At 42.5% G+C, this 64,026-nt stretch overlaps 2 protein-coding genes across 2 annotated transcripts; one reads left to right on the forward strand and one right to left on the reverse strand.

Moving 5' to 3' along the window:
• The first annotated feature begins 311 nt into the window (after positions 1 to 311).
• On the forward strand, positions 312 to 8,008 carry SPMIP11 (sperm microtubule inner protein 11). The gene is made up of 4 exons (XM_078156780.1): positions 312 to 485; positions 6,194 to 6,322; positions 6,991 to 7,135; positions 7,781 to 8,008. Exons 1-4 carry the CDS (start codon positions 395 to 397, stop codon positions 7,827 to 7,829), a joined length of 414 nt encoding a protein of 137 aa, XP_078012906.1. The 5' UTR covers positions 312 to 394; the 3' UTR covers positions 7,830 to 8,008.
• A 3,319-nt stretch (positions 8,009 to 11,327) lies between these two features.
• On the reverse strand, positions 11,328 to 36,081 carry ADCY6 (adenylate cyclase 6). Its single transcript, XM_020977159.2, is given in 23 exon segments — positions 11,328 to 12,519; positions 12,764 to 12,888; positions 13,357 to 13,561; positions 15,475 to 15,738; positions 16,168 to 16,297; positions 16,388 to 16,423; positions 16,901 to 17,079; positions 17,295 to 17,453; positions 17,734 to 17,850; positions 18,003 to 18,090; positions 18,690 to 18,787; positions 25,170 to 25,317; positions 25,537 to 25,562; positions 25,896 to 26,024; positions 26,199 to 26,340; positions 26,522 to 26,680; positions 27,345 to 27,472; positions 27,710 to 27,821; positions 27,960 to 28,081; positions 28,435 to 28,584; positions 31,900 to 32,240; positions 32,243 to 32,733; positions 35,562 to 36,081. Coding segments are annotated over 22 exon segments (3,474 nt in total). The 5' UTR covers position 32,733; positions 35,562 to 36,081; the 3' UTR covers positions 11,328 to 12,393.
• Positions 36,082 to 64,026: the final 27,945 nt, after the last annotated feature.

A 64,026-nucleotide genomic window follows, 5' to 3' on the forward strand; every position in this document is an offset into this window, starting at 1 on the left:
GGGTTACACAGCTAGTGTCTGGTCTGAGATCGGATTTGAACTCAGGTCCTCCTGACTCCAGGGCAGGTACTCTATCACTTGGCCACCTAGCTGACCCTTACAATCTAATAATTTAAAGGAGGGGGAAAAGAACCAATATAAATAACAAATTATGCTCTATAGCATTCTAAGGCCTCCAGTATGAATAACATTGGTTAGGGAGAAAAGAGAAAAGATATAGAGATTTAATTCCCCTCTTCTCCAGGCTTGTTTACTAAGTTCTATCTTCAGTGAGCTTCAAATCCTGTCCTCCTTGGTCAGGATTGGTCATCACCCAGGCCGTCACCATAGTAACCAAAAACAGAACCCAGAGCTTCAAACTTGCTATTCCACATCTAATCAGGGAAGAGTTGGGATGGCATTTTTTGGGATAACCTTGTTGGGCTATCAGGATCCCTTTCTGAGCAAAAAGAAAGTCTGGGGGAAGGGAGAAGGAAAAGAGACAGGTAAGAGGAAGGCGAACAGTGAGAGAAGAAACAAGGGAGGGGAAAAAAGGAACCAATGGACCAGCAAAGAATGTCAGGCCTAATGGTCACTAGATATGGTTTTCCTAGCCAGTGGAAAAAATTGCCTATTAGTACTTAGGCCTACGGGAGGTAAGTCAGCCGTATCAGAAGATGGCTGACATCACTTGGAAATGACATTTGACTTTGATCTTTCCTTACTGAGCTAAGAACATGGCAACTAGTGTGGTAAAACAGCAAAAATCACTGATCTTAAGATGAGTCAGGTGGAAATTACAACACTTACTAGCTGCCTCCTGAATTTTGTGAGCCTCAGTGTCTTCAACTGCACAATGGGAATGTTGTTTGTCCTTCATTCCTTGAAGAGGACCATGACATCAGGGAGGTGATGCCATGATGTTCAAATGAATTGGATTTAAGTGAGGGAGGGCTGTACAAAATTACCAGCCTCACTTTCTCCTCTGGGGCAATCGGGGTCCAGTGGCCAGATATACATCAAGACAACTGGAGATGGCCCAGGGTGCAGTAGGGGACCTTGGCCTTTTCAAGCTAAGGTCTTTAACAGATCTCAGTTTTGAGTCTAAAGACTCAAAGTCTTTAGAAATATGAGCTATTATTAGTATAATAATCTCATTTGTAACTATATCTTAATGGGATGAGCAGATGAGATCCCTTGATTAATCAATCCCTCAAGTTTAATACCTTCTCCCAAGGACAATAACATTTGAGAGTTGAGGCTACCCTGGTATTCCTAGTTTGGAAAGTTGCTTGATCTTCAAATACAACCAAATCCCTGGATTTGGGAACAAGGGAATAAGAGGAGGAGAGGACTAAATTAATTGTGTCCTATAAGTACCCAGCACTTGTCCAGAAGTATTACTATAGCTGGCTAGTATGGCCTGATCCTCAGGTTACTTCCCAAACCATCTCACCCACTCCACCATGAGCCTCTTGTTGCAATCAAAAAATTGCAATTGAGATTTACAGGTTAGGACCAAGGTATTCCAGAGTGGAGAGAGAAGAGAAGAAGAAAGCAGTTTGAGGATATAGTTCCCTCTTATTGTTATTCCTCCTTTCTTCTTGAAGAGGACACCTTGAGGGTGATGTCTTGACTTGTGTGTGAATTGGATATGAGTGGGGCAGACCTGTACAAAGTAATCAGCCTTACTGTTTTCTCCAGAGTCATCAAAGCCCGGTCATGACAACTGGTGACCTTGGCCTTTCTAAATTAAGGTCCTTCCCAGGTCTTAGTTTGTCTGAGGCCAGGCCCATTCAATGAATGAGGTCTGGGCAAGAGTTGAGACAAAAGATGATTCAATTTACTACCATAAAGATACAGTCTGGGAAGAAAAGACTCTCAGAATTTCTGGCCAGAAAAGAAAACAAACAGAGGGCAGTGACTACTACTCTCAGATAACATGGTAAAGACATTTAATACAAAATATTCTCCTAATAACCTAGTTTGCTTCTTCCCACAAATATAGCTTCCATGGGAGGAGTAAGCTTAAACTTAGACCATAATTGTAGAGAGGCGCAAGTTTAAGAAATATGTGTAACAATGCTGCTTTGGAAGTCTTTCTTTACACACACACACACACATACACACACACACACACACACACACACACACACACACACATCTGCCATATTGGCCAGACTCTTAAGGAATCTGAACATCTGTGAGCTATTGGCTAGGTTCGTAAGGAATCTGATCACCTCAGTGGAGATAAGATGGACCTTCTATACAGAAGGACTGTGGGAGGGATCTAGGAAGGATCTTGATGAGAGTGACTTGGAGGTCTAGATGGGGTGTAGATAGGTTCAAGGGTGGGAAGTAGACTGGGCCATTAGGGAGGTAATAGATGATGGAGGGTTGGGCTAAGTTAAGGGTAACAGAGAATTGGGAGATTGGGCATGGGCAATAAGGAAAGGTCAGTTGATAGGATTATAGCCTCAGAGAAAGCCAGAGACCTCCTTGAGCAAGTGGGAGAATTCAAGGAGAATCTCTTAGACAAATGGGACCCAAATTCTTTTTGGGGTAAGGGGCAAAGGTCTCGGCTTGGGCCCTACCCCATCAATACCACCACATATATTCCCCAAGGACCAGACTCTTACTTTTCTACTTGAGAGTATCTGTAGGAAAGAGAGAAACCTTGTGTGTCACCAGCAGCCTTTGGCCAAAAACAACTTGAGTAATAAAGGATTAAAAAGGATTGAGCATAGTTGTCTTCTGCATGGAATAGAATTTTCCTAGGGTCAGAATGAAGTTCAGGGAAGGGCTGGATAACCATTTGCTAGAGATGTTATAGAGGGGATTCATGTACTTAGAAAGGGATTAGAATCTCTAAATTCCTTTTTGACTCAGATTTGATTTGTGTCATTTTTCTTCCCTTTTTAGAAAACAGAATTGAATTGAAAGTCCAAAGACCTGAGTTCTGTTCCTCACTCTGCCACTAATTAGTTGAATAACCTTGGGAAAGTTTCTCTGTGCCTCAGTTTTCTCATCTCAAAGTGATGGAGTGAGGGAATAGTATAGAATTAAAATTTTCAAGGTCGCTTCTGGGTCATATATTCTATGAGCTATGAGCCAGTGAATCTTTCATTAGTAGGGTGACATGATTAGCTATGGATTAGGAACATTATTTTGACAGTAATCTTATGGGAATAATAGTATGAAGGATAGATTGGAAGAAGGCAACCAAGTAGAATTCTATTGTGAAAAATCCAGGTGGTTGGTAATAGCAGTGGCGAAAGCAATAAGGGATCAAATGACAGAGATATTTACGATGTAGAATGGCAACCTAGTCCACTGACTGAAATTGGAGAATGAAGACGAAGGAATCAAAGATGACACCAAAGTTTTAAACTTGGATGACAGAGTATGACACTGTTCTTAACAGACACGGTGGGGCCAGACAGTGGAAGCAGATTAGAGGGGAAAGATGATGAGCTAGGTTTGGAGCTATCGAGTTTGAGGGCCTGAGGGGCTCTGAAATATCCTCTATCTCTGTCTACAATTTTGTACATTGAACATTCTCTGCCTGTTTTCCTATTATTTTCCTCCAAACCTAAGTGAACATGGGACAATTTAAATTTCAAATCAAGGTGTATTGAAAAGCATCGGACGATGCACAAAAGGATGTACGAAAGTAATCAAGTTGAGGTCCTTGCCCTCAAGAAGTTTAATTTGAATGGAAAAATGTCTAATTCTAATCTTGAGAGGATGGAAAATAATCAGATTATTTACATCTACCCCAGGCCCAACTTTTATACACCTATATACATATATGCTAAAAGAACATGTAGATGTGATTGATTTGCCTTGTCAATGATTTTTCAGGTTTAGTGTAATTCAGAGAAATATAGCAGGATTGGAGGTAGGCAAACTTTGTCCCAAATTTCAAAAAGGGAATCAAACTGGATAGTTCAAACCATATAGGCCAGTGACCACAACCTAGAATGGATGGCTGTTAATCAGCATGGGTTTAAGAAGTGCCTTGCCAGATCTTGGTTTTGACAGGGCTATTGAAGAAGTAGAATGGCAAATGCTGTTGGCTGAATATTTGGATTTCAGCAAGTCATTTGTTTCACAATGTCCTTGTGGACAAGATGGGGAGATGTGGACTGTGTGATAGTATAGCAAGGTAGTTTGGAACAAATTCAACAGACAGATCCAAAGACTAGTGATCAATGATAACCAGGGAAGGACATCTCCAGTGGATTCCCACAGGATTCTTTCTGTCCTTGGCTCTTGTTCAGTTTAATGTCTTTTTATCTGTGACCTTGTATTCAAACTTGGATGGCATAGCTTATTCAATTTAACATGAGGCTGGGGTATATAGCTGACACAATAGATGACAGAGTCAGAATCCAAGACTTCAATGAGTAGAATGGTAGCCTGAAGTCAGTGAGATAAAATGTATATAGAGCTAAGCATAAAGTCCTGAAGTTGGGTTCAAAAATTCTATTATATAAGCTCAGGATCCTAATGGGTAAGTGGGACATGTCCAGGAAGTAATTCGTGTTGTATGATCCAAGACAATTCTGAAGGATTTATAATGAAAAATGTTGTCCACCTCCAGGGAAAGAACTGATAAGAGTTTGAATATAAATCAAAGCATGCCTTTTTTTTTTTTTGGCTAGGCAATGGGGTTAAGTGACTTGCCCAGGGTCACACAACTAGTAAGTGTTATGTGTCTGAGGCCAGTTTTGAACTCAGGTCCTCCTGAATCCAGGGCTGGTGCTCTATCCACTGCACCACCTACCTGCCACTAAAGCATGCTTTTAAAAGCTTTATTTTTCTTGTTTGGTTTTTTTGGTATGTGTTTTCTTTCACAACATGACTAATATGGAAATATGTTTTGCATGATTGCATATGCATTAACCTATATCAAACTGTATGCCTTCTCAATAAAGGGAAATGGGACGGAGGGAGAGAATTTGGAACTCAACATTTAAAAATAAGAATGTCATAAATTATTTTTACATGTAATTGGGGAAAAAAAGGAAATATTAAAAAATACAAAAAAAAGAAAGCAATTCATGTGAAGACCTAGTGGTTTTTAGTGGACTCACAACCTCAATATGAGCCAGTAATATGATATGGTTTCCCAAAAAACTAATGCATTAATAGAAATACAGTATATAGAACACTTGAGGTAATTTTCCTACCTCTGGCCTGATCAGACCACATCTAGAATATTATTTTATGTTTTTGGTTTTTTTGATTGGGCAATGGGGTTTAAGTGACTTGCCCAGGGTCACACAGCTAGTAAGTGTTATGTGTCTGAGGCCGGATTTGAACTCAGGTCCTTCTGAATCCAGGGCCGGTGCTCTATCCACTGCACCACCTAGCTGCCCCTAGAACATTATTTTAAAAGAGATATTGAGGAGCAGCTAGGTGGCAGTGGATAGAGCACTGGCCCTAAAGTCAGGAGGACCTGAGTTCAAATGCGTCCTCAAACCAAACACTTGACACTTAGCTGTGTGACCCTGGGCAAGTCACTTAACCCCAATTGTCTAAAAAAAAACAACAAAAGAGATGCTGACAGTCTGGAATATATGCAGAAAATGGTGATCGGAACAATAAGGGTACTCAAAATCACATATGAAGATGAGTATAAACTAAGAAACTTAAAGATGTTTAATCAGGAAAAGAGAAAACTAAGGTGGAGTTGTCTTCAAACATCTGAAGAGCTTTGGAAAAGGGATTAGCATAATGGGGATTCCCAGTTTCACATGGGGTCAATTCTCTTTGTTTTTCTTTGAATAGAGAAATATTAACATTTAATTGATGTTGGTCAAGTTCATGAAAATAAAAAGGGAATTTAAAAAAATTATTTTTATTCATTCATTTGCTTATTTATTTTTGCAAATCTAGTCTGCTAAGATTTGTCTTACTAGACCCCAGACAGCAGAACCAAGACAGGAGGGCAGATTTTGGTTCAATAATAATAATTTTTTTAAAAAACCAACTTTCTAACAATTAGAGCTGCTCCAAAATGGAACAGTTTGCCTTGAGGGTGGGGAGTTCCTAATCACTGCAAGTCTTCTAAGAGAGACTGGATGATTGTTTGTTGAATATGTTTTACATGGAGTTCATAATTTAGGTAGAGGTTGGAGCAGATGAACTCTGAGGTCTCTTAACTCTGCAATTCTATGATCTAGAAGCCCTTCTGCTGTCATTACAGAGGAAAGGTGTCCAAAGGAGTCAGTTTCTACCAAGCTGCCCCCTATCATCCCTGTCGGAAATTACTGTGTGCACCAGAACAGCAATGAAAAGTACCACGAAGCTGTCCGGAGGGTGCAGTTAAAGACATGTGGGTCCTATTGATGGGGTACTCTAGTGGTAAATGGGATGTATGACTGAGAAGAAATCAAGGGCAGAGAAAGAGCAGGTTGAAGTTGGTGGGGATTTTTTGAAGAGGGACCAGAAATAATAAAAAAGAGTTAATCTGTAGAAACTAGTGGGATAATGAGTAGATAGGGTTCCAGGCTGGTAGTCAGGAAGACCCGAATGAATCCTGCTTCAAACAATTTCTCAGTTTCCTTATCTATAAAAGAGGGAGAATAGTAGCACCTACCTCACAGGGTTCTTGTGAAGATCAAATTATAAATGTATGTATATATATATATATATATATATATATATATATATATATATATATATATATATATATATATATATATATATATATATATACACAAATGTATATTGTACCTTGCAAACTTTGAAGTACTATGTAAATGTTTGCTATTAATGTTATTATATTACAGTCCACCAAACAGTAGGATTAACCTGCAGGAAAAAATGAGTTTAATTCATCTGTCAAGTATCAGATAATATAATCAGAGAGTGGAACATTCAGCCCTCAAATTTCTGTCAAGCCTGGGAAGAAGCCTTAGTCAGCCTAGGCTGGAATGAAGTGGTAGTTGGGATGATTCTTGACATTTCTCTTAGACTCTCTCTCCATGCCTCCACATTTAGTCCACAATCAGCTCTTTGAAGCACCTCTGACGGATGCCCAGAATTTCAGTTTCTGGATGCCACATGAACGTGGTATTCACCCACGAGACATTGCTCCATGGATGAAGACTCCACGACACTGCATTATCAAGAGCCCCATAACCAGGTTTGGATGGAAGGGATCAGTTAAGGGGACAAACTGGGAAGTAGAAGTCTCCCTGCCCCTATTTGAAGTACTAAAGATAAGACTGAGCAGTTTAGGTTCTGGTTAGGAGCCCCTAGTAGTACAGGGCAGCCAAGGGAGCAAAGGAGGAAAATGGAAGGAAGGATGGTAGAAAGGGTGTGTGTGCACTGGGGAGGGAGATTTGGTTTACAAAGAACATCTCTAGCCATCAGTTTTACCAAGTTTAACCTCGAAAGATGGAGTGGGGATAGGAAGAGAGGAGAAAATGAAAAGATGGAGTAGGGATAGGAAGAGAGAGGAGAAAATGAAATGAAGGCTTGGGAATGGAGGATGTGGAGCTCTACTTGTCGCCAAGGGCCTCAGAGAAGACTCACTGTGAGGGATAAGACACATTAGTCTAAATCCATCTGTGAACCTGCAGTCCAGTCTATGCGTGTCTGCAGCATGTGTGTGCACATTCCCTTGTTTTCCTGCTTGGCCTGAATGACAGTGAGTCACACACACAGGACTACTGCTGCTCTGGATATATAGCACAACACAGCCTCAGGAGCTACCCTCACACCACCCTTCTCTCTCCCTCCTCCCAACCCAACCAGGCTGAACTGAATTAATTTCTCCCTGCTCTAGGTTTGTGGATCATCTGATACTCAACGACCGACTCTTCAGTTTATATTGAGCTGAGGGAACTGAAGGGAGGCCTGGGGCATATGCCAAGGGCTGGTACTCCAGAATGGATAGCTGGTGGGATAAAAATAGCTAGGAGTATTTTGTAAGGGAGAGGCTAATAGGGGGAAAGGGGGAATGGGGAGGCCTGAAGAATTATTCAAAAAGCACAAAATAAAATGTTGAAATATAGCATGTATATTTATATTTGTGCTAAGGGTGTGTGTGTGTGTTGAGGTTGTGTAAAGGAAAAAAAATCTATGACCAAGACTCATCCAGACAGCGGTTATAAGAAGTCTAAGGCAAGAGCCTAGACCCAGGGAATAAGTGGAGAGCAAATGAGGGAGACCACATGCTCAGGGCATGAAAATACATGTATGTATGATGGGAGGAGGGGGGAAGAACATATCTGTGAGCACAAACTTTCCTACTTGGTGCTGCAGCATCTGGAGGTGCCTAGAATTGCTTCTTAGAGGATGCTATAGCCCAATACAGGGCAAATAATAAAGTAGGGGAAACTTTTCCAGATTTCTTCTTGGGTCAGACTACTGCTAATCCCAGCCCTTACCCAACAAAGTGCTCCCACCCCAACTCCACTGCCCAGAGCAGCTACAGAATCAGCAGTTTTACAAAGTTTAATTTTATTGATATTTAAATATATTAAATATTTCATTGAAATACATGTTATATTATCCTCCCCACCCCTGCTCCCCACAGTGGTTAAATTACAAAACCAAACCCCAAGGTCCCCTACCTTCCCCTCAAACCCCTCTTTGAAACAGAAGGCAGGGAGAGGGAGCTGGCATAAAGGGAAAAGGGAACCACTGGCACTAGGGGTATAAGGAGCAGACAGGCCCCCTCAATCCCTGGGCAGTAAGTAGGGACAGTTGGGTGCCCTCAGGGCTCCCCTATTCTGCCCAGACTTCCAGGTAGGGAGCATCTGACCATACATACTCTCTTGTCCCACCCAGCCCTACATGTTTTCCCATTATAGGAACCCTTTCTGTCATTTTTTGTATTGCATCCATGATTTCATAGATATAGGGAACTTCCAATGAGGCAAGTCCCTCTCCCAATGTAGTCAGCACTTGCTCTGCAGCTTAAGACCTTAAAAGAGTTGCCTGAGAGGTTGTGAAGTCACCTGCCCAGGGTCACAGAAAAGTAATATGGGACTTGAATCCCAGCCTTCCTGACTCATAGGCCAGCTCTCTATTCACTATGCCACACTTCCTCTTTTCTCATTCCTATTTGGGCCTGCCAAGTAGGCAAAATTTGGGTGGGGGGGAAAGTACCTGGTGCCCAAGCCTTGATACAGACACCTAAACTGCCCACAGTAGGTAGCTGAAAGGGAGGCAGAAATAGCTCTAAAATAGGCCCGAGGATAAAGCAGCCTGGAAGAAAAGAGCTTGAGGACATTCTCTTGTTCCCCTATTCCTGGCTACCCAAGGGACCTTCACCCTTTACTCTGCAGCTACCATGCAAAGTGATTTCTAAGAGTGATATATCTCAAGCTGGTATATCTGGGCTGAAGATTCAGAGAGAGAAACCAAGGCACCAACTAGCTTAGGCCAGAAGGAAGCAGGAGGAAAAACACATGAATTGTGGCTTCTAACCTACTCTTTGTCTGGCAGGCCTTTTAGACTGTGTGGCAGGAAAGGGAGGGGACCAGGCAAACCTGAGACCCAGAGTCCAAAAGGTGGGAAAGGCAGAGTTTAGGGTAACCTTCAAGGTCCCTAGTACTAGTGTTTGGGTCTCTATTCCTCCCTACTCTTGAAGGCATAAGGTTTCCAAAGACCAAAGTAGAGGTACCCTAAAATTCCTGAGCCTCTGCCCATCATACCCAAAAGAAGTCAGATTGAATGGGAAAAGGAACTTAAGGAGACAGTCCCTCTTCACCAGGGCAGGGAGATAGTAATGGGGCACATGTAGCCACCATACAAATGGCACTTTGGGATTTGGCACAAAGTACAGAGCCCTAGCCCACAGCTTTCCCCTTCCGCCAGGGCTGAGTTTGCTGTTGCTGCTGCTGCCTGATTACTTCTCCCCACTCCCCTAGGATGGGGGAACTGCCCTACTAATAAGAAACCAGATACACAGTGGAGAAAGAACCTAGAGTAGATGCTGAAGACCAGGGGACCAAATACACACACATACACACACACACACACACACACACACACACACACACACACACACACACCCTCTAGCCCTAGCAGTGTGCACACTTAGGGTTGGGGGCAGGGGCCAATGCCCACTGCCACACCCTAAACTTCTTAAATTTGTCCTTGTCTTCATTATCTGTTAGGCTAAAAACCTAAGGAGGTGAAGCTCTGTGCCCCCACTTGGGTGGTCAGCTAGGAAGAACTGTGCAAGAGGGAGTTAGATACCCTGACATTCCCTTTCCCCACCAATGGGGCCCTACATGAGCAGAAAAGGCACAGGTAAAAACCTGTCCCCAGAACCACTCTCTTTGGCACTTAGGGATGATTTACATAGCTGCTCACCTCTGCGACATCCATCCCTTCAAAATCTAGCTTGGGCCCATTTCACAACACCATATCCAAACCTACTGCCATTCCCCAAGAGGCAATGGGGATATGACTGAATTGGGGTAGCAAGAATAAGAGGTCACTTCAGCTCCTACAGGAGCAATCTATATGGGGAGGGGACAATAAACTACCTTCTGAAAGATGGAAAAAGTAGAGCTTTCAATGAGAGCTTTCCCTTTTTCTGCTTTCTCCTATTCCCCTGCTCAAGGAGGAGAAGCTGGTTGAAGTTAGCATGGGACCTCATTATGGGCATAGGCATGGATTTGGCACGAAGAAGGCAGGCATAGAATGTACACCCCTTTTATCCATCTTAGTCTTTACACAAGATGCTCTCAGGACTAGCAAAAAATACGAGAGCAGGATGCCCAGTCCTGAGCTCACTATCCCAACAATTCCTGACACATTACTTAACGCAACGGTTTTTGAGCACTTAGGCAGGCAAGCTGTAGTCCTTATAAGACAACAGAGGTTAATCAACAAATCAGGCCAGATTAACCAGGTTTCATTTTCTGACAGGGTTACCAGCCCTGTCAAGGTAATGCTATAGACTCAGTATGGCTGGATTTCAGCAAGGCAAAGACCTCACATGACATTGGGATATTATGGAGAGATGCAGGTTAGATGATAATACAGTTGGATGTAACTGGAACTAGTTGAATAAAAAGATGGACACCCCCCCCATCAAATGATAATTAATAGATCAGCATCAACCCGAAGGCTGCTTTATCTTGGTCCTGTCTTGTTTAACGTTTTTACCAAAACCTAGGGTGAAAGTGTAGACAGAACGTTTATCAAAGTTGTGGATGACACAGTGTTTGGAGGAATACCCAACTTGTTGGATAACAGAGTCAGGATCCAAAAAGATCTTGACAGACTCAGGCAAAAAACAATGTCCTGAAAATAATAGGAGGAAATTTAATACACAGAAATATAAAGACCTATGCTTAGGTTTTTTTTTAAAAAAATCAAGTACTAGCTGGGGGAAGTGGGCCTAGACAATAGCTTATGTGAAAAAGGTCTCAGAGTTTTAACGGATTGCAAAGTCAACATGTCAGCAGAGTAGGACACTCTGAAGGCATTCAATCTTAAGCTATATAGAATGCAGACCAACAGAGGTTCTACTTGGCTGTATTCTACTCTGATTAGTCCATACCTAGAGGACTGTGTTCAGTTCTGGGCACCCCATTTTAGAAAGGACATCAAAAACTGAAGCACATCCAAAGGAAGGCTACCAGGATTGTGAGAGGCCAAGAAACCTTGCCACAGGAGGTTCACTTAAAGTCATTAGGGATATTTAGCCTGGAAAAGAGAACCAACTTAGAAGGAACACAACGATCATCAAATATTTGAAAGGTTGTCACTGGGAAAAAGAATTACACTTCTTTTGCTTGTCTACAAAGGGCAAAAGTACAAGCAATGTATGGAACAAATTCTGGCTCTAAGGGGAAAAAAAACTTCCTAACAATTAGAGCTATCCAAAAGTGGAATGGGCAGTTCTTGGGAGGTAGTGAATTTCCCATTACTTAAAGACTTCCTACAAAGGAAGAATGACCACTTGTCAAGAATGTTTTTAGAGGGGATTCTTTTTTAGGTATGGATTGGATGACCTGTGAGGTCCTTTCCAATTCTGAGTCCTATAACCAGGAAAGACATAGGGTGTGGGGATGACTTAATAGCCATACCAACTCTCAAGAGGTGGGGAAGGCTCTTCCTTTCTGTGACCTTCTCCTTCTCCTCCCCCTACCCCTCAAGGCTGTAGAAGAAGGGGAAAGGGAGCAAACAGTTCTAGTCCCAGATAGGAAAATAAAGTCACTTGCAAAACTCTCTTTTGCTCCCTCATTCACCAGCTTAAGGGCGGAACAGGCACAATCCAGGCACAGCCTGAGCACCAACATGCTGGCTTTTTCCCTTTTGTGGTTTGCAGAGTCTGGAGCCCTAGGGCATCTGTTCCATGGCTCCACCCAGTGGGAACAGAGCCCACTTAATGCCCAGCTTCATCCTTTCAGCTGAGACTTGTGCTGAGTCCTGCTAACTGCTGGGGCCACCATTGAGGAAGTAGGTGGTCATCTCCCCTTTACCCTTCACCTTGACTACCCCTCGACACTCCAACTGGTAGCCCTTGGCAGCTAGAACCTGGTACAAGTCAGTGGTCACCTGGTAGGGGGAGGAAAGTCCACTCAGCCTAGATTCCCCAAGCTAAATCTGCAGATTACCAGGGTTTCGCTGGTTCTGCTGGCCTACCCCGACCCTTCTTCCCCCCCACCCCTGGCCTCTTCCAACCCCCAGCTCCCAGCTTCCCTCACCAACCATATCCCTCCCCTCACCTGGTTGCAATCACAGATATTCAAAAGTCCCCTCTATCCTACTCCCTCCCTGCCTCTATGTTTATCTCCCTTACCTGGATTCGGTCTGGTACCCCTGTGCTGTCCATACGACTCGACACATTCACTGTATTCCCCCAGATATCGTACTGTGGCTTTCTTGCCCCAATTACACCTGCCACTACTGGGCCGATGTTCAGCCCTAGATGTAGAAGAGAACAGGAGTGTGGGTCCGGACTAAATTCAGGGCCCAGGGACTGGAAAGCCCTTACTCCCCAGGGCTATATGAACCCTAAATAAGCTAAAGAGCTGAAAAATAACCGGGGCCTAGACCTAAAAGGAACACTTGTGCTAAGGCAGGCAGACCAGTATTTGAGTCCCGGCCCAAGGATTCCCAGCCGCAAAGGTTGGTTTACAGTGGTGGTTATTCTACAGTGGGCCTGATGTTCCACTCAGGGGCTCCCCGATCCATCAAGACTGCTCAGGGAGGAAGAATCTCTCCAGTGATCTGATGGATTAGGCTGAAGACTTGAAGAAGCATGTTGGCTGTCCCCATGTCCATGAGAACTTGGGCCCCAAGATGAATGCTATCACAAAAGAAGGTCCCCCAGCTCACTGATGGCCCCCAAATTGCTCCCAGACATTTCCCCCACCCCTACGCTCTTCTTACCAATTTTCATCTGGAAGTTATTGAAGGAGTGTTCATTGATGTGCTTCATCTGCTCCATGAGCCGCATGGCATAGTCAGCAAGTGCTGTGATATGGGAACGCCCCACCCGATCATATGTGGCTGCATTCAGTCCTGAGGCTGCCATATAGGTACTGCCAATTGTTTTAATCTTTTCCAGCTGCCTGAACTGTTCTTCACTGATGATCTAGAAGGAACAGGCTGGCATCACTGTCATTTCTTCCCTAGGCATAAAGCCTAAGCTCAGGCACAATGGGCCTTGGGGACAAAGGGAAACACCTAAGAAAAGTATCCCTACCACATTCAATTAAACTCTAGCATTTGTCACTGACTTTACTCACCTTTCTTACCTATTCAATTCCCATCCCTCTGATGACAGTCCCTACCAATCTCACTCTTCCCTCTACAGGGGTGGGCTGGTTGGTTTTTTTTTATTTAAAATACTTATTAATTCACTGATAAACCACAGTAATAATTCCATTACATGTTGACAAAAATTTTTAATGAAAAACAGGTGTGCTGGTTTTTTGGACTGTGCTTCACAGGAGTTCTCATGTTAGTGTTGTTGCACTTAACACAGTACCCAACACATATTAGGTGCTTGCTGATTTAGGTTGCCACAGTTCAGGATCTAGACCTTAGTTAAACAGGTTTGGAAATTTAACTTTACCTTTAGCTCAGTTAAGAGTGAGAACTAATTCATATGAACCAAAGTCAGGTTATGGAACAGAGTGTCAATCTAGTTATTTACAGTAGGAAACCTCTCCAAAGACCAGAACACTTTGTGTCTGTTTTACAGGGAATACCTTTTCCAGTATCAAGTACCTATGGAGTCTACTCAATATTCAGAAATTATAGAGGAAAGAGCAGTGCTTAAAGAATAATTCTCATTAAGTAGTGGCAACCTGATGCCTCACTCTTCTCCATTTTGCAGCTATAATTGCCTCTCAGAATGCAGCACCTCTAGAAGGGCACCCTTTACCTGGACAATGCTGAAGACAGTGAGAAATTATATCTGGCCATTGCTCTTTAGAATTCTAGACTCCCCAGTGACTATCATCCTTCTATTTACCTTTGTTCTTTGGCATCTCCATAGACCTTTATAACATGGTGGGCTTTTTTTTTTTTAAACCAGACCTCTGACTCCATTAGTCTGGGGTAAACTCCCATAAGTAAACTCCCTCCATCAATGTACAGCAGCACCTACTGTGTGCAACTTCAAACTTTAAAGGGTAACCTCAGGCATCAGTCACATAACCAGATTATATGACTCGCTCGTGGCTGCAAAGATAGGAGGTATGTGACAGAGGCAAGACCTGAATCTACATTTTCCTAACTTCAAAGTCAACTTTCCATCTGCTATGTCCAGCAGCTTATCTAACACACCATTCCTAAATCTACAGATCATTTTACATATTTTACATAGACATTTTAGGATATTCTTTCCTAATGACAAAGAGAGATAAAGTTTTCCCAATCTAACTGTAAGGTGGATTATTCTTGTGAAGGTAGACTGTGAATGCCATTCATGGCATGGTAACTCTTAATACAGAGGACAAGTGTTGTCATATATTAAGTGTCTTATCTTCTATCTGATCTTTTGCTTAGATCATTTCCTGCCCTCTACTTGGGAAGTCCTTTTGTCCATAGACTATACTTTGAATTTATCTCACTCTCCAATAACTTTCCTTTTCTTCTTTATCCCTCAAGTTTACTTCACTATGATTCCCCACCTTCCTCTATTCCATTGAACCTCTTCCACATTTATCCCCATTCATGCCCAAGACTTCCTCAGGGTTCCTTACCAATTGTCTCCTTGCTCCCCTAGTAGCTAACTCCCATCCTCAATGACTCTGACATGTCTAATAATTGCCCCATTTCTCTCCCATGCCAATCTTGGTACCTATGTCATCTCCCTCCTTGTGCCCCCAACAATTTCTCCCTCCACCCCAGCATTTCTCCTCTTCTGGTCCTCACTTTTCTGCTCAGAAACCCCTTAAACAAAGCCTCCCTTTCATAATCCTCCCAGTTCCCATTCCCAGAGGTCTCCATGTTCCTTAATTCCAAGTGTCCCAATCCCCACACGCATTGGTTAAATACCTCATCAAAGTCAGCAATGATCTCATTGAGCAGTCGTAGGCATTCAACACCCTCATTGTTGGCTTCCAACTCTACATAGAACTCGGAGAAGTTTGCAATAGAGGCAAACATGACAGCCACACACTCACAAGACTGATAGTAAAGTTCATCATTGCGCCGTTCCCGGGCTAGGAAGTGTGCTGCCACATCCTTGGGTAGGATGTTGTGTAGTAACCGTCGGTTATAGGCCTGGAGTTTTTCCATATCCTCTTTCTCCCCTGTTGCCTGTGGACACCATATCCATCACCTACTACTATATTTGTGAGACACTGGCACAAGGAAGGGAATGAGTAAAATTGCTACAAGTGGACATAGAGTGGGAGGCACATGGAACTAAGTCGAGCAGGGGAAGTATGGATCAGGAGTCTGGGGGACAAAGCCACAAGAAAGGGGCTATCTTAGAAGTACAGCAAAGTGACAAGTGAGGTGAATACAGAAGACGAGAAGAAAAAAATATGGGAGTGGCATATAGAAAGGAAAGGGTAGTCTAGGGAAACAAATTTCCAACTATTCCGTGGTAGTAGTTAAGGACAAAAAGACAGTGCCCAACACCCAAAAAGTGGGAGATAAGTTTCCATATTAGCTGAGATGGCTGTCCCTGTGTCACCTGTCAAGGTGCCTACTTGATGTGTACCCCAGTGCCCATTCTGTCACCTGCAGTTTCCACAGAAAGTCCAGTCGAGCAGTTGACTCCACTTGTTGGGCATGTAAGTAGAGTGCTAGTGCAAACACTAACAGGATGACAGGTGTCATGTACTTTAGGGCCACCTTCTCACCTGCAGGGCTGGAGACAGGAGGTACAGTGTGATGGGCTCACATGCCTGCACTGGGTACCCATGGGCCTCTCCTCACCTCCCCAATAGCTCTCACTTACCAATCTGGCCCATACAGGGTTCCATTGACAAATGACCTGAGGGGTGGGAGAAAAGGAAACAAGGTCAAAAGTAGGGCCTTTGTAGAGGGATGGAGATGGGGATCCACCCCAAGTGATGAGGCTCTTAAAAGAAGAAGAAGGACAGTTTCACTGATAGGGATTAATACACTTAAAAGAATACTAGGAGTTAAAAGTCCTGAGTTCCAGTCCCAGTTGTTCCACTAAGTAGCTATGCAACCTTGGGGAAATCACTGAACCCCATTATAGTTAAAATAATCAATGTGAAAGCATTTTTTTTAAAAGGACATGGCATTATGCAAAGGCAAAGACGTTTATTAAAAAGTTTCCAGTCTTAGGTTTCTTTCAAAAGAGCAAGTGTTCATGGTGGTCAAGGGTGTGACAAAAATCACAGTGCGTACAATCTGGAAAAGGGGGCAACTGGGGAAGGGATACTCAAAAGGACTGACTCAAGTCAGGGAAAACTCATGGGTGCCTAGGTGGGGACACACTCACAGTGCATGAGCACGAAGAAGCAGGTCATAGTTGTCAAAGATGGCAGCTGGGGGCCCCAGCAGAAGCAATGCCAGATATAGCAGCCCCAGGACAAGTGTCAATACCAGCTTCCCAATGCTGCTTATGTGCAGGAAGACAGAGCCAGCCAGGAGACTCAGCAGCAGGGTCCCATTGAAGTACTGGCAGGAGGGAGGGTAACAGCAAAAGCAGTGTTACCTTCCCAATCGTGGCCCATACAGACTTGAGCCAATTTCCCCCAAACAGCCCCAGTATCCTTTCTAATCCTTCTTCTCACCCCCTAATTCCCAGTTCTCATCCGTCTTTCCTGGGACCTGCACCCAACGTGACCTCCCTTCTGCAGCCTCCCATGCCACAATGATTGATGCTTGGGCACCTCGGGAAAGCTGCAGGTGGGTGTAGTACCCTCACAGAGAGGGGCATCTGAGCCAAGTGAGTAGTTGAGTTGTTGCAGGTGACAGGCAGTGATGTCTGCAGGTGTCAGGTTCAGCATTTGAGCCGCACAGATCCGTATGGGAGTATGGTTACAGGTAAACTGGGGGCAATGGGGAAGGACATAGGATTAATGGCAAACTGAGGACATGAAGGGTTTCAGGAAAACCAAGAAAAGAAAGGGGCATTCCCAAGGGAAGGAATCATAAGGGGTGGTGCTCTGGCCCTCTTGAATCAGAGAGCAAAGAAATGACTCAGGCCTCATCTAAAGTAAGTAGAAGTCTGTGGGCATTCTGGGGCCGGTGATGTTGGGGTCAGGGTGGGGATGGGAGATGTGGACAAGAAAGGAGACAGAGGGAAAGTGCAGTTGATAGGGAAGGTACCATGTTGGTGATGGCAGCGATGAAGACAAGTAAGACAGAAAAGATGCCAACTGCTGTGCTGTGGGCCCGTGAACGGACGATGCTACGGGAGAGGCGCTGCAGGAACTTTGGGAATAGCTAGAAGAGAGGAAGGAAGGTGGTCCTAGGTCCAAAGATGTGGTTAGGTTAAAGTAAGGCTTTCCTTCCTCTCTGCCCTTATTTCTCATCACGGCCCTGGCAAAACTCTGTCCTAACCCTTCCCTCCCTCCATCCCAAAGCCCCTAACTCACAGTGCCGCAGGAATAGACCGCACAGACTAGGACTAGGACTGTTAGCAGCAGGAAGATGCTGATGTAGAGTCCCAGCATTAATACTGAACTAAGGAAAGAAAGGGAAAGTGAGTAGAATCAGAGCAATTCATACTGTAACACTATAGAAACAATTTGAAAGATCTAAGAACTATGATCAACGGAATGACTATGATTCCAGAGCAATGATGAGGAAACATATTATCCACATCCTGACAAAATATGGACTAAATGCAAATGAAGCACACATTTTTTGGATATGAAAATTTGTTTTACTTGACTATGCATATTTATTATAACAAAATAAAAACTCTTAATAAGAGTTTTGGATTTTGTTTTCTTTTTCCATTGGGGAGAAGATGGGAGGAAAAGAAAATAATAAATGTTTAATTAAAAATGTAAAATTTTATTTAAAAAAAAGAGGGGGAGATAAGGGTTAAATGAGGAGACATGTGGGCTTCAACTGTCCCTCTCTGGCCACTGCTACTCCCCTTACCCTTCTCAAATAGCCAAAGGCATAATCCCCACTCTGTAAAAGGCCTAGGAGGGGAAAGGATGTTTCTGGAAGTCATAAAATGTGGAAATGTTCAGTACAGGGATTGGGGGAACATAAATTTGAAACCAATAAAGGGTACAGGGACAAGACTCGGGGCATAGAGTGTTTCTTACCGTGGGACGACGAGGAGTTGGATGAAGCAGACGAAACAGAAGACTAGCAGCGTGCAGGCCACATAACCCCCAAAGCGGGCATCCACCTTCTGGGAATACTAGGGAGATTAAGCAAGAGAGAAAATGGAAAAACCAACATGGAACTCCAGGAAGAGGTGTCTCCTGTACCACATCCCTCTCTCTCTCTTACCACATTCTCATCCTATGTCCTTAGACCCTGGCAGTTACTCCTTTAAACTAAATAATTTATTACCTAATTTGTTTGAATTAAAAACAATCCCAATCAAATCTGCATTCATAACTATTTAAATAAAATGTCTAGGGCAACTTAGTAGTTACTCCCTGAGTGTTAGGTTCCTTTTGTCAATGCGCCTCTATATTTGTGTACCAGTTCTTCCTTCAGTCTATATATATTGTTTCTCTAGTTGTTTTCTTTGTTTCACGTTACTTCAAAGAAGTCTTTCTAAAATGTTTTGTGTCCTTTTAAACTGTATTACAATGTTTCATGACATTGGCATGTCAGTTTATTCAGCCATTCACCGAATGTCATACACATAGCTTCCTTCCAGTTCTTGGGTTTATAAATAATGTTGGTATATGTTTAAACCAAAAGAAAGTGAGTTCATTACTGATTACATTTTTAGGGTATATTTTACAAGATAAGATTACTGGGTTCAAAAGATACAATTACTTTTGTAGCTCTTGTTCTCTGCTTCCAAACTGCCCATTGCCAGGGGATTTTTGATAAATTGCTTTATCAAATTGCTTTAAACTCTGAAAGGACAAGTACATCTTTCACTTTCTCTCCCACAAATTAACCCCTGATATTCTTGCCTGTTCGTTTTTCCATACATTTTTGTTATACTTTTATCTAGCTCCATTTTAAAAATCCAGTGATACTGCCTTAAATCTATAATTAAAGAAAGGAAACAACTATTTATTAAGTACTTAACTATGTACCAGGCACTGTGGGACATAAATTTAACTTAGGGACTTATGATACTGATATGACCCATCTACAAACATTGGATTTTCTTCCTGTTATTAAACCTCTGTTTCTGTCAATACAGTCTTCAGTCATTTTTCATAAAGGTAAATCCAGGTAAGTTGATTTAAAGATACTTACTGTGTTTTATTGTTAAAAAGAAGGTTCTTTTGTATAATTATAATGACCCTGTGTAATTATAATGACCTTGGCCCCCAAGAAGAGAAAATACAGCTCTCTCCTTCCTTTGCAGAAGTTTGGGAGTATAGGTGTGGAACTTAAATATACTATCAAAATCGGTTAAAGCTGGTTAATTTTGTTGAACTGCTTTTTCTGTCATTATTTGTTTTATTCTTTGTTACAAAGACTGGCTCTCTGGGGAGAAAAGGGATAAGTATGGACATGAAGGTGATATTAAAAAACTAAAACTATTTTAATGGGGTCCTTTTAAAATAAATTTCTTGATCTTTACTGGCAGCATAGAAAAACACAAAGGCCTTTTATGCATTTATTTTATATCCTGAATCTTTGCTGACTTTAAATCCATTTTTGTTGTTGTTGGGACACCCATAAAATACTGTTTTGATCTGATCTGTTCAATTCTTATGTCAATCCCTCTAATTTATTTTTTCCTGTAATTTTGATTACTAGTACTACGCCTAACATAAATAATGACAACAAATACCTTTGTTTTATATTCATTTTTAATGAGAACACTTCTTATGTTCTGACATTGCATATATTGGCCCTGAGTTTCAAGTAGATACTTTAAATACTGAAGAAAAATTCTTCCTTTCCTATTCTTTTTATGTTATTTTTTAACTTGAATAGATGTTATTCTGAAACTTTTTTCCCACTTATTGGTCATTATCTTAATAAACTGGATTTTCTTAGTGATGTGGTATATTGATCATTTTCCTAACATTGAACCATCACTGTTTTCCTGGTATAAATAATAATGATTTAAAAATATGTTTCTGTATTGTATTAGCTAATATTTTATACATGCATATTCAGTCTCCTCATCTGTAAAATCAGAATAAGAACATTAGTTTCAAAGAGTTGTTGTAACAATTAAATAAGATACATAAAGTACTTTGAAAATCTTAAAGCAGTATATAAGTGAGAAGTAGTCTTGTGACGAATGTTGCATGAAAGTCTACTCCAATGCTTCATTGGGGCAGTCAAGTGATCCTGGGTTCCTGAATTTCATTTCTAAGCTGAAGTCTTCCAAGGACAACCAGGGATGAACCATTTATAGGTCTGTTGTCTGAGAACCAACCCTGTCAAGTTTGAAGAAGTTCATCACCCAAAAGCTGGCTCTCATTAAAATTTTTTTCAGACAAAGCAACTACCAAAACTGCCTACTAATGCAAGGAATGGGGTTGACATGTGCAGCTACACAAATTCTTAAATAATACATATGCATTAATGATACTGGACTATGCTAGTGCTGCTTTTACCAACATTTAGCTCATTAAAAGAACTGGATGGCATTCCATCTTCCTGTATATTTAGGAACAGCCTACTTAGTATAGAATTATTTTTTCTTTGTAGGTCTGGAAAAGTTTACCTACAAAACCATTTGGGCCAGTTGTTTTGTTTTGTGGAGGAACTCAGTGAAATTCCACTAAAGTCAACTTTAATGCCTCACTGTCACATACAGAAGATCTTTGATTACCAAAGGTTATGCCAGAGTCCCAACCTTTGGTATCCTAATAAACATAATCACTATTTAAAATTTACTCATAGCTTTTTTATGCTCAAGTTTGTGATAAATTTTTTGGTAAGAGTTCCATGTACACTTGAAAAAATTACATATTCCTACTTTTTCTACTTAATTCTTTCCATATGTTTGTTAGAGCTTATTAAATAAATGTCATGATTCTTTGTCAACTTTTTTACTTTTTTATATTCAGATGATGGAATATTGAAATTTCCTATTTTTACATTTGAATTTATTTTTGTCATAATTCTTAACTTTTAAAAAATAAATTCCACTTATATATATGTTCAGGCCATATGAATTAAATGTTGCTAAGTAAATATCTATTACTATAACTTTTTTCACTAACTGCAAAACACTTACCTAAAATCCTAATTGGTTCCTATTTTAAAAAATATATATAGCTTATTTTGAGTTATTAACTATTTATTACAACAAGCTTAATGTTTCCTATTATTTTTGTTGAAAACATTGCTTAGTTAATCCAAAGTTCTTCCAAGCCAATTATGGATTTTTGTCAAACTCTTTGAGGTTCTTTCTGATTCAAATACAATGTTCAAATTTACAGGATATGTAATTTTCAGATTCAATCCCAAGCTTTTCAAGGTGCATGTGTATGTATATGTATGTGTTTCTATTCAGACACAAATGATACTTATACATTTAAGCAAGCATCATGAGTGAAAAAACCTGTGGAGATTCAAGTCTATAATGGATTCTTAAATCTTTAATAATTCTTTATCATTCAGACATTGAATAATTAGCTTCTTGGATACTTATATTTCTTAAATTTCTTGGTTTCTTAAATTACCAATTCTCTCAGATCTGAGGTCCTTTCTAGCCCTAAAATGCTATTTTTTTCATTTATGAAATGATTGTTGTTGTTCAGTTGCATCTGACTTTTTGTGACCTCATTTGGGGTTTCTTGGCAAAGATACTGGAGTGGTTTGCCATTTCCCTCTCCAGCTCATTTTATAGATAAGAAAACTGAGACAAACAGATTAAGTGACTTGCCCAAGGTCACACAGCTAATACGCGTCTGAGGCTGGATTTGACCTCAGGTCTTCCTGACTCTCTGGACTCAGTGCTCAATGCAGTGGGCCATCTAGCTGACCTTTGTGAAATGACACACTCTGGGAAATTTTCTACATGTTTCTTTGAATTCAAAATCTTTTATTTTTCTATAACTTCTGGATTCAGAATTAGATAAATTTAGTCTATTTTAATTTCTTGACACCTGAGACTTCTTCGATTTTATTCAACTTGATTTATTTTTCCAGTCTCCTTTGCTAGATATTCATCCAGTTATGTCCCCCAAGCACTGGCCTGGGCCCTCTTCTATTCTCCCTCCATACTATTTCAGTCGGTGATCTTGTCAGCTCCCAGGGTTTCAATTTATCATCATTATGCGAATGGTTCTTGAATTTATTTGTCTAGCCCAAATCTCTGTCTCTTGACCTTCAGTCTGGCATCTCCCACTGCTTCTTGGACATCTTGAACTGGTCATCCCGTAGACATCTTAAACTCAGCATGTACAAAACTAAACTTATCATTCCTCTTAAGTGCTCCCTTTTCCCCAACTTTCTTATCAAAGTTAAAGGCACCACCATCTGCCAGTTACCAAGGCTCATAACCTAGGTATCTTCCCCAGCTCTCTCTCACCTTTCACCCTTAACATATCAAATCAGTTGCCAAGTACCCCAGATTCTACCTTTGGAACATCTTTTGTGTATGTCCCTTTCTTTCCTCTGACACTGTCAGTACCCTGGTACAAACTCATCACTTCACACCAACCTCCTGCAGTACTTCTGATTGGTCTACCTGCCTCAAGTCTCTCCTAGCAACTGGCCTGCAGTCAGGAAGACCTGAGTTCAAGTCAGACCTCAGACACTGGCTAGTTGTGTGACTCTGGGGAAGTCATTTAACCTCTGTTCACCTCAGTTGCCTTAAATAAAATGGGGATAATAACAGCACCTACCTCCCAAGGTTCTTCAGCTATAAAATGAGCTAGAGAAGAAAAAGGCAAAACCACTCCAGTATCTTTGCCAAGAAAGCCCCAAATGGGGTCACAAAGAGTTGGATATGACTGAACACAAAAAATAGCACTTATCTCTCCTGGTTGTTCTGACAATCAAATAAGATATTTATGAAGCACTTAGCACAATGCCTGGAACATAGTAGGCACTTAATAAATGCCTTTTTCTCTACTTTCCTTCCTCTTCTCACTCCAGTCCAACCTCCACTCAGCTGTCAAACTGATCTTCTTAAATTGCAGGTTTAACCATGTCACCTTTTCCTACCCATTCAATGAACTCCAATGGCTCCCTATTACCTCCAGCATCAAACACAAAACCTTCTGCTGACTTTTTGAAGCCAAAACCTGCCCCTTTCCCAACCTTTGCAATTTACTTACATTTTATTCCCCTCTACCCACTCTGAGGTCCAGTGACACTGGCCTCCTTGGTTAAGCCAACCCAGCTCCTGACTCCACACATTTCCACTGGCTGGAATGCCTGCAGTGTTTTCTTTTCTCATCGCTACCTCTTAGCTTACCTGGCTTCCTTCAAGTCCCAGCTAAAATCCCATTTTCTGCAAGAACCTTTTCCTAATCCCCCTTAAAGCTAGTGCCTTCCCTCTATGATAATCTCCCATTTATCCTATCTGCATCTCATTTGTACATATCATTTGCATGTTATCACCCCCATTAGACTATGAGCTCCTTGAGGGTAGCCACTGTTTTTCGCCTTTCTTTGCTTAACACAATGCAGGCACTTACTAAATGCTTGATGACTTGACTGTGTGCTGCTTCCATGGAAGCATTTAATTTTATTTGGCCTTGTATTTTTTAAAGGTATTTTTTGATGCTTTGCTATTGTTGCTGAATTGTAATCTTACTCTAATTACCTTAGCTGCATTTTTTCCATCACTTCTGATAGCAAATCACCTTACATGCCTGTATTAGTTTGTTCCTTGGTACAATAATATTATGAAATTTCATTATCCAGAGTTTTTCTTTGGCGTGTTCATTATCTGTCAGATCATGTCCACCCCCTTCCTATGTCTATGATTTTTTTCCCCCTTTTATACAGTATCTGGAGAGGGAGATAGTTCTATACTTAGGTGAGTTCCTCTCTAGCAGTGGAGTAGGTGGTAGCAGAGGAACCAAATGAGCTATATTCTCTTGTCATCTCTTACGGAGAGGGAATTAACTTGCTGTGGGTACTGTCAGAGACTTAAAGCAAGTTATCTGTTGCTCCCACCCTATACTTGCTGTCTATCCCAATGTTCGGGGTGACTTCCTTCTATCCTAAATGTAGGAGAAGGGGATTCACTTGATATGGATTGGCATCATCCCTCTCTACTCTTGGGGAAGATGGGACATGGAAAACATGGCACAAAAGTGTGGCAACAGCTACAGACTCTTCTTTAGCCAACCTGCAGAGGCAAAGGAGAGCCATTGCCGTGGACCTTACTCCCTCTCACCTTAGCTGCAGGGCATCAGGAGCTCCCTCAATCATCTGTCCCTAGTCACAAGGGAACACATGCTTCACTACATAGCTGCTGGGTCCCTCTTTTTATTGTTGCTGTTCTTTCTTTCAGTGGTGTTTCTGAATCTTATTGTGGAGGCCAGCAGAGTTGACTTATTCTCATGTGTTCCAGAAAGTCCCATAGTTAGTCTTAAGCTTTTTATCCTAGGTCTACTCATAATTCTCTCCTCCCCTTGAAGCATATTTATCCCAAATCCTGATTCTATGTCCAGTTCCCTCACCTTCTTTTCAAGTTCTGGTGTCTGGAAGGTGAGAAGGAATCGACGTACATGGTCTTTGCGCAACTGATCAATACTTCGAGCATCAATGGCACGGCCCAAAAATTCATCCACCTCATCCTCAGGGTTCAGGGCTTCCTGGGCACCACGGCTGCCAGATATAGGAAATGTGTGTTACCAGGGGAATAGAAGAATCAGCACTAAAGCATGATGTGTGCCTAAGTCCCCAACAAGCCTGGGGCTTACAAAAGAAGGGAATAGGCTCAATCCCCACCCATTTTGAGGGAAGTGGCCCCCAAGTGCCCTAACCATATACTCTATGCAGCGTACAACCCAAGCCCTCCAATCCCAGGTCTTGACCTTCACTTACTTGTCTTTACTTGAATCATCGATGCCCTGAAGAGAGGGGCAAAATGTGAGTGAAGAGGGCAAACTTCATTCCCTTCAAACTTTACCCTAATCTTGACTGTGGTTCCCCCACTCCTCCCATTATATGAGCTTTCCTACCACTAGCTCTGGGGAGACTTCATCCCTGTGGCTCACACTCCAAGGATGAAATCATCACTCCCCCCATTCCTTAAGCTCCACCCAGGCATCAGTTCTATGGGAGACACAGGAACCCTTGGGCAGCCATCTGGGCCCCGAGACTGAGGAAGGAAGCCAGGGTGGGAGGGAAGGGGGAGATACTGAATGTGGGGGTAAGATAGATGAAGACCCTATATTCCTCACCATCTGGCGGAAAGCCTTGGAGTCCTTGGTGCGAGAAAAGGAACGATCTGGCACCCAGCGTGGCATCAGCCCTTCGTTAGAATTGGCTCGAGTCCGTTGTATCTTGGCCAACATGGCTTTTTCCTCCTTCTGTGCCAAGGGCAGGGTACACACAGAATGAGAGTAAAATAAATGACCTTCTGCACTTCTTCTCCCTAATTCCACCCCTGCCCTTTTCTCCCTCCACAGTGCCACCTCCCTACGTCCTTAACTTTCCTCCCAAATATCCCTGCTCCCCTCTCCCAAGCCCACTTAGGCCCTGACCCGTTTTTGAGTGGCCCCCAGAATCAGGAAGGTCTCAATGTGCTGCTCTTTGAGATAGGCATTCCGCTCACCACCCCTGCCAGGCTCTACTTCATAGTCGCCATTTAGATATTGCAGAGTAGCCCCGGTAATATGGATCCGGCTTGGGGGAAGAGGGAAAGAGAAGAAATAGGAATGAGACTTTAGATTCCTACAAGCTCCCTAGTCTTGACTTCTCAATTATACCTAGTATTCCCACCTCCTTTGCAGAGGCTCTGGCCCCAGGACGCTCCTCCTTCTTTCAAACTCAACCTGTCCACATAGTCCCTAAAGTCAGTACTTACCCTGCCCGGCCTCCAGCCTCCATGTGATTGGCGAGGGTAACATCATTGGACCAGACATCAAACTGCCATTTTCGAAGGCCTAGAACACCACAGTGTACTCGCCCACTGTGGATACCCACACGCATATTCACATTCACACCTGTGACCTCCCGCACCAACCTGTAGATATGGTGGAAAACAACTTAGCTTCCTGGGGGAATAGCTAGCTTTATGTGAGCTCCCCAGGCTTGACCTGCCCCTGACAGCAGAATGGGATGGTGCAAGACAAATTGTCATTCCTCCCCCCGCCCCTTCCCCCTCTACCCCCTGACTCCTGATGCCTTGTCAGGGGCTAGGTCAGGCCAGGAAAGCAGCAGAAGGTAGGAGGGTACTTCATCTGGTCATATGCAGGGGAATTTGGGGAGCTCACATAGACACATTTGAATAATATGCTCTTTATCCATGCTTCATGCATGTTCCACTAAAATAGGACCACGCTGTCCCATGGAACCATCATTCTAGGCCAGGCAGAGTGGAAATATGGATAGGATAGTGTGCATTCAGACTAATGCGTGCATGTGATATGTCAAGGACTTCCCAACCCAGTACCCCATTTCTGGCTTAGGATCTAATAGTAGATAATAATCTCTATAGACATGCAAGGGGTAAAACCCGGGAAAAATTAAAGATGGGAGAAAGATGGTACTGAGGACAGAGCATTCAGGGTGGATAGGTGGCAGTGCCCTAGGGGTAGGGGAAGGAAGTAACGAATGATATGGAAGGGAAAAAAAGCTTGGGAGTGCCAATGATATAGGGAGAACCTAAGGATGGGGGAATTTCTCACGAGATAGCCTCGATCATGTCCACACCCATCTCCACACAGCAGTGGGCATGGTCAGCCCGGGGCTCTGGTAATCCAGAGACACAATAGTAACAGTCCCCCAAGATCTTGATCCGTAGGCAGTGATTTTCCTGGGGGGGGAGGGGGATGGGGAGAATTTGGTAATGGGCTGGGACCACCACCTGCACTGTCTACCCAACCTGTCTAATCCATACCTATGTCCAAACTAAGTGCTACCCTTCCATGATCTGTTAGTCAGTGACCCAAACTTAGGAATTATATCTTCCCATGGTCAAGTTGTAGCCCCCGATACCCAGGTGTAGCCCCCAATACCCAAAAACCAGCCCATGCCCAGAGGGCACTCTCACCGCAGCCAGTTTATCAAATCGGGCGAAGAGCTCATTAAGGGTCATGACCAATTCTTGTGCAGTACACTGGGAGGCCAGGCTGGTGAAGCCCTCGATGTCAGCAAACAGGATGCTGGGAGATGTGGCAGCAGGTAAATGAGGAGCCATTTTCCCTGGGGCTCACTCATCCCACTGCTCCCCTGAACCCACCAAACCCCTTAAAACTAGACCCAGCCACTGACCCTCACCTTTGCCCATTCTTTGACCTTACCTGACATTATCATGCTTCTGGATATAGATCTTATGAAACATCATATCCTCTTTCTTGGTGTTTATATCCTCCTTCATCTCCAAGGCAACATGTTGGGGTAAGACTGAGAGCAGCAGTCGCTCCTAGGCCAAGGAACCCCAACTATCATTCTCCCCCAAACACACACTGTACATTCTGACATGTATCTCCTTCCCCAGACCCTTCTATAGCTATCTGAGACCCCACCTGAATCACTCAATCTCCCACACCAAACATTTCCCTGATTCAATATACTTTTCTCTACCCTTCAACCCAATTTTCAATTCTTTTGATTCTTAGACCTTGCCTTGTTCCACCCTTCTTTTTCTCATCCCCAAGTAGTCCTGGGCTCTATCTCACACCCCAAAGTACTTGGGCGGGGGGGAAAGGCAGGAAAAACTTGGGTTGGGACCACCTAACCCCCAACCCTCGGTATTTTTCTCTTCCCAGTCCCTACCTGCTGCCGATTTTCATGCTGAAGGTGTAGCCGGGCCTGGATGTAGCCTCGAGTCTCCTGAAAGGCCTGACGCTGGGACACTTCAGCTGGGTAGTGGGTGCATATGCCAATGATATTGGTACAAAGGAACAGGAGCACGTTGGCACTGAGCTGAGGGGAGCAGGGAAGCTTAGATCCCTTCCTCCCACAGATTCTGAAAACAATCTACCCCAGGAAGTCCCACCTCTCACCAACATTTAGGAAAAAAAATCAGACTCTCATGCCCAGAATGCCTAACCACCTCTCTCTGTGTGTTGTTCTCCTCTCAGTTCTCAAGGGACTGGAATAGTTCTGTCTCTCCCTGCCACCAACCAACTTCAGTGACCATGGACTGGACATCTCCTAAGGCCAACAGGATGTTTTAAGACCAGACTGCCTTCTTAACTAACCCTCTTTAATTCTTTTCCCACTCTATTTCCCTTTCCAATTCCCAACTACCCCAAGCCCTCTAGTACCTCTAAAGCCAAGGACAGACTTAATACTAGGGTTGAGCAATAGAGTTCAGTATATTGGCAGAGGCCTGACAATTCCTCAGGGGAAGACAAAGACACTAACTAGAAGAACACTGCCTTTTGTTGGTGTGGGGGTGAAAATAATGGTACCAGGCTAATCCCAATCATCTATATTATACCTGGGCTGAACTCACCATGAGCTTCCCTATTCTACAAATGTTTAGCATAGGATTGGGTAGAATTAGCTCAGGGAGGGGGAAAGAGGTCCAGCCTAAGTGGACCTCAATACTGTTGGAAGCTCAGGGGTTAACTTGCAACCTTCAACAATGCCCCAGAATTGGCTACAGGGCAGGGCATATCATTCTGGAAGGGTGAGGAAGAAATCTAACCCTGACCAAGAATCAGGAGTTCTAGCGTTGGCCCTGCCACTAACACCATATGACATTAGACAAATCACTTCACCTCTTGGGGGCCTCAGGTTCCTTATATGTAAACCAAGGCCCCTTCTAGCTCTAACACGATTCTTCTCTCAGCTACCCTTCCCTTCCCCACTTCCCACGTGCCAAGGCTGGGATCAGGCCTTCCTCCCACAGGGAGGGGAATGGGAGGCTGGGGGATAGGGGGTTACAATATCTCTCTTGGGGTTTCTAAGAATAACCTATGGTTGGGGAGAAGGGAAGGGGGGGAAGACAGACAAACCAGGCAACTTCCCTTCCTGGCCCCGGGGAACCAGAGAGGAAAATGTGAGTCACAGTGAGGGGAGGGGGTGACGGGGGACTGAAATAACTCTGTGTGTCTATCTGATTGTGAGAAAAACTGATAGTGTGAGACTGTGCTGGCTGTTGGACTATAAGTGTGTGGTATGTGCATGTGTCAGCCTGAGAATGACTATATGACTGTGTACACAATGCGAATGTTAGAGTGAGATACTAGGCTGGCTTGCCACTGAGGGCCACACCCCTAACAACTTCCATGGCTCCTCCTCCTGCCACGGGCAGGGCAAAGACTGTTATTGCCAGGGGATGTTGTTATTAATAACAGTAAATACCTCCCACTGATATAGTCTTCATAAATAAATCTATAAAGTAGGTAGAATGTTTATTACCCCCATTTTACAGAGAAGGAAACTGAGGTTCAGAGGTCTAGAGGTTGAAGGGGAGCACCAGAGCACTACTATTGACCAAGGCCCCATGGGTCCAAATGGAATCAGGAGTTTCTGAGCTCAAGGAAAGACTGTGGACAGCCTCAGGCCACAGGGTTTGGCAGGGGCAAAGGGAGCTTCCCCCACCCACCCCAAGAATGTGCCTGAGACCCGCTGGGCGAGGCAGCAGCAGTATGCCCATGGAGAGGGAGGCAGCCCTGGCATAGCCTTGGCCTTTGTGGAGCTGTACCCCTCAGTGGGGCACTGGGCCAGCTTCTGGGCATGATGCCATCAAGGAGAAGACGCCCACACTAGGGGGTAGGGGAGTAGAGGAAACAGGCAGCACCTTCTCTGAGTCCCTTTCTCAGAAGGGTGCCAGCAGTCTGAAGGATCTAACTTGATCCCTTATAGCAGAAAGTTGAGGGTATCGAGGGAGTTGGTGGTCCTTGGCCCTTTAAGAGCTCCGAGTATGCCTACAGGGCATGTGTTCCATAACAGACCACTGATAAAGTTACTTCCATAAGGTACATTCTGTTCCGGGTGGTACAGCTGGGCAGGCCAAAGGCAAGAAAGCCAAAATGCCCAGCTCCTTGTCCTGAGAACCCCAGATAACTACTCCTCTCTGAGAGAGTTTGAAGCACTATAGGCAATACAGTCCCTTCAGTGCTCCAGGTAAGGCTCTTGAGGTGCTTGGGGATGGTAGGAATAGCCCCCTGGAGGAAGAGCTAGTGAAAAGCTCTTCTCTCCCCTTCTGTACCTGGGCACTATACCTCAGCTCATTCTCTCCCCACACAACTGAGATGGAAGAAAAGGCAAGAGGGGAAGGCCTACTCAGGAAGCTCTCTGACAGCTATGATCTGAAAGAGTAAAAGCCTCTCCAGATGACCCTCCTTCGGTTCTACTCTCTCCCTTTGCCTCCCTCTCTGCTCATCTGCCCACCTCCTTGTCCCAAGTGAACTGCCATGTCACTCTGGGGTCCCAAGTCCTGCTGAAAAACCATAGCACTCACAGAGTTAAGTAGCACTGAGATGGGGAGATCAATTTTCTCCCTGCTCAATGCAGAGTGGAAGAGAGGAAGGGAACAAGTATTTACTAGTTGCCTACTATGTGCAAGGTGCTGGGCTGAGTGCTTTACAACTTGGCTTACAGCTGCTGGCGTGAGGATTTTAGGCCAGGATTTGGTGTATCCAATCTCTCAAGACCTCTCCCTTCTCCAGCATATCCCAAGGTTGGTTCTAGAAAAGGTTACCCACCAGGGATGACAGGGCAGCTGGACATTGCCCCAGGGGAAGAAGAGATAGGACCAACTTTACCCCATCCTTTGGGGATAAGCAACCCCTTCACTCTCTACCTAAGCAGTCTGCTATTCTGATATCAACCCAGGGTCAGCAATGCCAGTGGCCAGTGGTCATACTCCAACACTGTTCATTTAACCCTTCCGTTATAAAGATTCCTCTTGAACCTTAGGAGACTTTCCTCCACCGGATTCTAAGATGTATCTCTGAGCCATTAGGTAAGAATGTTGGAGACAGGGAGGGATCTATAGCTTCTCCATCAGCACCCTCTCACTATTCAGTGGGAACTTCAAAGAATGGTATCTCGCCTTCAGGTATCTTTAACAAGACCTAATTTCCTTAACATGGATGCTTTTTCCCCATTCCCAGAAGGCAGCTTTCCCTTGTATCACTCCTACCATATCGACATATCTCTCCCCCAAATTCCTTTTGCCCAATAATCCCTGACCAGATACCCACTACCCCCAGATTCTGGACTCCTATACCTCTCTTTCCCTGATCTTCATCCTACCCAGTATCTATCTTCCTTCCTACCCACCTGCTTCCAGAGGAAGGTGTCATCTCTGTTGAGCTGCCAGGCGACAAGCAGATGGAGAGCAGAGAGGCCCAGGCCACTCAGCACAGCTGCCCTCATGCGGACAGGTAACAGGGTATAGGTGATGTAAACAAAGAACACTGGGCACCACAGCCCAGCTGAGGCACTTCGAGGGGCAGCCACCAAGGCCATACCCACCTGCACAGCCGCCAGAACAGCCAGCACCACATAGCTCACCACCCACATGGAATCCTGGTTAAAGTCATGACGGTTACACACCACCATAAGGGCCACAAAGAGGGCAGCAGCCCCAGCCAGGAGTGCCACGTAGGCAGGTGAGGGTGAGCAGGGGCTGCATGGAAGGCCAAAAGCACAGCTGTCAATAGCACCAGCACCCCCATCAGCAGAGTCAAGCTGCTCTGGTTCATTTGGAAGAAATAGCGTTGGTAGAGCCGTTCCAGCTTGGCTGATCGAAACTGCTTGGACTGAAACACCCTTGCCAGGTGTTGCCAACAAGAATTTGCACTCCCAGGCATCCCACTGGGTGCTGCCGCCTCACTGTCCTCAAAACCCAGGGCCACAGACCTCAGTCCTAGTTCCTTCCCTCCAACTTGACCCCGCTTTCGGGAATAGGCATCATCCTGCCATGGACATCGTGGAGGGGCTGGAGGAGAGGGGCTTGGTGGCTCAGCATCTTGGAGGCAGCTCATGTAGTGGGCACCACAAAAGCCACCGCCCCTGGCTCCTCGGTGCGGGCGCTTCTGTCCATTTCGTTCACCCCAAGCCATCTTCCGCTCATCTACCTTTGGCACCAGGACACCACTAAACCAAGACATACTGCAGAGAGGAAGGAAGGAGGTAGACAATTGAGAACATGCCCCAAATAGCTGACTGGCATGATTTAAATGTGCATGTGGACTGGTGCTCTTTACTCCAAAAGAAAGAAGACAGAACAATTAACCGTATCCCAAATCATCACCCCAGAGGCTACCAGCTCTGACTGGCTTAAAAGAGACAACGAATGAACAATAAACAAATAAAAGCTAATAACAATATGCCCTTGCATTTGTATAGGGCCTTAAATTTTTCTAACATTCCACCTGATCTTCAGAAAATACTTCATCAAACTAATAAAGACATATGCTATTCCCATTTGACAAATGAGGAAATTGAAGCCCAGAAAAACTAAGTGATTTGCCCAAGTTTCTATAGCTAATTAGTAACTTCAAGAGTCAAGAGTGGACCCCAAGTTTACTCTCCTGCAACACTCCCAACCTGCCTCTGGCCAAGCTCAGGTCTTGAATGGAGCATCATAATCATCAAATATTTACTAAACACCTATTATGAATAGAGCACTGTGCTAGGCACTAAGTTGAACCTCCATACTCCTCCAGGGTACCTATTTGGGGGGTCACATACTAAAAATATAACAGGTGATCCTTCCTGTTGGGAGGATGGGGGGGGAGGAAAACTGAGGCAAGCTGTTAAGTGGCACTCCAAGCTGGCACCTGAAGATAACTGGCCCTACCAGTTACTCCTGTGGTCAGACAATCAAACCTTTGTCTTCCCCTCCCCCTAAACTCTGGGATTTCTCCAGCTAGGTTCCCTGTAGGGTAGTATGAACCTTAACTATGGCCCAAACTGAGGTACTTGGCTGGGGTGAATGGGTGGCAGGGGGCATTAAGATTTGAAAAATACCAAAGACCTGGCCCTTCAATACCATCTGATCCCCAAACCCACAAAAACAAAAAGCACCCAGGCAAAATTACCAATAACTTCCAAGGGATGGAGAAAGATCATGAGAGTCATAAGCATGACTGTACCATTTCTCTAGTTGGCCTGGCTCCCTGTGTCCTCAGTCAGGCTGTTCCCACAGCTGCCTGGGGCCAGATCCCAGATCAGGACCGTTTTCTACTCTTCTCCCTCCCTGACATCCTGTTCCTGACTACCCTCCCTACCCCCACCTCTCAGCTTTGTTTCCAATCCCCCCAGATCCCATCCCCAAGGACCTGTTCACAGCCCCATTCCCAGCCCCTTCTCAGTTGTGTCCCCTAGCACAGGGCATTGAGCCAAAGAAGAGTGAAAAACTCAGCCCCACACAAAACTCAGTGAAAAACAGTATCATTCTGGCACCTCTAGTTAGTAGAGTGATATGGGGAGGCAACACACAAACCTCTCTGCCTTATAAGTGACCACCTAGATAGCTGTGTAAGCTCCACTACTTTCATCTCCCTTGCTGCTGAGACAAGACTAAGAGTGTGGGGGTGGGGGGGGTGTTTTACAAAGCTGAATACCAGACTGCCCACTTAATGCATCAAACTATAGGTCCCAGCAATCCATCACTCTGGACCCGATAGCCTTGGTCCTTCCTCCTTTTTTATGGTCTGACTCTGAGTTCTCTTTGACCTTCCTCCTCTCAAGGGGCCTAGCTCCAGGCACTGAAAGCTTGAGAGCTCTCTCTGTTACAACTCCCATAACTTGGAAGCTACTTCCTATCCCATTCCCATCTACTTTGCTGCCTGAGGCCAAGCCTCCAGTGGTTACCTCCACCCCCAGCTCACCCCTTTCTCTGATGCCTGATCTTTCTTTCCATGCTCTACATGGGCCGTGGTGGTCAGAGGGCAAAAGACTCCCCCTGTAGTTTCCAGGGAGATACTAACCCTAGATGTGCTCCATCTCTGCTAATATTTCACCCCAACTCCAAATGATTCAGGGTTGCCCCAATCCTTGATTCTTCTCCCTTAACCAAAGGGAGATGAAACCTCCAGGTCTTTAACCCTTAAAAAAGCTCACAACAAATTACACTGCCTAGGTAGGGTCCCTTTAATGCCTCCTCTCCCCTCCCACAATCGTAGAATATGGGCTCCCAAAGGCCATTTTCCTCCAATGGACTAAGAAAATCCCTATCAGATTGGGATTCTCATATTCCCCGCCCTCCTCCCCATTTCTCCTTCAAGGGCTCAGACCCCAAATTCCTATTACTTCCCCTCAATCCAATTCAAATCGACTGTTTTAAGAAAGGGGCATCAGCTAGATAGCTCAGTGGATAAAGCTCCAGCCTTGCAGTCAGGAGGACCTTGACACTTACTAGCTGTGTGATCCTGGGCAAGTCACTTAACCTCGATTACCTCACCAAAAACAAAACAAAACAAAACAAAAAAAGGAGCCGAAAACCAGGAGCTAACCTGAGCCTTTGGCCTTTCACACAAGCCTGACTTATCTCCATAATTCTCAGATTTTCTTCCTACTCCTCACTCTGAATCAGGCCTTGGGGATTGGCAGGAGGGTAAAGGGTTAGGATAAAGTACGGGGTGGGGGGGGGGAAGGGGCCTGTGACAGAGGAGGAATGGGGTGGTTAGGCCTGGGAAAAGCAGGAGCTCTAGCTAAGAGAGGTAACCAGTCTATTTGACCCTCACACACACCTTCCCCTAACTCCCAACCCACACAGCAGTCCCTTCCTTTTGCACCCCTCCCCCAATTTTATCCCGCCCCGCCCCCCCTTCCGGAGAAGCAGGTAGAGGTCGGGTTTGCAGCAGGGGGTGAGGATTGGCCCTGGGGCTGAGACCTCGGGGTTCTCACTCCCCTCTCCGCCCCAGGCGCCGGGCCCTTCTCCTGCAGGAACCTGGGCGTCCCCGCCGCCGCCGCTCCTCCCCACCTGGCCTCACCTGCCCTGCCGGTTCGGGTCGGGGCCTCCCCCGACCCCCGCCCAGCCGCCCCCGCGGGCTCCCTGCGGGGGGCGGGCGGCGGGCGCTACGCGGGGTGCCGAGCTGGGCACCTCCCTGGCTGCCTCGGCCGCGGGGCCGCGGGGCCCTGGTCCTCGCCCCGTCCCGGGCTGTCCAGCGCAGCCGCCCTCTACCCCGGATCCAGAAGTCCCCTCCCCGCGGGTTCCCGGGCTCCCCGCCTTAAAGGCGCCAGCTCCTTTTGTCCCGGCACCCCTCCCCCGGAGCGGGCCCGCGGGATGGGGGCGAGCGGGGCCCAGGGAGCCCCCTCCCCGCTCCGCCCTCCGCGCTCCGCCAGGCCTGGGAACACAAGAAGCTTCTGTTCCGCGATCAGGACCAGGATCAGGACCCGGGCTGATCCTGGTGGGGAGGGGAGTGCGGGGGAGGGGTCCTGGTTCTGGGGTCCGCCCCACCCCCGCCTCCTTCCGCGTAGCTCTGGCCCCGGAGTCCCGGGCGTCCACGCCACCCAGCCTCTCCCCGGACCCTCCCCGCCCACCAGAGGTCCGGTTTCCTTCCTGCCCAGGTCCCCTGGGAGCTGAGGTTAACCTGTGCCCGCAGCTTCCCCCCTCGTTCCCGCCCAGCTACGGCCTCTGGCTCCGGCTCCCCAGGGAGCCCCGTTTAATAATTAATTAAGGTTTCATTCCAGAAGGCGCCAGGTGTGTGTGGCCAGCTTTCCCCCACAACCCCCGCCCCACCTCCGCACACACACATATACGCTCGCCGATCTTCTTCCTCCTCCCTCCTTCTCTGCCCGCTGGGAAGACTGGTGCCCCTAGGGCACTAAGTACAAGGGGACTAAGGAGGTAAAAGGGTGATATTCCTCTCCCAAAGATGATTACAAGCCCCTCTCTCCCCGGGTTCCCTCCCCCGACCAGGGTCACCTGCCATCATCTGAGTGTTCTCCCTCGGGTACCTGGCACTTCGAGGGGGCATCGCTGGTTGAGCACCTGGGGAAACTTTGAGGCTTTTATGAATTTCACACATTTCCCCCCCTCCAGTTGCGGCAGCATAAGTTACCTGGGAGCGGAGTCACGTGGTAGCTTTTTCCCCCCTTTAACCCTTTCAGAGTACCCCAATTTGTGGGTTAGAGCCCTTGAGAGCTAGCTATGCTAAGTGCCAGGGCCCTGGTGTAGATAGGTGGATAGTAATATGCAGGAGGTGAGCAAATTGTTACAGCGATTGGGAAGGGCACTGGAATGACAGAAGTCAGACATTGTATCTTGCAGAACTCCACCTCTTAAAGACAGACCCCAAGTCAGCCTCTCACAGCCCCCACTGCTCTGAAATCTGAAGGGGCTTGCCTTCCATAGATATGAGTTGGTTGTTAAACACTGTAGTTTTAGGATTTTGAGGGTTCTCAGAGCACTCCTTAACATTCTCATTTCAACTCCCATTTCTTCTATGGGATCATCCCAGGCCATCCTCCCTTCTCTGAAACCCAATAGCACTTATACTCTAAGAAAGAGTACCTGAATCATCTATAGTAATAATGGAAAGAACATTTGTGAAAGTCACTATGGTATGCATACTTTTTCACCCTACTGCCACTGCTAACTAGGCCCAAAATCCCAAAGAGATCAAAGAAGGAGGAAAAGGACCAATATGTACATAAAAAGTTTTAGCAGCTAGTTTTGTAGTAGCAAGAAACTCAAAACTGTAGGGGGTACCCATCAATTGGGGACTGACAACAAATGGCATATTTCCATAGTAATGGAATGTTTTTATGCCATAAGAAATGATGAAAAGGGATAGTTTCAGAGAAACTTTGAAAGATTTGTATGAGTGAAATGAGCAAAATCAGGAGAATACTTTAGACAATAGTAACAACTGTAAAGAAAAACAATTTAGAAAAACTTAAATCTGATCAGCTCCAATTCCAATTCCAGTTCCTGAGTACTGATGATGAACAGATTGGTGATGGAATCAAAGTGCAAGAATGAATATACATTTTTGTATGTAGCCAGTGTAAGACTTGTTTTGCTTGACTATGCATATTTGCTACAGGGGTTTTGTTTTTGTTTTTGTTTTTTAATTGGTGAAGCAGGTGGGGAGCCAGGGTTAAGGTAGAGTTTCTCCTTAGAATCAGAAAAAAAAAAAAGAAGGAAGGTCAAAAGGAATAATAAACAAGCAGGACAGTTTTGAAAGTTACACATTAACTTTATTTGCTTTACTGTTTAAGTAAATATAATGAATTTCAGGTTTATTATCAAATTAATGAGTTATAATTAATAAAAATAATCTAAATTAAATTAAAATGATTCATTTTGTTAAATAAAATTTAAAAACTCTCTGCCTCACAAAATTGTAAGGACTGAATAAAATGATAATTTAATAAAATAATGTTCATGAAATGTACATTGTAGCCCTACCCCTACCCAGGTGGATTTGGAGATCCCCTGAAGAATAGCCTTGTGAACCTGTGTTATAGAGATATAGGGCTCCTGATTGGCAGAAAGACTTCTAGTGGGGTTCAAGAGAGACGAAGTGAAAAAGAAGACTGCCTTTGGAATGGTAATCAGTAGTCTCTGGAGCTGTAGAAATCTGGAGAAGCCAGTGCTCTAACATGTCCCTTGATTCTCAAAGCCTGCAACCTCAGAGACTGCGAAGAACAGACTTCTCCAGGGATACAGTTCTCTCCTTAGTTGAGCTGAGATTGTATCTTGTTTCCAACTTGAAGAACCCATTTCCTACTGTATATTCTATTGTCTAACCTAACCTGCAGAACTTTCCCATTTCTGTTTCAATGTTTGTTCATTACTTGGTGGGAGTAAGCTAAACAAAGAGTAAACTAACTATTGCCCTCCCAGTCTGGGGCAGGACTGCTTCCCACCCAATGTGACCAGAAAAAATGATTTTTATTTTCTCCCCCGAAAAGTGCATTATATCCCTAGACTGCAAAAATCTATTATAAAACAGATATATTTCTAGACTAATACCTTTTTTTTTGGCTAGACAATGGGGTTAAGTGACTTGCCCAGGTTCACACAGCTAGTAAGTGTTATGTATCTGAAGCTGGACTTGAACTCAGGTCCTCCTGAATCCAGGGCCGGTTGCTCTATCTACTGCGCCACCTAACTGCCACCTAGCTGCCCTCTCCCCCCTTCCCTGCCCCAATACCTACTTTGGAAATAGGAGAGTAAAGGAATGAGAGCCCAGCCACAGTGCCCTTCTTTCCACAAAGGTGGTCATTGCAATCTCCCTTGGAACACTGCAGATGCCAATTCTAAATCTAACTGGAAATATTCCTGCAACAAGGCCACACAGGTGCCTGTAGTTTGGATTTGAACTATTATAACACTATAGAAGCCATTACAGCTTTAAAACTGGTAAAATTCTATAAGATATGCTTACATAAGTAGACCTTACCAATGTTTCAATTCTTAGGGAGAATCTACAAACTGGGTATTTTCTTCTAAGGCTATAATGCAACACTTAAGTTATCTATTAGCCCTCATTCTGGTTATATAAGCAGCAGGCTTCCTCCTTTTCCAGTTATTCCTTATGTCTTTTTTAAGGGAGGTGATTTCCACTACAACTCACTAGCTCTGCCTACATTGCCCCTTCAGGTATACAGTGCCTTAATGAAATTTGCTCTTAGAAAAGTGATGTTAGTAAATAATTTCATCCTTCAAGAGATGAAGGAATCAACATGGGGAAGTTCTGATTCTATCAAGGAGGTTGCTGGAACAGAAATGATGGAGGTAGGGTTGGAGAGAGGTGACCTTTCCTTTTTAGAACTTGTGATTTTAAAAAAAGAGAGAAAATCTGGGCTTACTAAGACATGCTCCCTAGATTTTGGGAAAGTAGATTCCAAAGGGTTCTGGTGAAAGACAAGTAGAATCCCAAGGGAAGTTAGCCTAATTGGGGTAGGAGGTACTCAAGAATGAAATTCTGAAAGCACAAAGGGAAATAATTCCAATGAGGTAGGAAAATGGAATTTTCTGAAACAGCCAATGTGGGTGCATGGGAACTCCACCAGCTAATTTATATTTAAAAAATAAATCCACAGGGGATGGAAGCAAAGCCAAATAACAAAGGATAAACAAAAAAGCATAGCACAATCATACAAAAGTAGTTAAGTAAAACTAAAGCTCAGAGCAAGCTAAGGCTGTCTAGAGAAGCTAAGGGCAAAAAAGGAGGAGAGTATGGATATATTAGGAGAAAAAAAAGTATCAGAGAAGGGATAGAGTTTTTGCTTGGAGTAGATGGGACAATGGCGACTAATAATAAAGAAAAGGCAGAGCTGCTTAATTGTTATTTTGTTTGTTTTCTTTGGCCAAAAAAAATGAACTTTACACAGGAAATATCAGAACATAAGACACTAACAGGGAGTTGATACCCAAGATAAGTAAAGAGGGCAACACCTGGTTGCCCTTGATGAATTCAAATCACCTGGTCCAGATGATCTAAAATCTTGGGTCCTGAAAGAACTGGCATGTGTGATTTCTGAGCCACTGTCAGTGATATCTGGAAGATTAGGAATAATGGGAGAGGTACTCTGAGATTGGAAGAGGGCAAATGTCCCAATTCTCCACCAAAAGAGAAGACAGCAGATTTTGCAAGTTATAGGCCAGAGAGCTTGACTTTGATTCCTGGGAATATTTTAGAAAGCAGAGTCTAGAATGAGAAGTGGTGATTATAAAGGGCCATCATGGTTCTCTAAAGAATAAGTCTTGCCAAATTAAACCCATTTCTTTTTTTTTTTCAATGGGATTGCTAAACAAGTAGAGGAGGGGAATGCCATAGATACAATTTACCTAGATTCTAGCAAAGCTTTTGATAAGATATTTCTTATTTTTTTTGTGGAGAAGATGGGAAGGTTGTGGATGAAAAAATAATGTAATTAGGTAGATTCAGAACTTGTTGGATGATTGGACTGAAAGTCTAGTTCATTAATAGTTCAAAGAAGTCTTTATAGAAGGAGCTTTCCAGTGGAGTGCCCCAGGGCTCTATGCTTGTCTCTGTGCTACTTCACATTTTCATCAATGACTTGAATAAAGATGTAAATGACATATTCATCATATTTATTAATGGCACAAAGCTTAAAGGGATAGTAAGCACACTGGTTGAAAGAGTAAGAATCCAAAAAAAAAAATCTCATAGGCTAGAGTATTGGACTAAATCTAATACGATGAAATTCCATCATGATAAATGTGAAGTCTTACACTTAGGTACAAAAAAAGAAAGAAATCAGCTCTGCAAATGCAAGATAAGGGAGGCATGGCTCAATAGCTGTTCTGTAAAAAAAAAAAAACAACCAACAAGCAACTGGGAATTTAATGGACAATAAGTTCAGTATGAGTCACCACTAAGATGTGGCAGCCAAACAAACTAATGCAATTTTGGGCTGCTTTAAGAAGGACATGGCTCTCAGAAACACCGAGGTGATAGTTCCAATATGATCCCTCCTTCAGGGCCAGCCACCAGAAAGACTCTGTTACCATAGTAACCCAGCAGCAAGGTCCCACCCCTGAAGCAGGCCAACAGCTAAACCCCATACCCGGGGGAGGCCAAGGGGGAGGTTCCACCCCCCTTCCCCAATATAAGCCAAAACTGAAGCCTACCCTCCAGGGAAAGCAAGCAGCTAAGCCTTGAAGCCCAGGAAAAGCCAGCAGTAAGACCCAGAGCCACAGCACAAAAAACTTGGGACAGTATAGGACCAGAGTTCAACTCACACATAAAAACACCAAGTCATGAAAAGAGGCAGAAAAATGAGCAAAACACAAAAAAGAGCTTGATTATAGAAAATGACTATGGTGACAGGGAGGATCAAGGCATAAATTTCGAAGAGGAAAATAGTGTCAAAATGACTACATGTGAAGCCTCAAAGAAAAATGTAATTTAGTCTCAGGCCCCAAAAGAATTCCTGGAAAAGCTTAAAAAGAATTTTAAAAAGCCAATTAGAGAAGTAGAGGGAAAACCGAGAAAAGAAATGAGAGTAATACAAGAGAATCATGAAAAAAGAGCCAATAGCATGGCAAAAAATATACAAAAATTTACTGAGGAAAATGACTCCCTGAAAAATAGAACTGGCCAAATGGAAAAGGATATACTATAAAGCTCACTGAAGAAAATAATTCCTTAAAAATTAGAATTTAGGCCCTGGAGTCAGGATGATCTGAGTTCAAATCCAGCCTCAGACACTTGACACTTACTAGCTGTGTGACCTTGGGCAAGTCAATCAACCCCATTGCCTAGCTCCCCCCCACCAAAAAAATTAGAATTTAACAAGTGGAAACTAATGACTCTATAAGGCATCAAGATATAACAAAACAAAATCAAAAGGTAGAAAAATAGAAGAAAATGTGAAATTTCTTATTGGAAAAACAACTGACTTAAAAAATAGATCCAGGAGAGATAATATAAGAATTACCTGAAAGCCATGATAAAAAAAAAAGCCTATACAACATCTTTCAAGAAATTATCAAAGAAAACTGCCCCGATAAAGTAGAACAGAGAGAAAAATAGAAATTGAAAGAATCCATCAATCACCACGTAAAAGAGATCCCAAAATGAAAATCCCCAGGAACATCATAGCCAAATTCCAGAGCTCACAGATCAAGGAGAAAGTATGGCAACCAGCCAAAAAGAAACAACTTAAATATTGTGGAGTTATAGTCAGGATTACACAGGATTTGGCAGCTTCCACATTAAAGAAGTGGAAGGCTTGGAATGTGATATACCAGAAGGTAAGGAATTTAGGATTACAACCAAGAATCACCTATCCAGCAAAATTGAATATAATCTTGCAGGTGAAAAAAATGGATATTTAATGAAATAGAGGACTGTTAAGCATATCTAGTTAAAAGACCAGAGCTGAATAAAAAATTTGATCTCCAAATAGAAGACTCAAGGGAAACATAAAAAAGTAAACAAGAAACAAGGAAGAGAAAATGTAAGAAATTCAATAAAATTAAAATGTTTATATTTTATATGGCAAGATAATATTTGTAACTCTTAACTTTATTACTATAAGAGCAATTAGAATGAGTATATGTAGATAGAGGGTGTGACTATAAGGTGACTTTGATGGGATGATATCCAAAAAAACAAAATAAAGGGATGAGAAAGAAAATTGCACTGGAAGAAGGAGGGAAGAGATTGAATGGGGTCAATAAAAGAGGCATGAAAGAGCAATATAATGGAAGTGAAGATGGGGGAGAGGCAGGCAAAGCTTAAACCTTACTCTCATCAAAGTTGGCTCAAAGAGGGAATAACACATACACTCAGTCAGATATGAAAATCTATCTTATCCTATAAGGAAGGAAAAAGGGATGGGGATAATAGAAGGGGAAAGGGGGACTGATAAAAGGGAGGGTATATTGGGAAAGACAGTGATCAGAAGTAAAACACTTGCGAGGAGGGAATGCCTGGGGAGTAAGAGAGAGAGGGGGATAAATAAGTGAAAACTAGCATGGAGGGAAATACACAGTTATCATAACCATAAATGTGAATGGGATGAGCTCACCCATAAAATGGAAGCAGATAGCAGAATGGATTGAAAACTAGAATTGTACAATACATTGTTTACAAGAAACATATTTGAAGCAGAGAAATACACAGCAGAATCTATTATGCTTCAGCTGAAGCAAAGAAAGCAGGGGTAGCAATCATGATCTCAGACACAGAAAAAGCAAAAACAGATCTAATTAAAATATAGAAAGAAGGAAACTATATCTTGCTGAAAGGTACCATAAACAATGAAGTCATATCAAGACTAAACATATATGCACCAAATGGTACAGCATCCAAAGTTTTGAAGAAGTTGAATGAGTTACAGGTGGAAAAAGATAATAAAACTAGACTTTTCCCTCTCAGAACTAGAAAAATCTAATAAAAAAAAATAAACGAGAAAGAAGTTAAGGAAGTGGATAAAATTCTGGAAAAGTTAGATATGATAGATGTCTGGAGAAAATTGAATGGGAATAGAAAAGAATATATGTTTTTCTAAGCAGCATGTGGAACCTACACAAAAATTGACCATGTATTAGGACATAAAAACCTCACAACCAAATGCAAAAAAGCAGAAATAGTAAACACATCCTTTTCAGATCAATAATAAAATACTAAAAATTACATTCAATAATGGACAATGGGAAGAGAGATTTTTTCCTCTTTAATTAATTAATTAATTTTTAGTTTTCAACAATCTCTTCCATAAGCTTTTGAGTTTTAAATTTTTTCCCCTTCTCTCCCCATCTCCCTCCCCAAGACAGTGTTCAATCTGATATAGGCTCTACATACACATTCCTATTAAACATATTTTCACATTAGTCATGTTGTAAAGAAGAATTAGAACCAATAGGAGGAAACACAAGAAAGAAGAAACAAAACAAAACAGAACAAAAAAAAATAGCAAATGGTATGCTTCAATCTGCATTCAAACTCCATAGTTCTTTCTCTGGATGTGAATAACATTTTCCATCATGAGACTTTTGGAGATGTCTTTGATCTTTGCATTGCTGAGAAGAGCTAAGTCTATCAAAGTTAGTCATCTCACAATGTGGCTGTTACTGTGTACAATGTTCTCCTGGTTCTGCTCACTTCACTCAGCATCAGTCCATACAAGCCTTTCCAGGTTTTTCTGAAGTTTGCTTGCTCATCATTTCTTATAGCACAATAGTATTCTATTACATTCATATACCACAACTTGTTCAGCCATTCCCCAATTGATGGGCAGCCCCTCAATTTCCAATTCTTTGACACCACATAAAGAACTGCTATAAATATTTTTGTACATGTGGGTCCTTTTCTCATTTTCATGGTCTCTTTGGGATAAGCTAGAAGCATTTCCAATAAGATCAGGGGTGAAATTAGTATGTCCGTTACCACCACTGTTGTTCAATATGGTACCAGAAATGTTAGCTTTAACAATAAAAGAAGAAAAAGAAATTGAAGGTATTAGAATGAGCAAAGAAGAAACAAAGCTATTACTCTTTGCAGATGATATGATGATATACTTAGAGAGTCCTAGAGAATCAAGTAAAAAACTACTTGAAATAATAAACAACTTTAGCAAAGTTGCAGGATATAAAATAAACCCACACAAGAGATAGAAAGAGAAATTCCATTTGAAGTTACTGTAGACATTATAAAATATTTAGGAGTCTACCTACAGAAACAAACCCAGGAACTATATGAACACAATTACAAAACACTTTTCACACAAATAAAGTCAGATCTAAATAATTGGAAAAACACCAGTTGCTCATGGCTAGGTTGAGCTAATATAATAAAAATGACAATTTGACCCAAATTAATGTACTTATTCAGTGCCATACTAATCAAACTACCAAAAAAATATTTCATAGAACTAGAAAAAATAACAACAAATTCATTTGGGATAACAAAAGGTCCAGAATATCAAGGGAACTAATGAAAAGAAATGCTAGGGAAGGTGGCCTTGCTGTTCCAGATCTTAAATTGCTTTTATAAAGCAGCAATCACCCAAACTACTTGGTACTGGCTAAGAAACAGAGTGGTAGATTAATGGAATAGGTAGGTACACAAGACACAGCAGTCAATGACCATAGTAATCTACTGTCTGATAAACCCAAAGACCCCAGCTTCTATAAGAACTCACTATTTGACAAAAACTGCTGGGAAAACTGGAAAAAAATATGGCAGAAACTAGGCATAGACCAAAATCTTACACCACATACCAAAATAAAGTCAAAATGGGTACATAATTTAGATATAAAGGCTGATACTATAAGCAGACTTGGAGAGCAAGGAATAGTTTACCTGTCAGATTTATGGAGAACAGAAGAATTTATGACCAAACAAGAGTTAGAAAACATTATGAAATGCAAAATTGATCGTTTTGATTACATTAAATTGAAAAGATTTTGCACAAACAAAGCCAATGCATCCAAGATTAGAAGGGAAGCAGAAAACTGGGAAAGAATTTTTACAACCAGTGTCTCTGATAAGGGCCTCATTTCTAAAATATATAGAGAAGTGAGTCAAAATGATAAGAATACAAGTCATTCCCCAATTGATAAATGGTCAAAGGACATAAACAGGCAATTCTCAGAGGAAGAAATTAAAGCTATCTATAGTCATATGAAAAAATGCTCTGAATCACTATTGATTAGAAAAATTCAAATTGAAGCAACTCTGAGGTACCACATCACCCCTATCAGATTAGCTAACATGACAAAACAGGAAAACGATAAATGTTGGAGAAGATGTGGGAAAATTGGAACATTAATGCATTGTTGGTGGAGTTGTGAATTGATCCAGCCATTTTGGAGAGCAATTTGGAACTATGCCCCAAGGGCTATAAAAATGTGCATACCCTTTGACCCTGCAATAGCACTTCTAGGGCTGTATCCCAAAGAGAAGAGAAATTAAAAATTAATTGGAGATTAAATAATCTAATCCTAAAAATCAAGTGGGTTGAAGAACAATTCATAGAAACAACTGATAGTTTCATTTAAAAAAATGACAGCAATGAGACAACATGCCAAAATTTATGGGATGTAGCCAAAGCTGTACTTAGGGGAAACTTTATATCTCTAACTGATTACATTAATTAAAACAGAGAAAAAACAGATCAATGAATTGGGCATGCAACTAAAAAAACTAGTGAAAGAACAAATTAAAAATCCCTAATTAAATGCCAGATTGGAAATCCTGAAAATCAAAGGAGAGATTAATAAAATTGAAAATAAGAAAACCATTGAAAAATAAAACTAGAAGTTAGTTTTATGAAAAAACACAATAAAATAGATAAATCATCGGTTAATTTGATTTACAAAGGAAAGAAGAAAACCAAATTACTAGTATCAAAAATGAAAGGGATAAATTTGCCACCAGTGAAGAGGAAAATAAGACAAATTGTTAGGAGCTATTTTGCCCAAGTGTATGCCAATAAATCTGACAAATCTAAGTAGATGAATATTTACAAAAATATAAATTGCCCAGATTAACAGGAGAGGAAATAACTACTCAAATAACCCCATTTTAAGGGAAAAAAATGAACAAGCCATCAATGAACTCCATAAGAAAAAATCTCCAGGGCCAGATGGATTTACATGTCGTCCCTACATATGTACCTCACTACCATTGCCTTTCAAGCTTGGATCCAGTCTCCCTCCCTCTCCCTAGTCTATACCTATTTGTGAGAGTTTGCCTCAGGTTTTGGGAGAAATGTTTTGTTACTGTTATTGCATCATTTTTTGAGTAAATGCTTCTGATTATTTCTGAGACTACTGGCTGTTAAGGGAAAGCACCCACTGCTTGGGGATTTATGGGCTACAGTTTTAGGAGTATAACCATCCACAGGGTTATCCTAGAATACTGAGAGTTGTAGCATTTGCCACTCCAGGGGGCCTAACCTGTTATTGCAAATTTGAAGGTTGAAGATATGAGTCTAGGGTTCAAAAGGTATTTGGAGGTGGAAGGAGCTTCCTGGAAATCCTCAAATCAGGGACTTGTTTTGTTTGTTATTCAGTTTTCCCAATGGGATTATAAACTGCTTGAGCACAAGGGCCAAGTCTTTGACTTCTTTGTATTCCATACAGTACTTAACATCATAATGAACACAGTACTAATTCTTATTGTTTGAATGATAGAGATTGACAGGACTTGATAGAGTCTGTCTAATGCTGATGGGATATGGGCCCAAGCCTAGACCTTTGCCCCTTACCCTGAAAAGAATTTGGGTCCCATTTGTCCAAGGGATTCTCCTTAAATTCTCCCACTTGATCAAGGAGGTCTCTGGCTTTCCCTGGGGCCATAATCTATCATCTGGCCTTTCACTGGGTGCTCCCAATTCTTTTACCCTTAACCTAGGCTAGCCCTCCATTGTTTTACCTCCCTATGGTCCTTGTCTACCTCCCACCCTTGATCCTATCTAGACCCCATTCTCAACCTCCCCGTCACTCCCACAAGATCTTCCTATGTCCCTCCCACAGTCTTTCTGTATATAAGGTCCATCATGTTTCCATTAAGATGTTTAGATTTCTTAAGAACCTAGCCAATATCTCACAAATGTTCAGACTCCTTAAGAGTCTGGCCAATATGGCAGATTTTTAATAACCTTGGTCTTTGGCTCAAAGAAGGCTTGGATTGAATTCATTTGGGCAGGACCTGAGTGTCGGTGATTTTGGGGTCCCAGCACCTCTAGACCTCATCAGTGTGACTGGGCCGCTTTATAGGTGAAAAAAAAAATGAAGCCCATAAGTGAAATGAGTTATCAAAGGTCACACAGCTCATGGCAGAGATGGGACTCAGGATCATGGTTTGCTAGTGTGGCACTCTATCATCCTCCAATATGATGCTAATTACACATTTGTTTCTGAATTGAATCAATAATAAACCTATGGTACCCTTCACTAGGGTCCTTTTGAGAACATTAAAAATTAGTTCATCAATTCTTCTGAGAACTTGGTTAGAATTTATTTTGGCTGTGACAAGGGGAAGCAAAAGGAGTAGGCAGGCTAGGGTATCTTTACTGGTCAAAATGTTTGAGAACTAATGCCCTAGATTAACTATGCAACAAGTACAAATCCTCAAATGGGACACTTGAATGAAACCTGACTGCTCCTTTTCACACAAGAAGGGATATGTTAATGGGTGTAACTCATTTAATTGAATCACACTTTAAAACAACAGAGACAAATGATACCTCAATAGATCTATAATTTCATCATGTGTATCCTTTCAGCAATAGAGATCAAATCCCATCTATGCCAGCCCATCCCATGTGACCTGTCTATGTTCTTCCATAAATCTACTAGAGAGGGTCCACTCAACATGCTGGAAGCCTTTCTCTAGATGTGTTGCTTGTTGCACATGTAGCAAATGTTAAATGGGGTGGTGCCCTTCATCCTGCTACTAACTTGTTACCAAAATGGGTATTCCCTCTATTCCCTACTCATACTCTCCCACTCTGAGAAGAGATTAGAAGAGATGTAATTCTCTTTACCTTTTTTTTTTTTAATTAGTTCTGAGCACCCAGACAGAGCCAGCACTTCTGGCAAAACACTTCAGTGTTAGGCCTATCTCTAGCTCTTCAATGGGGATGTTTCCCCATTCATTTGTTCACTTTCCCCCAACTTTATTTCCAGTACATTCAATCCTAACTACAACTGCCGAGTGGTTATTACTGTTTACAAAGATAAAGTAAACATTTAAAACAAAGAAAGATAAAGAGACTTCCCCCATTCATGTCCCCAGCAGAAAAAGCTTTCTCAGGAAAAAGGTTCCCAGGAAGGAGCTTAGGGGGAAATAGTTCTATAAAATTACCATCTTGGCTTACACAGTCCAGAGGGCAGTTTCAGCAATACAGCCCCTATCCTGAGACATACCTTGTGCCTGCTAGCCTCAAATAGCCTTGTTTTCAGACTTGTGGCCCTTTTCTTTGTGGCAGTAGCCTTTACCTGTGCTCTGACTATCTCAGCTCCAAATGGCTTCTTAAAGTTTCCCTTTCTCAAACTCTATGTGGCTTTCTACAATCCCTAATTCTCAAGCTCCATGCTTTTGCTCACCCCATCAAGAGCTGGATTCCCCTCTGGATCTGCCTCCTAGATTGAATGAACCCTTAAAGGTCACCCTTAGGTGTGGCTCATCAATTATCCTATTAAGTTGTTCCCTTTTTTCATTCACTCAAGGGAGGATTTCACACCAGACAAAAAATTCACTAGTAATGGTCATTTACTGCAGAATTAATTTAAGACCTTGTTATCTGGTCCCTTTACTGTAATTAGAACAATAAAAGACCAGCTACTTTGGGTGTGTAAGCTTTATTTATTCATATTTCCCTTTATGGGGTTGCCCATTATTAATCTGGACAAAAGCCCCATAAGGCAGGAGTTCATTAGAAACTACAGATTCTACTCTAGGAAAAGTCCCTCTCACCTGCAAGGCATGTAAGGAATTTTAGGAATGTTTCCCTTTCTGCAGGAAGTTTATCTGGTGGCCAAGCCTCCTTTTCCTGGCCTTGGTAGATTTTTCTTGACGTTCTTATCTCTATTAGCGGAGTGTATGTACACACCCACATGTACATACATACGCATATATAATATCTAACATTTATATAGCACTTCAAGGTTTGTAAAGCACTTTACAAATATCTGGTTATATATGTACGTACATGTATATATATTTCTATATATTTCTATCTGTGTATCTGTCTATCTAATACCCCACAAGTGTGGCAAGAGCTGGGGGCCGGAGGATCTCACTGGGGCAACTGTTTTTTTTGCTTGCTTGCTTTTTTTTTCAGTGAGGCAATGGGGATAAATGATTTGTCCAGGGTCGTATAGATAGTAAATGTCAAGTGTCTGAGGCCGAATTTGAACTCAGGTCCTCTTAACTCCAAGGCCACTTGGAGTGGGGGCAACTGTTTTGAATGACCAAAAAAAAAGCATCCTGGGAATTGTATTCTTCTCCCCTCCCCCCAATTCCACCACTTTGGCTTGGGAGGAGAGGGAGGAAACATTACTTAGGATTTGGAGGCCAGAGATGTGGCAGTCTTAAGGGTCTGTAAGAGGAAGTACAGGTAGGGACGAAGCCGAGAGAGGGAAGCAGGGCAGAGACTGTTCACTAGGATGCAGAACAATCAGGCTCCCCCAGGTCAGTTTCATTGTCCACAGCAGGCAAATGGTGATGCGGGTACCAGATTGGAGGTAGGGTCTGAGTGATAGTGAACTTTCTCCCATCAACTTCAATGCTAAGTGGCTGAGATGCATCTTTTTCCTCCTCTCTTCTCTCTTTCCTTCAGTCCATTTAGGTGAAGCTGGGGATCCTCCTCTGATGGTATTTTGTGAGACTGATTCTCTTTTTATAAATGAGATTGCTCTCATTTGTTCTCATTCCCCATAACCTCAGGGTTATCCTGAACTCATCGTTCTCTGCCATTACACAGACCAGTTTCCATATCCTACCGTTTCTACCTTTATAACATCTCTTGCATCTGACCCCCTTCTCCTCACTCACACAGCTACCACCTCAGTTCAGGTCCTCCTCATCTCTCAATCGGACTGTTGTGCTAGCCTTCTAATGGGTCTCTCTGCCCACTCTGTCCACTTATACACTGTCTCTTACACAAGTCTCTGACCACTCAAGTCCATCTTATATACTGCTGCCAAATTAATAAGTGCAGACGTGACTCCCCTGCGCAACCAATGTCAGTTGCTTCCTGTTGTCTCTAAAGCCCTACATAACTTGGCCCCAACCTATCTTTCCAGCCTGATATTACAATCACTCCGTTTTCTGCACGCTTCGATCCAAACAAACTGGCCTTCTCTCTATTCTTCATCATTTACTTCATCACAACACCTTCTCCCATCTGTGTCCTTTTCTCTTTTTCATTCCTCATATACTCCCTCCTAGCTCCACCTCAGGGAATCCATCTCTTTAAAAAAAAATGCAATTTAGGCCCTATCTTTTGTATGAAGGCTTTCCTGATCTCCCCTACCTCCTAGTATCATTTCCTGCCAAACTAAATGGTATGTAACTTCTTTGTATACATTTATATTTATTAATTTTACATGCATGCTGTATGTATTTCTACATGTACTTAATGCTTCTCCAATTAGAATGTAAGCTCATTGTGAGTAAGGATTTTTTTCACTCTTTGAATTTGTATCCCTAGCGCCTAGCATTGTACCTGGCACCTTTATTGTTGTTTTTCAGTTGTTTCAGTTGTGTCCAACTCTTTGTGACCCTATTGGGGTTTTCTTGGCAAAGATACAGTAAACAGGGTTAAGTGACTTGCCCTGGGTCACACAGCTAGTAAGTTTCAAATGTCTGAGGCCGGATTTGAACTCAGATCCTCCTGACTCCAAGGCCAGAGTTCTATTTACTGCAACACCTAGTTGCCCCTTCGGGTCACATTTGAACTCAGGAAGGTGAGTCTTCCTGACTCCAGGCCCAGCACTCTATCCACTTTGCCACCTAGCTGCCCACCTAGCACAAAATAGGTACTTAATAAATACTTGCTGATTTATTGTCTCTCAGGAATGTTGATCTATACATGAGGGAGTCACCCTGAATGGTTTTGTATTTTATAATCTATGCTGAGATTGAAAGAACTCCCTGGAGGTTATGGAGACAGTTTAGTTTGATGAATGATCCTATAACTCTCCTAAGTAAAAACCTAAGGATTTTCAGCTTCAGGATTTCAACTCTACTTCTTTCTGGTTGGGAGAAAAAAATTAGGAGAGCACAAACCTCCCTTCTGTTACTATTGTCTCTCTGCTTAAAGACCCTCATTTATAGACACTTGCATTTACTTAAGAGTATAATTTCTTCTTCTTTTTAGGCAATTGGGGTTAAGTGACTTACCCAGGGTCACACAGGTAGTACGTGTCAAGTGTTTGGTCTGAGGCTGGATTTGAACTCAGGTCCTCCTGACTTCAGGGCCATTGCTCTATCCACTTCACCACCTAGCTGCTCCCTAGGTGTACAATTTCAACCTGCCTTCATTGCGTTTGTACTTTCCAAATGGAGCCTGGGACTGTTCTTCCTCCCTTTGTGCCTCAGCATCACTGAAACAAGGACGTGTTTCTTGTGCCTCCACAGAAATCCAAGCCCCTTCTCAAATTTCTACCCATGACAGCATTAATCACACCAGACAAGTGTCTGTGTGTCTCTCTTAGAATCAGGAGATTCATCTACGTCACCCCTTCACCCTAGGATTTTTAGGGTACCTTGAGGAGTTTTAGGGGTTGCCTTTTCTGTACTGCTATTGACCCATACCTCCAGTGGCTAGGCTATATTCTTCCAACTGTTGGATGCCATTATTTAACCACTTAATACTAATTAACTTTTACAAAGGATATTTACTTCAAAGATACAGCAATAACAAAAATACGGTTTTCCCCAATACACTGGCAAAACAATTTCCTTGCTTATCTAGGTCTCTGGGGAGAGTAGATTCAAATTTAGTTCGATTCCTACATAGCACTGATTCCACCAAGTTCATGTCCAGACATCACGTAACTGTTGTATGAGTCTTCGTCTTAGTTATTAATGATGTAGGTCCGATAAATCATTGTGGTGTCATTTCAATCATGTCCAACTCTCCATGACCCCTTTTGGGGGTTTTCTTGGCAAAGATACTGGAATTTTTTGCAATTTCCTTCTCCAGCTCATTTAACAGATAAGGAAACTGAGGCAAACAGGGTTAAGTGACTTGCCCAGGGTCACTCAGCTAATAAGTATCTGAGGCTGCATTTCAACTCAGGTCTTCCTGACTTTGGGTCCAGCGCTCGATGCATTGTACCACCTAGCTGACCTTTTTGAAATGACTCACTTAGGGAAATTTTCTACATTTTTTTTGAATTTGAAATCTACTTTTATTTTTCTATAGCTTCTGAATTCAGAAGTAGACAAATTTAATCTATTTTAATTTCTTAATTTCTCTTCTATATGTTAATATTTTTCTTAACTCTAACACCTTAGACTTATTCTTTGATTTTATTTTATTCAACTTGGTTTATTTTTATCAATCAGTTCAGTGCCTGGCTCACAGTCTTTCTTCCTCAAGCCCTGCTTTCACATTAGAGGACTTCAACATACATACTGATTCTCCCTCAAACCCCCTGACCCCACAATTCCTCAACTTGCTTGTTTCCCATGATCTACTCCTCTACCCCCACCTCAGCCACACACAGATGATTACACCCTTAAGCTTGCCATCACCCACAAATGTACCACTTCCATGTTTGTGAACTCTTCTCTCTCTGAAACAAAGTTTTACTACCCAACTTCAGAACTGTTTTCTTAATTGTTTTGAAAAGTTAGCAGACTTAAGACTTCAAGAATTGCTGAGGTGGCAGCCAGCCTGCATCTGATTCTTTCTTCTGAGTAGGCTTTTTGTGTTTTGAAGGTGGGTAGATGACAGCTACTAGCATTTTGATTGGGTGGTATATATGGACCAAGTAAACCTCAAAGCAGAAGACGCGACTGAGTGACGGTGGTAGAGGGTGAACCTAGCAGAGGCAATGGGGAGCAAGGAAGGAAGGGAACAATCATTAATTAAGCACATGCTATGTGCCAGACACTGTGCTAAGTGTTTTACTAGTATTATCTTTTTTGATCTTCAAAACAACCTTGGTGAAAGTACGTGAAAGCAGTATTCAAATTCCTCCACCTTGACCAGGGAGCTGGGAGGAATGAGTGAAAGTGGAGCCAGTCATGGAAAAGGAGGCCAGGGAGGCTGTGCTATCAGGAAGATGCCAGATCTCAGTGAGAACAAGAAGATGGAAAAAATAGGAAAGGGAACAATTTGAGAAGAAAGCAAGTTTGTTGTCTGTGGGGCAAACATTCTATCTGAGCGGCCTAAATGTGTAGCAAAGCCCAGTGAAGAGACTACACAGCAGATGAGTGACCTGCTTGACCCAGTCCAGATGAGCTACTTGTGCAGCAGAGATGTGGTACCTGTTCAAATCTGGCCTCAGACACTTGACACTTATAAGCTGTGTGACTGTGGGCAAGTCACTCAATGCCAGCTGCCTCTCTCTTTCTCTCTCTCTCTTTCTCTCTCTCTCTCTCTCTCTCTCTCTCTCTCTCTCTCTCTCTCTCACACACACACACACACACACACACACACACACACACAAAAGCAGAGATGCAATACCTATGGAGAAGCAAGAAGTGCAGGTATGGGGACCTGTGGCCCTGTAGGTCCTCAAGTGTGGCCTTTTGATGGAATTTCAAGTTTGGATTCCATCAAAGGGCTGCACTAGAGGGCCATAAGTGGCCTTGAGGCTGCAGGTTTCACACCCCTGGGTAGCAGAATGATTCAACCAAAACTGGCCCCACGCTCCACAGTTAACTTCATGAGAACTGCAGCAAAGAAGACGAGGACCTCCAAGGCCAGGAGGTACCCTTTGCTGAACTTACTCCCACAGTTAACTTTATGAGAACTCCAGGAAGGGAGAAGAGGACCTCCAAGGTCAGGAGGTACTCTTTGCTGAACTTACCTTTGCTTTGTCCCAGGGGAACTTTCATATGCAAGGATAGAGTGTGCGCCTCAAAAAATTGGAGAAAATGATTTGTGCTGATTGTTACTGCTATAGCTTTTCCATCAATCCCTTTTCCAAAAGCCAGCTGCTATGTATTAGTTAATGGTGGGCATAATGGGAAGGGCTCAGGACCTATAGTACTAGAAACTCCAGCCCCTCAGAATTGCCCCTAGAACCCAGAAGGGGTTTCTCTGGGGACCCTAACCTGTGATTACAAGTGTGAATTGGGTAAGTACCCAGAAGAACCATTACACAGGCAAAGAAACCCCAATCCTTTTATGGTATGATTAATGCCAATGCAGGTGGAGATTTAGGAAGAAGTGTTGATTTTTCTAGAGAGTTGGGACACATATTCCTGCTTCTGTGTGGGCTGAGCTGAACCTGTTCCCATTTGGAGGTTCCCATATACAAGAGGAATGTGCTAATATCAGACCCCTAGTCAAACACTAGTTTCTAATAAACAGAAAAGCTTATAAGCAGGCAAACTTTTCTAGAGAGTTGGGACACATATTCCTGCTTCTGTGTGGGCTGAGCTGAACCTGTTCCCATTTGGAAGTTCCCATATACAAGAGGAATGTGCTAATATCAGACCCCTAGTCAAACACTAGTTTCTAATAAACAGAAAAGCTTATAAGGAGGCAAACATAATTTTATTTATATATTCTTATCCTCACTGAAATAATCCTTTGAAGCAGATAAGAGCTGAGTCTGGGTAAGATCAGCTTCCAAGGATGGTGTTTACACTTCACAGAACAGGGGCTGCCCCTGCTACTGCTCTGGGTGGGGCAGCCCATGCTTGACCACACACAAGCATGCTGCACGCAGTGCACCACCCCTTACCAACACAGAATGGTAGCTCCTTTTAAGGCAGACAGAGTTCCACTTTTGTCTCTGCATCCCTTGCTCCTCCATGTGCCTTGTGCATGGTGAGCACTTAATAAATGCTTGTCACTTGATTTATCTCTCCCTTAAAGTGTTACAACCTAACTTCAAAACTATTTTCTTGTTAAATGTTTTTAGCCCTTGGCAGACTTAAGACTTCAGGAGCTGCTGAGGAGACAGCCCGCTTGTACCTGATTCTTTCTTCTAAATAGATTTTTTATGATGCAAATAATTGCCTCCTAGCTCTGATTTTTGTAATACCTATGTCTATCTATTTATCTATCTGTCTATCTATCTATCTATCTATCTATCTATCTATCTATCTATCTATCTACCTATCTATTTGTAAATTAAGCATAAACCTATGCGTAAAGCAAGATTGTTCCTATTCTCCTCCTATTGAATTCCATCCAACTCTTCCCCTACTATCCTCCAACAAATCCTCAACAACAAAGTCTCAAAGGTTGCTTCTTCTAAGTCACGTGGCAACTGGTGCTGGCCACTGCTCCTGTCACCAACCAACACTACACACCCAGGAAGATGGAAGGAATGATTCCAATCAGCAATATTGCCGTGGTGACGACAGGTTAAAACAAAGCTTCTTTTTTTTTTAAATTAATTTACTTTGAATTATCAACAATCACTTCCATAAGCTTCTGAGCTTCAAATTTTTCTCCCTCTCCCTTCCCACCTCCCTCCCCAAGACGGCACGCAACCTGATATAGGCTATACATATACATTCCTATTAAACATATTTTCACATTAGTGATGTTGTAAGTAAGAATTAGAACCAATAAGAGGAACCACCAGAAAGAGGAAACAAAACACCACAGAAGAAAAAAAATAGCAAATAGTATGCTTCGATCTGCATTCAAACTCCATAGTTCTTTCTTTGTGGATATCATTTTCCATTGTGAGGCTTTTGGAGATGTCTTAGATCCTTGTATTGCTGAGAAGAGTTAATGTATCAATATTAGTCATCGCACAATGTGACTGTTACTGTGTACAATGTTCTCCTGGTTTTGCTCACTTCACTCAGCATCAGACCATTCAAGTCTTTCCAGGTTTTTCTGAATTCAGCCTGTTCATCATTTCTTATAGCACAATAGTATTCCATTACATCATATACCACAACTTATTCAGCCATTCCCCAATTGATGGGCATCCTCTCAATTTCCAATTCTTTGCCACCACAAAAAGAGCTGCTATAAATATTTTTGTGCATGTGGGTTCTTTTCCCATTTGTATGATCTCTCTGGGATACATCCCTAGAAGTGCTATTGCTGGGTCAAAGGGTATGCACATTTTTATAGACCTTGGGGCATAGTTCCAAATTGCTCTCCAAAATGGTTGGATCATTTCACAACTCTACCAACAATGCATTAATGTTCCAATTTTCCCCACATCTTCTCCAACATTTATCATTTTCCTGTTTTGTCATGTTAGCTAATCTGATAGGTGTGATGTGTTACCTCAGAGTTGTTTTGATTTGCTTTTGTCTAATCAATAGTGATTTAGAGCATTTTTTCATATGACTACAGATAGCTTTAATTTCTTCATCTGAGAACTACCTGTTCATAGCCTTTGACCATTTATCAATTGGGGAATGACTTGTATTCTTTGACTTAATTCTCTATATATTTTAGAAATGAGTCCCTTATCAGAGAGACTGGTTGTAAAAATTATTTCCCAATTTTAAAACAAAGATTCTTAATCTTGTTTTTGTGCTATGGTCTCCTTTGGCAGTCTGGTAAAGGCTATGGGCTCCTCAATAATTTTTTTTTTCTGACCACATAAAGAAAGGATTACTAAAGGAAATCAACTATATTCACGTAGAGTTGTCAAGATAATTTTCCCCAAGTTCACAGACCCCCTAAAAGATTTAAAAAGTTAGAGCCAGGAGCTTAAAGTTCAAGGGAGTAGAATATCCCTTGACTCATATATTAGATGTTATTCCTAAGTTTCACCATCAGCCTTGGGCCTGGGGCTCTAGTCTATGCCCTCCCCTCAACCAACGTCCTGCTTTCCATGACCTTGGCTCCCTTCTGTATCTCTCACTAATTTCATGTACGCATACTTGCCCTCCCCGTGCTTCTGTGAGGGATGGAAAAGTGAGAGATTATGTTAGGGATTTGTGGCTCTTGCTTCACACCCTATATGGAGGGTGGGGAGGGAGAAATGGAAAAGAACTGGGCTCAAAATCAGTAGACCTGGATTAGAATTCCATCTGGGACACTTACCACCTGGGTGACCATAGCAAGCCTGAGTTTCCGAATTGGTAAAGTAAGGATAATGTGAATCACACTACTTTCTCCACAGGGTTGTTGTGAAGAAAGCACTTTGCAAACTTTAAAGTATTTGAGAATAATTAAAAAGTTGGCAGCACAGTATACTTTCTCACAACCTACCCAATATACAGAGTTTAAGCTTTAATCGTGTAAAACTGCATGGAGACTTTGGTGACACCCTGCATGAGTATAGACTTAGGGGCTTTGCCTCTTCTGCCTCCACAAAAGCCACAGGCACAGCTCCCATCATCTACTGATTAGACTCTTGCTTATCAGACCCCTGGGATTGAGGTAAAGACACAAAGGGAAGCTATGGAGAGAAGGAGGGTGCTTGCAGATGGGAGATTAGGACCACAAAGTGGAAAAGAGTCTAAAGTTCTCTCAAGATCTTGTAGCAATATAGCCCTAAGCCCAGGGTCTGGAGGAAAAAAATCTGAGTGAGCTGGGTATGCAACCAGGGGCCTGAGAACAAGGGAGGCCCCTAGATGGTTGCCCACTCTGTTTCATTTCATAATCCATCACCAAAGTCCTGGCTGCTAGTGCTACCAGTTACCAGCTACAAGCTGCAAGGTTGTTGGGTTTTGTTTTTGTTTTTTTAAGGCAAATACAGTCTCTGCCTGCCTCTGGATATTTCTGAGCTTCATATGCCCTCTGGAGGCAGATCCTAGCACTTCAGCCTTTTCCCCTAGTAACTGCAAAGGATCCAGCTATGCATCTCAGAATTCCCAACCTTGTACAAACTTCTCATTGATCCAGGTGCTAGGGAGCAGGATGAGAGATATTATGAGGTCAAGAGGGTATTAGAGGGAAACCAAGGCAGAATATAAAAGACTCACGTAAACACTTGAGTCTCTGAGACACTCAGGAAGGCACTTTTTACACAGCATTATATAAATGGAAGCCATTATTATGCCACCCAAACAATCCTACACACCACTGCCAGGTTAATCTTTCTAAAGCACAATTTTCACAATGCCACCACCCTTCTTAAGCGCCTCAGGTAACTTCCCATCAGAGTCATAATTAAACTAGGGTGGGACAATTGGAGCATTGCTCTAGAGGCACAATAGGGTTCCAAAATTTAGAGGAAGTCGACAACACTTAAAATCCTTCAGCAGGTAGAAAAAACTGAGATGAGGGCCTAGTTATCAAGAATAGTGAGTAAAAATAGGAGCATCTTAGGTCAGTAAATCTTTATTTCTTCCTTTCTCCTCTCCATCTTCCCTTTCCTCTGTGCCCTGGAGTTCCTGTCTCCTGACTATAAGACAAAGTCCTTAGATCTCTTTTCCTACAATTGCATTTGTCTTTAAAAGTTAACTTGAGGGCTTATTATACCCCAAGTATATTTTCTGAAACTCATTTCAGGTGCCAAAATTGTTAGTTATGGCTCTGTTCTATATTTACCTATAATATCAGGTTCTGCTTCTCATTATCTATAGGATCAAATTATAATTCCTTATGTTGGTTCTCAAGGCCTTCCACAGTTTGATTCAACCAACCTTATCTTCCACTACTTCCTTTTGTGAACCCTCTGTACTAGTCTCTCTCTCTCTCTCTCTCTCTCTCTCTCTCTCTCTCTCTCTCTCTCTCTCTCTCTCTCTCTCTCTCTCTTTCTCTCTCTCTCACAGGACACCTGCATTCTCATCTCTATCTTTTTGCTTACTCAATTCCCCCAAGCTTGGAATGCCCCGCCCAACCTCTCAATCTATCCCATACTTCCCCATACTCTCTCCATGAACACTTCAGTCTATGGCATTCAATCATGCAAAATCCAACAAACACTTATTCCCTACTGTGTGCCAGCCATTGTGCTAAGTGCTATGGATGCAAAGACAAAAGTGAAACTATTACTGCCTTGAAGGAGCTTATTTATTGGCTAGCCACTAATTTCATAAGAAATTATAAGAACCTAATTTGGAAGGGACTTTAGGGATCATTCATTTTCCTTATTTTACAGATGATGAAAATGAAGCCCAGAAAGATAAGTAGTAGTAACTAATAAAGTCATATTTTGAAATGCTCTTTCCTTTATATCACAATTAGGACTTTTTATATCTTGCCTTACATTGCTCATTAACTTTTCATTTGTGTATAACTTATCACCACTGATAGATTGAAACCTCGTTGAAAACAGAGGTCTTATCTTCTATATCCTCCACAACACCTAGAACAGTGCTGAACACAAAGTAGATACTTGGTAAATACTACACAGATAGACTGATGAACATTTCTACTGCCCAGTTAGGACTTCAGTCATAATTACCTGCTTAATAATTTGGAACTATGCCCAAAGAGCTATAAAACCATGCATACCCTTTGACTAAGCAATACCACTTATAGATCCTAGGTCTGCATCCCAAAGATATAAAAAACAAAAAAGAAAAGGATCTATATGTACAAAAATATTTATAGCAGCTCTTTTAGTGGTGACCATTAATTGGTAATTGAGGGGATGTCCATCAACTGGGGAATGGCTGACCAAGTTGTCTATGATTGTGATGGAATATTATTATGCTATAAGAAATGATGAGCAGGATGCTTTCAGAAAAACCTGGAAAGACTTACATGAACTGATGCAATGTGAAATGAACAGAACTGGTAGAACATTGTACATAGTAACAGCAATACTGTATGATGATCAACTGTGAATAACTTAGCTATTCTCAGCAATATAATTATCCAAGACAATTTTGAAGGTCTTATGATAAAAGGCACAGTCTGTCTCCAGAGAAAGAACTGGTGGGGCCTGAATGCAGATGGAAGATATATTTTCTTTATTTTTCTTGTTTTTTTTTGTCTAGGTTTTCTTTCACATGATTTATGTGGAAATGTGTTTTGCATGACTACACATGTATAACTTATGTCAAATTGCTTGCCTTCTCAATGAGATGGGGAGGAAAGGGAGGGAGAGAATTTGAAACTCAAAATTTGGAAAATGCATGTTAAAATTGTTTTTACATGTAATTGGGGGAAAATATAATATTAAATTTAAAAAAAGAAAAAACCCAATACCTGTTTAAGGGCAAAGTGTAATAGGATCAATGTCTATCAGGGTTCACCCCTTCTCTTATCTTCCCTAACAGGAATTACTTTCTCTGAAAGTCAATAAAGCTGTCCCTAGGATTTGAATGGCCTCTGCCTCCCTTGAAGTAGCTCCCTGGTCAACTAAGGGCAAAAAAAGTCCCACTCGGGGGCAGCTAGATGGCTCAGTGGATAGAACACCAGCCCTGAAATCAGGAGGACCTGAGTTCAAATCCAGCCTCAGACCAAACACATGACACTTACTAGCTGTGTGACCCTGGGCAAGTAACTTAACCCCAACTGCCTTAAAAAAAAAAGTCCCACTTATGGGGAGTTGGGGCCACTTCAACTTGGTAGATGTTTGAAGATCACCCTGCTTACCAAAGTGGTTTTCATATGGATATGAGAGATGCTATGCCTATAGAAGCTAAGTGCCACAGTATCCTTGCTAAATCTCCTTTTGTTAACCATTCAGTGATTTCTGTGTGTCTTATTTTGTCCCCAGTTGAAACTGAATTAATAGAGTATTGGCCTTAGGCCATCCCTAACATTTGTCATTATAGGTGGAAATTGGGATGAGATGAAATACTCTCATTGCTCACGTGAACTGAGTTAAGTTTGGGAAAAGGCAATGCAAATATAGAGGGAGGGGTGATCTGATGACCTGACATCACTCCCTGGCATCCAGTAGCAAGAACCATAGTTGTGTATGAAGAGTCCTTTCAAAAGGACAGGAAGCAGGCTCTCACTCAGGCAAAGTAATTAGCCTTGTGAGGTCTGGAAGAGGTTGTCCAGGAGGGTAAAAATGTGCCATGCCCAGCATTGCCTGGTTGCTTTTGACCTTCAGAAACTAGACTGCCAACATAAAATGAGTGGAATGAACTGGCTCAGCACATTCATTGACTAGAGAGAGACCATGTAATGAAAGCTGAGGGGAAGCTACTGGAGCTGGTGGCCACGAGAGTGAAGGGACCTCTCCTGATGGGGGTGGGGTCTAACAGTCCACAGCCTGGAACCTACTATAAGGTCTCCAACTCAGAGGTTCCAATTCTACTCCATTCTGCTGATATTAGAACCACGAGACAAGAGAGTGAGAATGGAAGTGAGGAAAAGACTTGGGAACTCCCCCAGAATTATCTTATTACTGCTCCTGGGAGAGGGGGATTCACTCCCCCAAGGGATGGAGTGGAGAAGACTTCACTACCAAGGAACTGGGTAGATAAGAAGTTCAAGTAGAAACCCGATGAAGCACAGGAGCAATGAATGGAGGATTCTAACAGAGTTGGTGCTGAGATGTTTACCCTAGCTGATTTATTGTTACAGTCGGCTAAATTTTTTTAGAGTTTTCAGACAGGGACTATTTTTGTCTCTTTTTAGGTGGCTAAGATAGGAGTTATTTGTATCTGGACCCATAATGATGAATTCTGGTTGCTTATAGCATGGGGGGATCTGCATACAAAGGAAGGAGTGAAATTACAAAAGAAAATGAATCAGATTTATTAGATTTATAGTAGGGAGAGGGCTACTCTGCCATATCCTATGACCAGCCAGGCTGTGGTCAAGTGGTCTGGAGCCTGGCAAGCACCCTAGGTATGCATAATTAAAGACTATATCCCCTTTGGGGTCAGGACCAATGGAGGAATTTTGCCAAAGCTTCCTACTGCATACAGTTGTTTGTGAGGTACGGCAGCATCATCAGAAATATCATATGCTAAATAGCCAGATTGAAGCCATTCCATGAACACCAGAGATAGGGAAGCGAGTCCATTTCCAACATGGACATTGAGGTGATATTGCTATGTCGTGCTAAGCAGAGGATGATATGATCACCCTAACTAAGGATAAGGCCAAACTCCTTGTCCAACTAGACTCTTCGTGCCAATTGGAACACCCATCCAATCCAAGTGTCCCTCAACTTGTCACCAACTAATAAAATGTCATTCTCCCATTTTGGGCTAAGAGGTTTCACCCTGCTAATCTACAACTGCATCTTCTCTTGCCCATTGTCATCACCTTACATCAGAAGAAGAATCTGTATTGGAGATGTCATCATCTGTTCTGTGTCCCTGATATTACTGGTGCTGTTCCAATTCAGTTGCTTATAGGACTATAGTTACCGCCTTGCATTAGGAGGTTTACTTTGATCTGTAAAGATGTGACATCATTTACTTTATTGACTAGATTGCTGAGATCTGAGATTTGGTCCTTCCAAATAGTGGACAAAAAACCCTAGAATTTCTAGCTTTTGTCCTCCCTACATTTTTTCATCTTTCTTCTTTTTTCTTTATGGTCACTCTTGGAAGGGGAAAGGGCATGTTTTTTTTTTCCTTTTCACCTTAATACTGCCCATGACAGGAAGATTGTCCAGTAACAGCTCTGTAGATATTTAAGTGGTGGAAGGTCCTCTAGACAGTATTGTCAACTCAAATAGAAATGAGATCACTGTGGGCTACATATTGAGTTGAAAAACTGTAAGTCAACATTACTTATGTTGTATTGTATTTGTATTTATTTGGGGAATTTGTAATTGGGAAGTTTAAACATTTCAAATTACATTTTAATTTTATTTGGGCTGGCACTTGGGAATTTTGTGGGCACAAATGCCAGTGGGACTAGAATTTGACATCTCCTTTCCTAGATAAGACCCTTAGGACCTTGCTGCAAGGGATGGAATATGCAATAGGACCAATATCTAACAGACTTCCCCCTCTACCTGTTTAACAGGGATTAGTTTTTCCCAAAAGGCAACAGGCAACAGACTTGATTGTCTTCTCTCTCCTTTGGAGCAGCTCCTTGTTCACTTAAGGAATCCCACCCATGGGAAGTTGAGACCCTTCTAACTTAATAGATATCTGAAAACCATTAAGTCACTATACCCTGCCCTGCTGACCATCTGGAGATGAAGGGGACCATACTTATAAAAGCTAAGTGCTACTGTACACTTGTTGCATATCTTTGTTATGTTAGAGATAAGTAAACCTCCCTTTGTTGACCGTTCAATGACTTCTGAGTGTCTCATTTGGTCCTCAATTGAAACTGAACTAACAGGGTGTTGGCCTCAGGCCCACTCCTAACACTGGAGCTGTTATTCCTAGCACACTACCTTATGCATGGTGGGTGCTTAATAAATGCTTATTGAATTGAAAAAAAAAATTGGAGGCACAAGCAGGCATACACAGAGAGACACTTGAGGACACACAAACATAACCCTTAATCCTATCCATCCTTTAAGAAGCAGTT

Source organism: Phascolarctos cinereus, unplaced genomic scaffold, assembly GCF_003287225.1.
Source record: "Phascolarctos cinereus isolate Bilbo 61053 unplaced genomic scaffold, phaCin_HiC Scaffold_1;HRSCAF=81, whole genome shotgun sequence".
In the NCBI taxonomy this organism is placed as follows: domain Eukaryota; kingdom Metazoa; phylum Chordata; class Mammalia; order Diprotodontia; family Phascolarctidae; genus Phascolarctos; species Phascolarctos cinereus.

Coding starts and splice junctions, on each gene's coding strand:
- SPMIP11 (XM_078156780.1), top strand. CDS start 395: ATGGCATTTTTTGGGATAACCTTGTTGGGCTATCAGGATCCCTTTCTG. Junction 6,323..6,990: donor GAGGGTGCAGTTAAAGACAT/GTGGGTCCTATT, acceptor CTCCACATTTAG/TCCACAATCAGCTCTTTGAA. Junction 7,136..7,780: donor ATCAAGAGCCCCATAACCAG/GTTTGGATGGAA, acceptor TCCCTGCTCTAG/GTTTGTGGATCATCTGATAC.